The 66,779-nt window shown below is 55.3% G+C and overlaps 6 protein-coding genes across 12 annotated transcripts in view; 4 read left to right on the plus strand and 2 right to left on the minus strand.

Moving 5' to 3' along the window:
* SEMA4G (semaphorin 4G) overlaps positions 1 to 3,659 on the plus strand; it is a 12,623-nt gene extending 8,964 nt beyond the window's left edge. For 2 of the 3 annotated variants that reach the window (XM_068548385.1, XM_068548387.1), the window contains 5 exons: positions 261 to 376; positions 518 to 693; positions 879 to 940; positions 2,318 to 3,374; positions 3,501 to 3,659. In XM_068548385.1, coding sequence (XP_068404486.1) covers positions 261 to 376; positions 518 to 693; positions 879 to 940; positions 2,318 to 3,144 — 1,181 coding nt within the window. In that variant the 3' untranslated portion in view covers positions 3,145 to 3,374; positions 3,501 to 3,659. The remainder of the gene's footprint in view (positions 1 to 260; positions 377 to 517; positions 694 to 878; positions 941 to 2,317; positions 3,375 to 3,500) is intronic. The other variant, XM_068548386.1, reaches the window with a different exon arrangement.
* Positions 3,660 to 5,125: 1,466 nt separating this feature from the next.
* MRPL43 (mitochondrial ribosomal protein L43) lies at positions 5,126 to 6,330 on the minus strand. The gene is made up of 3 exons (XM_068548389.1): positions 6,164 to 6,330; positions 5,966 to 6,072; positions 5,126 to 5,852 (listed from the first exon to the last, which is right to left on the minus strand). Exons 1-3 carry the CDS (start codon positions 6,292 to 6,294, stop codon positions 5,626 to 5,628), a joined length of 465 nt encoding a protein of 154 aa, XP_068404490.1. The 5' UTR covers positions 6,295 to 6,330; the 3' UTR covers positions 5,126 to 5,625.
* A 465-nt stretch (positions 6,331 to 6,795) lies between these two features.
* Positions 6,796 to 11,026, plus strand: TWNK (twinkle mtDNA helicase). The gene is made up of 5 exons (XM_068548390.1): positions 6,796 to 8,258; positions 8,452 to 8,692; positions 8,828 to 8,935; positions 9,242 to 9,383; positions 10,464 to 11,026. The coding sequence occupies exons 1-5, from the start codon at positions 7,016 to 7,018 to the stop codon at positions 10,782 to 10,784; spliced, it is 2,055 nt and encodes a 684-aa protein (XP_068404491.1). The 5' UTR covers positions 6,796 to 7,015; the 3' UTR covers positions 10,785 to 11,026.
* A 3,711-nt stretch (positions 11,027 to 14,737) lies between these two features.
* Positions 14,738 to 24,852, plus strand: LZTS2 (leucine zipper tumor suppressor 2). 3 transcript variants are annotated; one of them, XM_068548393.1, is made up of 5 exons: positions 14,738 to 14,832; positions 20,131 to 20,580; positions 21,214 to 21,861; positions 22,422 to 22,679; positions 23,499 to 24,852. In XM_068548393.1, exons 2-5 carry the CDS (start codon positions 20,173 to 20,175, stop codon positions 24,180 to 24,182), a joined length of 1,998 nt encoding a protein of 665 aa, XP_068404494.1. In that variant the 5' UTR covers positions 14,738 to 14,832; positions 20,131 to 20,172; the 3' UTR covers positions 24,183 to 24,852. The 3 variants fall into 3 exon arrangements, with proteins under 3 accessions (XP_068404494.1, XP_068404493.1, XP_068404495.1); XM_068548392.1 differs by lacking the exon at positions 14,738 to 14,832 and adding an exon at positions 17,464 to 17,626; XM_068548394.1 differs by lacking the exon at positions 14,738 to 14,832 and having other exon boundaries at positions 20,446 to 20,580; positions 21,198 to 21,861.
* Positions 24,693 to 44,013, minus strand: PDZD7 (PDZ domain containing 7). The gene is given in 19 exon segments (XM_068548391.1): positions 24,693 to 25,871; positions 26,292 to 26,392; positions 26,708 to 27,295; positions 28,213 to 28,284; positions 28,436 to 28,527; positions 28,653 to 28,744; positions 31,777 to 31,952; positions 32,563 to 32,613; positions 32,925 to 32,964; positions 32,966 to 33,020; positions 34,204 to 34,405; positions 34,914 to 35,321; positions 35,729 to 35,789; positions 36,997 to 37,144; positions 37,381 to 37,557; positions 38,076 to 38,250; positions 38,555 to 38,695; positions 42,891 to 43,278; positions 43,945 to 44,013. Coding segments are annotated over 18 exon segments (3,018 nt in total). The 5' UTR covers positions 43,114 to 43,278; positions 43,945 to 44,013; the 3' UTR covers positions 24,693 to 25,655.
* Positions 44,014 to 44,138: 125 nt separating this feature from the next.
* SFXN3 (sideroflexin 3) lies at positions 44,139 to 52,522 on the plus strand. 3 transcript variants are annotated; one of them, XM_068548396.1, is made up of 13 exons: positions 44,140 to 44,630; positions 45,227 to 45,401; positions 45,878 to 46,060; positions 46,556 to 46,719; positions 47,377 to 47,551; positions 47,896 to 47,990; positions 48,327 to 48,402; positions 48,786 to 48,871; positions 49,086 to 49,213; positions 49,393 to 49,442; positions 50,306 to 50,355; positions 50,823 to 50,870; positions 51,144 to 52,522. In XM_068548396.1, the coding sequence occupies exons 4-13, from the start codon at positions 46,559 to 46,561 to the stop codon at positions 51,238 to 51,240; spliced, it is 966 nt and encodes a 321-aa protein (XP_068404497.1). In that variant the 5' UTR covers positions 44,140 to 44,630; positions 45,227 to 45,401; positions 45,878 to 46,060; positions 46,556 to 46,558; the 3' UTR covers positions 51,241 to 52,522. The 3 variants fall into 3 exon arrangements, with proteins under 3 accessions (XP_068404499.1, XP_068404497.1, XP_068404496.1); XM_068548395.1 differs by lacking the exon at positions 45,878 to 46,060 and having other exon boundaries at positions 44,141 to 44,453; positions 44,541 to 44,630; XM_068548398.1 differs by lacking the exons at positions 45,878 to 46,060; positions 49,086 to 49,213 and having other exon boundaries at positions 44,139 to 44,630.
* The last annotated feature ends 14,257 nt before the right edge of the window (positions 52,523 to 66,779 follow it).

Here is a 66,779-nt window from a genome sequence, read left to right on the forward strand (position 1 = left end):
CCCCAATGACCAATAGCTCTTGGTGATTGCTGACTCCTGTCACCAACCACAGTGACATTTGACCCTAGTCACTAATGCTTCTAAATCCAATAATTCTTGCCATGACTAGCTTAGAGTTCCCAATGTCCAGAGGGCCCACTGCTACTGGCCGAATCCTTGTCCCTGACCTCATGACTCCAAGCTGCTCCCATTAGGCTATTGCAGGGGGCTGAGAGTAGATTCCACTGTTGGAGTCTGACCTTCTGCCATTCTCATACCAGCTGATGGCTGGATCCACAAGGCAGTGGTCCTGGGCTCTGGGATGCACATTATTGAGGAGACACAGGTGTTCAAGAAGCCCCAGTCTGTGGAGAACCTGGTCATCTCTCCGACGCAGGTAGCCCCTGACTCGTGACCCTCAATATTCCGGCCTTGCCAGAATAAGTGGAGGGAGTGGGGAGGCTGGGCAGTGGCTGTGTGTGTGTGTCTGTAAGTGGGAGTGGGGTGTTGCCGACCAGCTGTCCTCTCTGGCTCCTAGCATAGCCTCTACGTGGGGGCCCCTAGTGGAGTCATCCAGCTATCACTGTCCAGCTGCTCCCGCTACCGCTCCTGCTACGACTGCATCCTGGCCCGGGACCCCTACTGTGGCTGGGACCCCGGCAACCATGCCTGCGTGGTGACCACCACCGGAGCCAACAGGTCCCAGGGTAGCAGGTGGGAGGCCATAGGGGGGTGTGAGGGTCCCCTTTGCCCAGGGGATCAGGGCCTGAGGGGTGGAGGAGGGCCTGCCAGCTGCAGGGAGTAGAAGCCAGTTGTTGGTAACAGCTTTACTGACCCTTCCACTGGGGAAACTGAAGCCCAGTTCTCCTTGTTCATAAATCCCAATCTTCTGTCTCCAGGACAGCACTGATACAGGACATAGAGAGAGGAAACCGAGGCTGTGAGGGCAACAGGGACACAGGTAAGTGACGTCACGGATGTGTGTGCGTCTGGCTGCATAGCCTGTCCTCTTTACCATTTGATGCTACTTGTATGTGCATGTATGTATTTGAATGGCTGTGTCTGTGCTTTCAGCGAGAATGACCCAGCACAGAGTAAATACTCGACAAACATTTGTTACAAAAAAAAATTGTAAATAAGGAAACAGGTTCAAGATGTGAAGTTTTTTGTCACTTCTGGAGCTTACAGCCAAGTATATGCACAGGCAATCAAATGATCACACAACCAATTAATTACAATTATTTTCTTTGGTTTTTGTTACAAAAGGAATAATTACAACTATGACAAGGGCTTGCCCCAAGGAAGATCAGATGACCGAGCTGATAACTGAAGCAAGAGCAATAATCATAATAATAATCATAGCTAATATGTACTGAGTACTTACCATGCGCCAAGCACTGATCACTTACATCAACAATTTCATTTATTCTCAGAGCATTCCTATGAGAAAGGTGCCATTATTACCATCTCCGTGAGGGGCAATCTCTCTGGGGCACAGAGAGAATAAGTAAACTACCCAAAGTTAAATCAGCTATTAGGCAGTAGGGTCTGAATTTGAACCTGACCCCAAGCAGGCTGCCTGGAGTTTGCGCTTTTGATCACTGTTATGTTCTCTCCCCCAAGTTAACCGGGCAAATAGAGGGCATGGGGAGGGGGATGACACCCAAGTAGAGGGAAGAGCAGGCAGAGCAAGCTTGGTGTTTGAACAACAAGAGAAGAGGCTGGAGAAATGGGCAGGACTGTGTTGAGGCAGGGGAGTGGCATGATCAGCATAGTGTTTTTAAAAGGTTACCGCACTGCTGCATGGAGAATGGATTAGATGGGGGCCAGCAGTTGGGGAAGGAGAGACATGAACAGGTCTGAGATAGATTCTGGAAGCAGAATCTTAGTGAGGGTTAGACAGAAAGGTGAGGGGGAGAGAGAGCCAAGGGAAACTCAGGTTTCTGGGAAACGGCTGGTAGCACCATACATGGTGATGACAATTCAAGAAAAATACCTGGTGTAGGCTGGGAGGGAAATTTTGGCCTTGGTTCCTGTGACATGTCCAAGAGATGCCCAGCATGTGGAAGGTATTCAAATCTGATGCTCAGAAGAGAACTCTTTGTTGGAGGTAGAGATGAGGAATCATTGGCAGATGTCAGGAATTGAAACCACTGAGAAGGGCCAACGTGAACCTTATGTGGGAGCATGAGCACAGAGCTTAGTCAGTTGTCACCATAATTCCAGATTCTGTGCTTGGTGCTGGGGACCTAACAGTGAACCAGCTGGCTTGCCATCTACAATGCCTTCCCAGGACAGGCAGGCAATGACCACTTCTCCTGTCCCCCGCTCCCTCCAGGGCCACCACCACCACTGAAGACCCGTTCTGTGCTCCGGGGTGATGATGTCCTATTGCCCTGTGACCAGCCATCCAACCTGGCCCGGGCCTTGTGGATGCTCAATGGGAGCATGGGCCTGAGTGATGGGCAGGACGGCTACCGCGTGGGTGTGGATGGGCTGCTGGTAACAGACACACAGCCTGAGCACAGTGGCAACTACGGCTGCTATGCTGAAGAGAATGGCCTCCGCACCCTGCTGGCCTCCTACAGCCTCACAGTGCGGCCAGCCACTCCTGCCCCTGCTCCACAGGCCCCTGCAACGCCTGGGGCACAACTGGCGCCTGATATGCGGCTGCTCTATGTGTTAGCCATTGCTACCCTTGGTGGCCTCTGCCTTATCCTGGCTTCCTCCCTCTTCTATGTGGCCTGTCTTCGGAGAGGTGGACGAGGACACCGACAGAAATACTCACTGGGTCGGGCCGGCCGGGCAGGGGGCTCTGCTGTGCAGCTGCAGACAGTGTCAGGCCAGTGTCCTGGAGAGGAAGATGGTGATGATGGGGAGGGGGCTGGGGGCCTGGAAGGTGGCTGCCTCCAGATCATCCCCGGGGAGGGGGCCCCAGCCCCGCCACCCCCGCCACCCCCACCGCCACCGGCTGAGCTGACCAACGGGCTGGTGGCACTGCCCAGCCGGCTGCGCAGGATGAATGGCAACAGCTACGTGCTCCTGAGGCAGAGCAACAATGGAGTGCCGGCAGGGCCCTGCTCCTTCGCAGAGGAGCTCAGCCGCATCCTGGAGAAGAGGAAGCACACACAGCTGGTGGAGCACCTGGATGAGAGCTCTGTCTGAGCCCAGCCTCCCAGGACAAATGCTCTTCCAAACCAGCCTGCCTGCCCCAGGCTGGGCCGCTGCCTCCCTCCCCAGCACAGACACCCTACCTTCATCCCCGCAACTCCAGGCCCTTCTCCCAACTTTTTGATGTCCCTGTGGGGCTGGCCAGTCAGGCCCAGCCAAAGCCCCCTTCTCAGTCTCCACGGACCCATCTATGAGCAGCCCAGGCCAACCGGTGCTCCTCAGAGGTAGGTGCTCCCTCAGGCTCTGCAGACCCAGACCCAGCTCGTTCCCTTTTAACCTAAGCACTTGGGAGGAGAGGATGCCATCCTCCTGCCCCATTCGTCTGCTCAAACCCTTCTTCTTTCTCCCAGGCAGGGCTCTGCAGGTCCAGATGGCCTCAATGTCACCACCCTCTGCATGGCCCTATGTGCTGGATGGTCCTGAAAACAGACAAGACCTCTGCCAGCCACCAGAGCCACCTGAGCCCTGTGTACATTCACCTGTGCACGCGGAAGAATGTCTATCAGCTGGGCTGCAGGGCCCACACCCCCACTTCCTGGTGCATTCTTGTTTCATCCCTTCTTCTGGACTTTGGGTACCCTCCCAATTGCCACATCCCATCCTACCTAGTCCTCTCCTGCAGTCCCAGCCCCATGTGATAACCTCTTTGGCAAGAGCTTGCGAACAGGCCAGCCTGGGGAGGTAAGACTACTGCATCATTCCCTCTTCTCCCTTAATGTGCAGCCCTTGTAAGTCAGCCTCCTTACCCCCTTAGTCACTCTCAAGTGACAGAGACAGTTCCAGGCATGGTCTTCCTCATGCACACGTGCTTACATTTCCACTCACATGCACCTTCTGAGCCTCCCCTTGCTGCTTTGGACCTGTGTCTGTTGGGTTTGGTCCATGAACATTTCAGAGGGAGAGCTCTCTCCCATTTAGCTGTCCTCACAGACACTTCCTTAGGACGGGTGACCAACACTGCATTCAATGAGCCAGCCTCCCTTTTGGGGACCAAACATTTGCTACCCCTAGACCAGAGCAGGGGGAGAAGAGATCTGATGTCTCACCTGGCACATGAAGCCCGTTCTTGGAACTATGCAAAGGAAAGAGGCTGGGAGTTTGGATGCTTGGCTCCCACCCCTGTCCTACCTCACCGGGGCACTTTCAGGGTCCAGGGGCCTCTGAAGTCTCCAGGCCCATATGGGACAATCAAAACCTGACTGAGCTCCCCCATTCCCCTTGGGTGAGGATGACTGTTATTTTTGTAGCTGAGAACGTGGAGTCCCACGGATTTTTACTGCCCTTCACCCAACCTCTCCCCCCTCTACCCCACAATGAATGTATTTATTGTAAACCGGCTACCATTCTTTAGGAATGCCCCCGCTCACGACCCAGGGAGGCGGGAGAGGCATGTGACAGGGTGGGGAGGCTGGGCTCAGTTCCTCCCCCCACTGTTAGTTAATAAATACCCTCTTTCCCCACAGCTATGAGTGGTCTGCTTGGTCTAGACTGGTCTTCTCCTGATCACCAGGGGACAGGCTTCTGAGCCTATGGTAAAGGTGCTACAGGGTTGGCTTTGCTTCCCATAAAACCATTTGCAGAGGAAATTGGGATCCTCAGCTTCCATCCTGACTGTCCTGGGCAGGTACAGTCCTTTTTTAAAGGCTCTCACTATTTATTGATCATGGTGATAAAGGGATGACAAACAAAATTACGACAGTTCAAAAATTCATACAACAGTTTCTAGGTTTTTACCTCCTGGCTCTTTTTCTCACCATCTCCCCCTGTCCCTCACCTCATTTTTAGCTAAGCCTAGAAGATGCTGCCTATTTATCAGCTGGCCTGAGAATCACTCTCTCCAAGGGTCAAGCAAGCCTAGATTAATCACATGGCCTTTGATACTACACCATTCTGAAGAGTTATTATTCATTTTGCTTCTGGTTTTAAGACAAAAAATGGCATTATAGTTTAAATATGCACATATTTTGAAGTAGACTTCAAGTGTGACCTTGACAAGTTTATTAACATCAGTTTTCTAATCTACACACAAACATTCACAGATATAAAGGGCCTAGCCCAATGCCATGCTCACAGCAGGGTATAAGGTACTAGCTCTCTCTTGGTCAATGGCTGCAAAAACAGGACATAAGGGATTCTTCAGAAGCCAGCCTTAAATCCTCTCACTGTGATTTGAGATCACTATTATCAATTTGGATTTAAGAAATGAAGATCCAGTAAAATCTGAAGACTCTCGGGTTTCAGAGATGTCAGCTGGATCAGAATTAGGAGACTCACAGTCACTGCCCCTCACAGTGGACATCAAAAAGAAACAGGCAGCTCTTCTTTATCCTAAGCAAAAGCTTTGGCGTCAGCTTCCCCTTTGGTGGGCTCCATCTGTCTCCCGTGAACCAAACCAGAAGGAAGAACCACCTCTACTGGGGTCAGTCCAAACCCGGGGACTGGAGTAGGTGGAGCAACTCTTCACTGTGTTAGCCGCTAGGCTGGCGCAGGATCCTGGACCTCTCGAGGGCGCAGCCCGCCCAGCGTTGTCGGTTTGTTGGTGAACGGATGCCACTGGCCCTGGATGCTAGGGCTGTCCGTGTGGAAGGGCTTGCGGATGCGGATCACGTCCAAGCCCGATTGGTCCACCAGCTTCTGCACCAGCGTGGCGATCTCCTCGACCGACTTGCAGTGGATGCTCTCCTCGCGCACAGACCCGTTAACTGGCCGAAGGGAGGTGGGGATAAGAGGAAGCGGGTCAGGGGTCACACGAGCGGCAGGCAAGCGGGCCGAGCCCCACGACGCCTCCCTCCAGCCCTCGTCCGGCCCCACTCACGGTATTCGGCCACTACTCTGGGCACGCAGCACGGCCGCGGGTTCACGTATATTACGACCCCGGGGTTCCTGCGGGCGAAGTCGGTCACCTCCCGTTCTACGAACTCCCTGAGGGACCGGAGAAGGGTGAGCAAGGTGACCCCCTGACCCGGGGCAACCTCGGCCTGGAGTCGCACCTCCGCGCCCTTCCCCGGCTCACCTGGCGCCGCGGGACGAGGGCGCGTCACGGCTGAGGCTAAAACTGAGACGCTGCAGCTGCTGCACGTAGCGACCCAGCCCGTTGTGCAGGACACTGGTCAGGAAGCGGCTCGCGCTCCCGCGCGCCGTCATGGCCGCAGCTCCGAAGCAGTCGAGCCCGGCCTCGCGGTGTTGGGGCGGGACTAACCCGAGGCTTCCTCTTCCGGGAACACTGGCGCCGCGGCAGTTTTGTTTCCGAGGTTGTGGCTAGTGGCGCGAGTGACCCATGTTGCAGGCGACAGGGGCAATACGAGAGTGGTGACTCGGGGCCGGGGTCAGGAGCGGCGGAGCTCCTAGCAGTGGAGCCGAGAAAGCCACGCGGCGGTGGCGCGGCGGGCGTCCCTCTGAGCGCGGAGCTCGGCGGGAGCGAAGGAGTGGCGCTCAGGTTGCCTGATGTCCCCTTGAGTGAAGGAGCGGCGGAGCGGTCCTCTAGCAGGGGACCCAGAGGAGAGGGACTACGGAAGGGACGCAGGCGGCCGCAGAGATGAGGACGACGAGGAGGGCCAGTGGAGGGGCGGTAGTGGCGAGGAGATGATCGAGAAAAACCGCATCGGCGAGGGGCGGCGCGGAGGGGAGGCGGCGGGGGGAGCAGCTGTGGAGGACCTCAGAGGTAGGGAACCGGCCAAAGGGACGCGGACGTGAAAGGGCCGTGTCCTCTGGCATAGATGTGAGGTGGCAATGTAGAGGGGCTGAAGAGGATTCAGAGGGAGAAGAGAGCTGCGTGCAGGATCCTTAGGGTCTGACCTAGTAGTGAAGGCACCCGAACCGGGCACCTAAGGCATTTCAAGCAGTGACTTCCCCCGCTTGACTAGGAATGTGGGTCCTCCTCCGAAGTGGGTACCCCCTCCGTATCCTGCTGCCACTGCGTGGGCCGTGGATGGGGTGGAGGGCCCTGCCACGAAGCTTGGCCCTGGGCCCTCCTCGCAGACGGTACAGGAAGGAGGCTCTCGCCGCCTTGGAGGTACCAGTGTTGCCTGTAACTGCAACTGAAATCCGGCAATATTTGCGGGCCCATGGGATCCCCTTCCAGGATGGGCACAGCTGCGTGCGGGCACCTAGTCCCTTTGTGGGGGCCTCGAAGCTCAAGGACGAGACTGGTGCTGCCACTTCCTTCAGCCTCTTCATTGACAAGACCACAGGTCGCTTTCTCTGCATGACCAGCCTAGCAGAGGGAAGCTGGGAAGACTTCCAGGCCAGCGTGGAGGGGCAAGGGGATGGGGCCCGAGAAGGGGTCCTGCTTAGTGAGGCCCCAGAAGCTGAGGACAGTGAGGAGGTCCAGAGGATCTGGGACCGAGCCGTACCTCTCTGGGAGCTGCCTGAACCAGAGGAGGCCCAGCTGGCTCGCGTGATGTTTGGCCTCACCAAAGTGACAGATGACACACTCAGGCGTTTCGGTGTGCGCTATCTGCGGCCTGCTCGCAGCCTTGTCTTTCCTTGGTTCTCCCCTGGAGGTTTGGCATTACGAGGCCTGAAGCTACTAGGGGCCAAAGGCCAGGGTGACAGAGTGCACTATGTGGAGACCACCATTCCCCAGCCTGGTGCCTTCCACAACCTGTTTGGGTTACCACTGATCAGTCGTCGAGATGTTGAGGTGGTGCTGACGAGTCGTGAGCTGGACAGCCTGGCCTTGAGCCAGTCCACAGGGCTGCCCACCCTTGCCCTACCCCGAGGGACAGCCTGCTTACCCCCTGCCTTGCTTCCTTACCTCGAACAGTTCCGACGCATTGTGCTCTGGCTGGGGGATGACCTTCGGTCCTGGGAAGCTGCCAAGTTGTTCGCCCGAAAACTGAACCCCAAGCGATGCTCCTTGGTGCGGCCTGGGGACCAGCAGCCCTCTCCCCTGGAGGCTCTGAACCAAGGCTTAAATCTTTCTCGTATTCTGCGTACTGCCCTGCCTGCCTGGCACAAGTCTATCGTGTCTTTCCGGCAGCTTCGGGAGGAGGTGCTAGGAGAACTATCAAATGTGGAGCAGGCAGCTGGCGTTCGCTGGAGCCGCTTCCCCGACCTCAATCGTCTCTTGAAGGGACATCGGAAGGGCGAGCTGACGGTCTTCACAGGTGACCCTTTGGGAAATCACTGCTTGGGCAGGTTTGGGGGCAGAGGGTCAGATGACTGAAGCATGTGGGTTTGGGCTACAGTGAATGTTGAAGAGGCGCCTTCCCCTCCCAACTTTGAAGGCTCCGTGCGTGTCTTGGTTTCAAGGGTAGGGCTTTACTCCTCACCCGGGTCTGTGTTCAACCCCCCATGCAGGGCCGACAGGCAGTGGAAAGACAACATTCATCAGTGAATATGCCCTGGATTTGTGTACCCAGGGAGTGAACACGCTATGGGGTAGCTTTGAGATCAGCAACGTGAGACTAGCCCGGGTCATGCTGACACAGTTCGCTGTGGGGCGACTGGAAGAGCAACTGGACAAATATGACGAGTGGGCTGACCGCTTTGAGGACCTGCCCCTCTATTTCATGACTTTTCATGGGCAACAGAGCATCAGGTGAGATTCCCAGGCCTGGAGCTTTCAAAGAATAGGAGGGTGGGAGAACAGACTCACAGCAGAGTTTTCTGACTGCCATGGTCTGGAGATTACTTGTAACTGACTCTTGAATTCATTGTCTCTTCCTCTTCCCAGGACTGTAATAGACACAATGCAACATGCAGTCTACGTGTATGACATTTGTCATGTGGTTATCGACAATCTGCAGTTCATGATGGGTCATGAGCAGCTGTCCACAGACAGGTGACATCCTCCTCTTGTCTAGCTGTAACCCACTTAAACACACATCTTCTCAGGCAGCTGGCCTTTGGGCAGACACACTGTACTCTTACTTCCTGACATATGTGCAGGAACATACCATCCCATATGTATTTCTGTCTTTGTAGAGGTGTGGGGTGTGGCAGTGGGAAGTATGGACAGGGACTTAAGTGTGAGTCCTTGGGTAGAGGGAAGTAGAGTGAGGTTGTGGTGGTTTGCGGGGAGATGTGAACGAATCAGGAGTGTGTCTGTTCTTGTCCTTCTGTGTCTGGTAACCTCTTTGTTGGGTAGGATTGCAGCTCAAGACTATATCATCGGGGCTTTTCGGAAGTTTGCCACAGACAGTAGCTGCCATGTGACACTGGTCATTCACCCCCGGAAGGAAGATGATGATAAAGAACTACAGACAGCATCCATTTTTGGCTCAGCCAAAGTAAGTGGGCTTTAGAGGAGCTCAAGCTATGGAAAGTAGAGGGGGCAGGTGTGACCAGGGACAGCCCTCATTCAGCCTTAAATCATCTTGACTGTCCATCTGGAACAGGCAGGAGGCAGCTTGCCTCTGGGGCCATGACATGAGGAACACATGTGCTAGAATACAAAGGCTGATAATGGTTAGTCCTTTGCCCTCCTTGACCTCCAGGAACTCACATATTCTATGGGGAAAAGAGGGAGACAGTGAGGGACTTCCCTGGCGGTCTGGTGGTTAAGACTCCGTGCTTCCAATGCAGGGGGTGCGGGTTCGATCCCTGGTCAGGGAACTTAGATAGGATACGCCACGTGGCACAGCCAAAAAAAAAACGGGGAAAAAAGGAGACAGTGATTACAACTCAGTATGATAAGAGCTATGATAGGCAGCACAGGTATTGGGAGAAAAGAGAAAAGGCATCTGAGTCAGCCTGGGGGGAGACTTCCTAGAAGACGTGTCAACAGAGGTTGGGTTGGGTTTTGTCAGACAATAGGTGTTAAATAAGCAAATAAGTGGGGGGCCTTCTGGGCAGCAGGACCAGCCGGATCCTGGAGCTTCCAGTGGTACACTGAGTGCCTATTACACGCCAGGCCTGGGCTGGGCACGGGGAATACAGGGCAAGGAACACAAACTATGTGCCACAATGGAACAGACATGGAACTGGGGAAGAGAATAACACAGAAGTGGAAAGATGGTAGTGCCTTTTTTATTTACAGGGATCAAGAATGGTCTCTCTGATGAAGTGTAACATTTAGACCAGGACCTAAATGATAAGGAGCTCGGGTTGAGTGAGCTGTAGAGCCAGAAGTGTTAGCAGCAGAGGGAACAGCGTGTACACAATCTGGGACAGCAAAAGGGTTGTCAGGGAACTAAAAGACTCAAGTGGCCCCAGCATTCTGGTCAGTAGTTCAAAGAGCTTTGGTGATGGGGGAAGTACTTTTCCCTTCCCCCATTCTTGATATTCCTCCCTGCACCTTCAACCTGCCTTTGTGCTTCTCTTATATGTCTTCTCACTGCTTCTTCCTCCTTCTGCCCCTTTTCCCCCAGGCAAGCCAGGAAGCGGACAATGTTCTGATCCTGCAGGACAGGAGGCTGGTAACTGGGCCAGGGAAACGGTATCTACAGGTGTCCAAGAACCGCTTTGATGGAGACGTAGGTGTCTTCCCACTTGAATTCAACAAGAGCTCTCTCACCTTCTCCATACCACCAAAGAGCAAGGCCCGGCTCAAGAAGATCAAGGATGACAATGGGCTAGTGGCCAAAAAGCCCTCTTCTGGCAAAAAGGGGGCTGTGCCCCAGATCTCTGAGACTCACTCTGACCAGGTCCCCAACCCCAACAAGCCAGACCTCTCCAAGCCTTCAAGGTGAAGGCATTGCAGAGCTGGACGCTGAAACGAGCCTGCCAGGACAGGCTGGGGTAGAGACTCTTTCTTAGTCCTCTGCTAGGGCTGCCTCTGTCCTGTAGTTGTGAGCTATGGGCCCTTCTCAATCTGAGGGGCCTAGCCTAGGGCAGGGTTTCATTGCAAGAGAATTCAATTTAGCAAATATTTGAGAACCTACTGTGTGCCAGGTTTTGTTCTACATCCTGCGAATATAGCACTGACAAAACAGATGAGGTCCCTGCTTCCACAGAACCTGTAATGTGGTAGAAGAGACAAGATAAGCAATGAACAAATACATACAAAACATAGTTTTAGATAGTGAAAAATGCTCTAAAGGAAAAAACAGTACAGTAATGTGATAATGCTTACAGGCTAGTTTAGATTATGATCTGAAAAGGTGTCTCTGAGCAGAGGACGTTTGAGCTGGGGCCTCTGAAGAACTAGGATTGAGCCATGTGAACATCTGGAAAAAGGAATCCAGGCAGAGGGAAAAGTAAATACAGAGGCCCTGAGGTGGGAATGAGCAAGTTGAGGTAAAAGCAGTGGGGTCAGGCCCCCTGAACCTGGAGGGGAATAGGGCACTTCTTGCCAAAACTCCAGCCCAGGCTTTCAGAGCCAAGGGGTGACATGGTGGATACCAATCTCCTCTGCTCCCCACTCTGGAGCCTACCCTGAGGTGGTGCTTACTACCATTGGATCTAGGTGCTCAGCCCTTATAATACCAGGGACAGCCACAAAGGTGGAAGCCTGGAAGAGAGCCATGGAAGGGAGCTGTGAGCCCAGGGTGCCTGCCACCTAGACACTCATTCCATGGTATGCTGCCTTGGACTGCTGGAGTGGCTGCAATCATGACTTTTTGTAGAGCCTTTTCCAGTTTTACTGAAAAAAGTTTCCATTGCCTTTGTTTCTGTGCTTTTTCTTATTTGACCACTAGGTGTCACCCCAGTCTTTAACTGGATTTTCCTCTCACTTTGACTTGGGAGCAGATAGGTCCCCTCCCCCACCTTGTCTGAGCTGCGCACTCCCAAGAAAGCAGGGGTATTAAAGGGTCTTCATGCATGCACACCCTTATATCTCTTTGTGGCCTAGGGAAGACTGGATGGTGCTTCTTTATCTCTGTCTTCCCTGAGGATCTCCATGTGATCCCTGGCAGAGGTGTGGGTCACTGGGCCCCATGCCTAGGGCTTTGCCTGACCAGCTGTCCCTCTGTGACATGAGCCACTCACTGACCTCTCATCGTGGACCCAAGCTCAGCATATTCTTATCTGGCCACCCCCCAGTACGTTTCCCTCCTCTTGTATCCTCTCAGCTTTTCTCTTATGTTAGTGTGTGTCAGAACTGGGGCTCTTGTTTAAAAATGCAGAACCTATTTTTTTAACATCTTTATTGGAGTATAATTGCTTTACAATGGTGTGTTAGTTTCTGCTGTATGACAAAGTGAATCAGCTATATGTATACATATATCCCCATATCTCCCTCTTGCATCTCCCTCCCACCCTCCCTATCGCACCCCTCTACATGGTCACAAAGCACCGAGCTGATCTCCCTGTGCTATGTGGCTGCTTCCCACTAGCTAGCTATTTTACATTTGGTAGTGTATGTGTGTCCATGCCACTCTCTCACTTTGTTCCAGCTTACCCTTCCCCCTCCCTGTGTCCTCAGGTCCATTCTCTACGTCTGCATCTTTATTCCTGTCCTGCCCCTAGGTTCTTCAGAACCTTTTTTTTTTTTTAGATTCCATATATATGTGTTAGCATACGGTATTTGTTTTTCTCTTTCTGACTTACTTCACTCTGTATGACAGTCTCTAGGTCCATCCACCTCACTACAAATAACTCTTACTTCATTTCTTTTTATGGCTGAAGGAATCGTCATTTTTAAGAAACCCTGCCGGAGACTGTAAGATAACTTACCCAGAGACCTGTCAGAAATATTGCTAAGGGACTTACCTGGTGGTCCAGTGGCTAAGGCTCTGGTGCTTCCAATGCAGGGAGCCCGGGTTCAATCCCTGGTGAGGGAACTAGATCCCACATGCCGCAATTAAAAAAAAGAGATCCCACCTGCTGCAACTAAGACCCGGTGCAGCCAAATAAATAAATATTTTAAAAAAGAAAGAAATCTGCTTCTAATGAAAAAAAATTTTTTAAAGAAATATTGCTAAATGGTGACACTTTCCCATCTCACTTTCTCTGATATCCTAAAGTCTGTTTCCCTTTAGATTTGCCTGCAAGCGTGATGAGAACGCAAGATGTTCTAAGGGGGCTGGGGAGAAGCCTTTTGTAAAGGGTGGTGGGGCCAGTGGGGTTCCTGCTTCCTGAAAGCAGGGCTGCTTTATCAAGGTTTCCCTGTCAACCTAAGAGGGGGCTCTGGAACCCTGTGGAATGGTCTGGGGTCTCTGGTCTGTGGTGTGTGAAAACTGTGGCTACAGTTGTCTCCTGAAATACCCTGGAGCAAAGCTGTTCTCTGGGGGGAGGGAGGGGGGGCCTCCTCCAGGGCCTCCCTTCTTGGGGGTCTCTCCCAGACTGGCTGGAGCCAGGCCTCCTAATCCTGCAGTAATCATTCCCAGCCGCTGGCTGGTCTAGGCCTCATCCAGGGTCTATAACGTTGAACATCAGCCATGCCTTCCAGAGGCACACCACCAGGTCAGTCCTACCTATAAGGATGTGGGTTCCATATTCTGGTCTCCCTAGGATGCCTGGTGTGTTCTCAGGAAATCCTTTAGGGATTTCCATTAGGGGACTTTTGTGAGGTCTCTGTGTGAATTGGGGTTAGAGGGATAGATACACACGTGCCTGTCTTGCCCCACCCTCCTAGCAGATACCCCCCACACTGCACAAACCAGAATGGGGGGGGAGGGGAAGCTAATGCTCCCCCAGCCCCACCCCCTATACAAACACATTCCATTCCACACCTGCCTTGAACTCCTCACATCAAAATTAGCCCAAAGGGTGTTCAGGAGTCCCTGGAGACTAGAAAGCAGTAGTTAATCCCTGGGTCCTGTGTAAGATCCCTGGGAGTCACTGTCCCTGTACGTAGGCAGAGTGAATTGAGGCAAATTGCCTGTGCCCAGCTGGACATTAAGAATCTTCCTGAGAGCTGAGGAAGAGCCTGGCCCAGCAGAGTCCAGCTGGATTTGCAGCCTTGTCCTCAGATTCATTGTCACACTCGCCTGTGAGGGGCAGCCTTGGTCCTCCATCCCTTTACTGGGAATGGGTTTGAGAAGGGACTAAACTCACAGGACTCCTGCTGCCCAAGTACTCAGGCTGCAAATATGGCCCAGATACCTGTAGACATCACAGGCTGCCTTGAGTGCCATGGAGGGTGGGAGCCCTCGGTGCCTCCCTGCAATACAGGTTAACTTCCTGTTTGTGCCTGTGGGTGGAACTTTATGAGCCTGAGAGAAACCTGGCCATACTCCGTAGGGGCCAGAACTGGCAAGCCTGCTCACCTGGGCAGACACCTACTCCAGGGGAGGGGGAGACGCTGGTTCTGCTCGGGCAGCCCCAGCCCCGAGGTGTGTGTGAGGAAGGGCGGGGTCTGTTTTGGTGAAACCCGAGGCTTCTTTGTCTGATTCCCAGGGGTTTCCCCTGTGTCTGGGGGGTGGGCTGAGAGTGGACCAGGGTGGGCTCCCTACAAAGCAGAGGAGGGTGGCAGTAAAGCCCTATAGCCAACTTGGTTAGGGCAGCCAGGTAGCTTAGCTTGGCTGTCGCGCCACTGGCCCCTTCGTAAGTCAAAAACCAAATCCAGTAAGCTGTGAAGTCAGAGGCCAGAGGGGCAGTCTTGGGCCACCGTTGAGCCACAGCTGGGCTGGGTACTGGGTCGGCTGTTGAGGGGGTGCTGCGCAGACCACTCCCCTGCCGGGGTCGGGGGCGCGGCCTTAGCCGCCCCGCCCCGCTCCACCAAGCCCGGGCGGGCGGGCGCTGGGAGTCCGCAGCCCGGAGCGGGCTCGGGAGCCGGCGAGTCTGCGGCAAGGAGCTACCGGCTCTGGAGCAGGAGCCGGGCGGAAGCTGGAGCGGCGGTGCAGGTGGCGCTGGGTGAGTGAGTGGTGGGGCCGCGGAGGTGCAGGAACTCTCGCCTGCCGCACACCCCCGCCCCGGAGCGAACTTTCCCGATCTGGGGAAGCTGGGGATTGGGGTTGAGGAGGGGGGTCCCCGGTCCGGGGGCCGCAGGCCAGGAGTCTGAACAGGGAACCTACACAGAAACTCACACTGACGGGCCCACACACGCGTGCACACAGACACACGCGTACTGGAGACACACGAACACACGTGCATTCCGGGGCGGACGCGCCCAGTGAGTTAACGCTAGTAGTCCGTGGAGCAGCGCCACTGGCCCGCGAGGACTCCCAGCGGGCAGGGCGCGCTGCTGTCGCGTACTTGAGGGGGGTGGGAGAAAAGGGCCGCCCAGTGACCGCGGATGGGGGCGGGCCGGGTGGGACACCTCCGGAGGTTCCTGCTTCCCTGCAGCCCGCAGGTGAAGACTAAGACGTAAACAGGCGCTGAGCACGTGATCGCTTCGCGCACCAGCGGGCTGTGCTCCCCCCACCCCAGCCTCGGGGCGGGAATCTCCCTCCGCGGTACTAAGCAAGTTTGCCAGATACCTTGCCGGACTGTATTTCATTCTCCTGGAGGTGATAAGCCCTCCCCCAGGAATGGGAACACAACGCCCCCTGGAGTTGGGGTAGCGCAGGAGGACCAGAGACTGTTGCGCTGGGGTGGGGTTACCTGGGTTCCTCGTCTTCCTTCTCCGGAACATGGTGCCCCCATCCCTGAAAGTATCCCTGAAGGGGGTGCTATTCTGGATGGCAGTGTACAGCAGCCCCCGCCCGGTCCTCCAGCCCAGGGAGCAGCTGCGGGAGCGCCTGTGGGTCCCCTTCCTACTACCACTCCTCCTTGCAGAACTGGGAGCTCCTACCCCCAAAGTAGTAGCAGAAGGCCCACTCATGCAAGAGTGGGAGTCCCCCTTCCCCAGAGGATGCATGAGCGTACACATCCCCTCAATACCAGAGTGGGCCTATCTCCCTCTGGTAGAAGGGAGGACGGCCCCCCTCCCCCCAGGGAATGAGGTAGTGGGCAGTGGCCCTCGGCTTCCCTCCCTGCCCCACCCCCCACCTCTACACACACGCTGAGCCCAGCTGCTGCCTGAGCTTCTGGGCAGGCTGCCAGAAAGGGGAGGAGGCTCCTGGTGTCCCAGGAGGCTGGGATCAGGGTAAGGCCAGCAGAGGGGGTCTCCACGGGGGGGTGCGGCTCAGTCTGTTCTTGTGAGGCAGAGGGTCTAGGGTGAGCCTGAGGGTGGCTGGGCTATGTTTCCCTTTCCAGGGAAAAAGAAAGAAAAACAACCCTTTCCATAGAGCTAAAAATAGAGCTGAGAGCCGGCCAGGGCTGTGGCCTGGAAGGGGGGGGGGAATGCTCCTTCCTGGGGTAGAGGAGCTCTGGCGGGCCTTGGCCCTGGGGGGCGGGGTTAGGGGGCAGGAGGCTGTCCTTGCCCAGGGGTGTGGGCATCAGCTGACCTGACTAGGTCACAGAGACCCCTACGGGCAAGTCTACGTGTTAAAATGTTTGTGAAATACAACGTGTATGTCTAAGTAGTTGTCTTTGTGACTGTGAATAAGACTGTCAGTGTGAAAAATGCTTAGGAGACGAAGTGTATTTAAGATTGTGACTGGGTGCGAAGGAACTCGAGCTGCGAAAGCTTGTGCACAACTAGGCGTGTGACACCGAGTGTACCTCTGTGAGTTGGCCTGAAGATTATGGAAAGAAGGGACATGGAACCTTGTGATGGACGAGACAGACTGTGTGATTGTGGCTGTGTGAGACTGAATGTGGGAAAGATCGTGTGGGTGTTAAGACAGTGTTGTTTGCCAGAGGGTGAGAATATCCCTGACCCTGAGAAGTCAGTGGAATGTTGTCGGCTGTAAGGCTCGTGTAGGCTTGGCCTGTAAGTTTGGACCAGCTCACCCCAGTGACTTTTGGGGGCCCAGGGGCTGCCTCTCGAGCAATGACCTCTCTCTTAGCAAATAACTCTTAGGGAAAGTTGGGGAGCACAGAGCCGCGCTCGGGGAAGGCCTGGGCTCTCGTGGGAGAGGGCACAGTGCTGGGGAGTCGGGTAGGGACCCCCCAAGGGGGGTCTTGGGGGTGACTGGGCGTGTTCTCCGAATAGGCCGCTAGGTGGCGCCGCCTCCGCAATCCAAGCGTGCCTCCTCCAACCCGCTGCGGGTGGGGCAAGCACCCACCAAACCTCGGCCCCCGACTTGTGCTGGGGCGCAAGGCCCAGAGTGGGGGGCAGCTGACCCTCGGCCTCCCTCTCTGGACTCCGAAGCCGGAGAGTGTGTCGAGGGCGGGGCGGGGTTGGCATCGACTAGAGGAGCGGAGGGGGAAGGGCGGCCGCCGCGGCGCCTGGCCCTTTGTGCTCGAACAATGATCAGCAGCCGCTGGCCCCGGGGCTCGTGTAGGGGTACAGGGTGACCCGCCGCCGCCTAGTCCTGAGCCGACCGAGCCCCCAGACACACAACCACCGCGCCTCGGAGGCAGGGAACCTGAGTCCCGCTGCGTAGCCCCTGCGTGCGTGCGCCTCGCCGGACACGCGTGACGCGGGGGACCTACGCTTATCCGCGCCCCGGGGGCGGGGTCGTCCCTCGGACCCTCCCCCGCGCTGCACCGCCCACTTGGGCCGGGCGGGGCCTGGGCCGGGCCGGGCCAGGGGCTCCCCGGAGGCTGGGCCGGGCCGGACCGGGCCGCTCCGAGTAGCGGCGCGCGGGCTGGAGCCGGGCGGCGCGCCTGTGGAGCGCTGGGGGCGGCCCGGGGCTGAGCATGGAGCAGCGCGGTGGAGGTGAGGGGGGGCCGGGGCTGGGAGGCGACCTGGGGGTGACCCCAACTTATGCACGGCGGAGGTCCCGTGGGGAGGCGGCATTCCACAGCTGCCCCCACTTTATGGAAGCGGCGGGGGTCGGAGGGGGGGGATTGATTCCGGAGGGTGGATTGGGGGCTCCCGGCTTCCGGTCTCGGAATGGGAACTCGTGATTCCAGACTTGATCCCGCTGGATGGTCTTTGGAGTTTGGTGAGGGGGAGACTTTCCTGAACTCTTCTGCCCCCATAACAGGTCTGTGGGAGCTCGGACCTAGGCCAGACCTCCCTCGGACCCCGGCTGGACCCAGCCCTCAGCAGTCCCCACTGGGCGGGGGGAGTGTGTGCTGTGCCGGAGCGGTTTCTCAAGGATGTTGGGGAGAGCTAGGGGTTCCCTGCCTATAGCCACAAACGCACTTCTCAAAATGGAGCCTCCACTTGCCCCTCCTTCTCTCTCGGGCTCCAAGAGCAGGAGACTGGCTGGCTGGGCTTGGCTTTCCAGACGCTTGGCGCTGGCTCCCTGGGTGTCTGGCTCTCAGGGCCCAGTTCAGTGTCTCTTCTGGGTTTAGGGGCTCCTGGCTCCGTGGGGCGCAGGGACCCCGGCTCACTGGGTCTGCCTGACCCTGGGGCCTCTCTCAGTCTTTGTCTCTTGTCTTCTGGGTCCCTGTCTGAATCTCTCTGTCTCCTCCCCTCAGTTTCCACTTTCTCTGTGCTCACAGAAGTGGGGAAAGGGAGACAGAGATGCCAGCCCCCATGGCCCCCTAAGAAGCCCCTTCCCCACTGTTTCCTCCAGGCCCTGGAGTGGTCTGGGCAAGGGCAGAGGAGGGGGTGTTCCATTGGCTTTGCTCAGGGCTGGCGCTTGTGGGGTGGACTCAGCCCCTGCCCCTGCTCCGTGGACACCAGTCACCCCCACCCCCAGCTCCCAGCTCCTCCTTCCTCAGTCTGGACACCTCCCTGGTTCTCCAGATCTTCTGACTTGAGCGGGGAGGGGGGGTGGGGGCGGACTTAACGGAACACACGTAAGAATGAAGGAGAGCAGATCAAGCAAAGACTCATGTATCTCTCCTCTCCCCACAATCCAGTGAGTGACAAAAACCAGGCTCCCACTCACCAGTTGGCCCTGCGTGCCATCCAGGCTCTCACCCTCTCTCTCACATACTCCCATGCACACACGGTGCTCTATACACACTTGTGCACCTTCATTTCCTACTCACACACTTGTGTAAGATACATAAACTCATGTATATATGAATGGACATCTAACCAAATATATTCTCTCACATAGTCACAGTCATACACCACAAATTCACTTATGTATGCATTTGTAACTTTCACATACTTTCTGAGACACCCTATTTACACACACACTCTTTTGTAAGATATGCACATATGAGTTCACATACATATGCATGTATATCTGAATGTACTAATGCATCTATCCAAACATATATACTCACACATTCATTCATGATGTTTTCAAACACAGTGCTCAGATTCATGCTCTTGTGCACACAGTTTCACACGCACAAATAAGTAAGATGCATACACTCCTACTCCTATGCAATTCTCTGTCCACTCTTTGGCTCCCGTTCTGCATGATGACTTCAGCAGATGCCTGAGTCCTGGTCTTCAGCCTCAGGACTGGGGAGGGAGTTCCGGGTGGAGACTTGCTGTCCCCTTCCGGGAAGCAGCAGGGCCTGGGGAGGTGGAGCCCTCTTCCCTGGGCTCCAGGGAAATGAGATCTTGGAGCAGCTGCCAGAGGTGATGGTAGAGCTTCTATCCTCATCCCCTTGGGGTTACTCTGGGGAATGTCCAAAGCTAGAAGGTTTCATAGGGGTTGGCAGTGGGTCTGTGTAGGCTTCTTTAGGCCTGACTGATTGGGTGTGGTGAGGCTAGTTGTCATGGAAACAGGCATGAGCCTGCATCCACCTCTTGGAGGCAGGAGACCCCAGAGGGTACCTATGGGCTCCCTGAGAGCTCTGAGTTCTTGTTTGACCAGCTCCACCCTTGCCGCCTGTCTGTTTGGGAGAAACTGAGGCCCAGCTTGGGGAGGCTGGGCACTGCCTGGCCTTAGCTCTTTGTTTCCTAATTACCATCTGAGTTGCTGACTGCACCCCTGAGGTTGCCCAGACTGCCTCTAATGAGGCCACCTGTCCCAGGGGACCAAGGACTGGTGCTGGGAGCTGGTAGAGAGGGCTCCCTCCCTAACTTGAGTCCTGGCCTCTGTGGGGCCCCATTCCTTCATCATCCCTGCTTGGTAGATTCGGTCCTCAGCCCTGTTCAGACCAGAATTGGGCAGTGGACTGCGGCCCAGGGATAATTGAGGTTCTGCCAAGACTCGGAGGGGATGCATTGGGGGGAGGGTATCAGTGCTTGTTACTGATGTCAGGGGGCTGTTTGACCTGGGACAAAGGACCAGGAGGGACTCGAGACCCTATATAGGGAGGGAGCTCAAGATGGAGAGACTGACACCACTGCCCTGCTCACAGGTTTCCCTGGAGGCCCTTGGCCAGGCCTGAGCCTCTGCTGCCATGGCCATTGTGCAGACGCTGCCAGTGCCACTGGAGCCCGCTCCTGAGGCCGCCACTGCCCCACAAGCTCCAGCCATGGGCAGCGTGAGCAGCCTCATCTCAGGCCGGCCCTGCCCTGGGGGGCCGGCTCCTCCCCGCCATCACGGTCCCCCTGGGCCCACCTTCTTCCGCCAGCAGGATGGGCTGCTGCAGGGTGGCTATGAGGCACAGGAGCCGCTGTGCCCAGCTGTGCCCCCCAGGAAGGCTGTCCCTGGCACCAACTTTACCTACGTCAATGAAGACTTCCGGACAGAGTCACCCCCCAGCCCAAGCAGTGACATTGAAGATGCCCGAGAGCAGCGGGCACGCAATGCCCATCTCCGCGGTCCCCCACCAAAGCTCATCCCTGTCTCCGGAAAGCTGGAGAAGGTGAGGACCAGCCCTTCCTTTGGGGCCTGGGTGGAATCAGGGGTTCCCTGGAGAAGCTGAAATTAGGAGACCTATTTAGAGGAAGGAGTGTGGGCTCCAGATTCACCAGACCTGGGTTCTCATCCCAACTCTGCCTCATTCTGGTTGTATGACCTCAGGGAAGTCATTTAACCTTTCTGAGTCTCAGTTCCTATATCTGTAAAATGGAGGTAATAGGTCAACTCTTATAGGGTTGTTGGGAGAATTACATTTAATAATGTGTGTAAAGTGTTTAGCCTAGTGCCTGGCATGTAATATGTACTCGATAAATGTTAGCTGCTTAGAAATACTGTTTTATACTTAAAACAGTGTGTTTGAATTTGAGCGAGGCCCGTAACTCTGCTGAGCCTCCATTTCCTCATCTGTGTATGAGATAGTGATAATATTTTGCTGGTATGGCTGTTGTAATGATCTGAGAGGAACGTTTAACATTGCTTGACATAAAGCTGACACTCAGGAGGCCCTCAGCCCGTGGTAGCAATTGTTATTAATGTATGGGGATTGGGGACCCCGGATGGGAGGGCAGGGGGTATGATAAGGGCTTTGAAAGATTGGGCGGCCTTATCCCCATTGTCAAGTGGCACCTCATTTCAGAACATGGAGAAAATTGTGATCCGCCCAACAGCCTTCAAGCCAGTGCTGCCCAAACCTCGAGGGGCACCATCCCTACCTAGCTTCCTGGGTCCTCGGGCCACCGGACTGTCCGGGAGCCAAGGCAGCCTAACGCAGCTGTTTGGGGGCCCTGCTTCCTCCTCCTCCTCCTCCTCCTCCTCGGCTACCGACAAACCCCTGACACTGAGTGGCTGGGCCAGCAGCTGTCCATCGGGGACTCTATCCGACTCCGGCCGAAACTCACTGTCCAGCTTGCCCACTTACAGCACCGGGGGTGCAGAGCCAGCCACCAACTCCCCAGGCGGGCACCTGCCTTCCCACGGCCCTGGGCGGGGGGCACTGCCTGGGCCAGCCCGAGGGGCCCCCACTGGGCCCTCCCACTCAGACAGCGGCCGATCTTCCTCCAGCAAGAGCACAGGCTCCCTGGGGGGCCGCATGGCCGGGGGGCTCTTGGGCAGCGGTCCCCGGGCCTCCCCTGACAGCAGCTCTTGTGGGGAACGCTCCCCGCCACCGCCTCCACCCCCTCCACCCCCTTCGGACGAGGCCCTGCTGCATTGTGTCCTGGAAGGAAAGCTCCGAGACCGGGAGGCAGAGCTGCAGCAGCTGCGGGACAGTCTGGACGAGAGCGAGGTGACCATGTGCCGGGTGTGGTCAGTGGCAGTGATGGGGGTGGCATGGCAGGACATCCACAGGTGCTGGGAATACAAGAAGCATTTCTGTCTGTGCTGAGGGGCAGGTGTCGGGCTGTTGCGCTGTGACCTCATCCCCACCCCAGCTGTCTGGCTTACACTGTAGAGTGGTTGACACAGCACCACCATTTACTGTCCTTCAGACTTGAGCAAGTTACTTAGTTGTACTGAGCCTCAGTTTCCTCATCTGTAAATGGGGATATTCCTGGCCTCAGGGTTATCATGAAGATTAAGTAGGGTGAAGGGTGTAAAGTGCTTAGACTAATGCCTGGCACCTGGGAAGTGCCACGTAAGTGCTTGCTATTATTATTGTTGTTGTGTCGCTTTTCATAAAAATAGTTGCTACTGTTGGTATTGTAATTATTGTAATTATTGAATGGAATCTACCTTCCCTGAGCCCAGGACGGGGGCCAGGGCAGTCGGTGATAGGGGAGCTGCGGGTGGCCAGGGCTTGAGGTTTGGGGGAGCCACCAGGACCCAGGCCTGCCCTCTCGCCCGTAGGTGTACGAGGAACGGCAGCGGCACTGGCAGCGCGAGCGCGAGGCCCTGCGAGAGGACGGCGCGGCCCAGGCACAGCGGGCGCAGCGGGCCCAACAGCTGCTGCAGCTTCAGGTGTTCCAGCTGCAGCAGGAGAAGCGGCAGCTGCAGGACGACTTTGCACAGCTGCTGCAGGAACGTGAGCAGCTGGAGCGGCGCTGCGCCACCTTCGAGAGGGAGCAGCGGGAGCTCGGGCCACGGCTGGAGGAGACCAAGTGGGAGGTGGGCCAGACCAGGATGGGCAGGGAGCAGGGCCTTTGGCAGGGGGGTGGAGGTGGGGGTGGGGAGTGGGTAAGCCTTGAAAGGAGGGGCCCAGCCACACCCCCTCACCTGCCACCCCCAGAGGGCCTCCCCTTCCTCACCTTTGTGAGATGAGGCTCCCCCTTTGACCTCCCTTTCTGGGTGAGGGCCTTCTTGGGCCTCCACATTTGGTCTCCTCATTGGTCTGGTCTAAGTGCTCATGTAGCCAGTAACATTCCCATCCACTGCCTTCCCGCCATACTAAGAATGAGAATGTAGTGCTTGCTGCTCAACAGGCACTGTTCTAAGCATGTAATGTAGAGTGTATCCTCTAATCCTCGTAACAACCCTGTGAAGTGGGTGCTGTTAATATCCTCATTTTATAGGTGAGGAAAGTGAGACCCAGAAAGGCTAGAGCCAGAGATCACACCTAGTCAGTGGCTGAGCTGAGATCTGAACCCAGGCAGTCTGGCTCCAGTGTCTCTGCTTTTCACCAAGATACTGTAGTGCCTCTCAACTGGAAATGTGGGCACTGCCCTCAGTTGCTTCCACTCCTACCAAACCCGCCACCACCCAGTCCCCAGGGCGCTACTGCTTCGTGATGGTTTAAAGACCCCAGCTTTGAAAGCAAAAGATCTGGGTCTATATTCCACCGTAGCCAATTAATAGCTGTCTCATTATACCCATCTGTAAAATGGGTATAATCAAACCACCTCTCCCCAAATGCCCAGCATGATGTCAGGGCCTGACACCCTGGGAGAACACTTCTCATCATCCTTTCTGACTATCTCCCACCCCCAGGTGTGCCAGAAGTCAGGTGAGATCTCCCTCCTGAAGCAGCAACTGAAGGAATCTCAGGCAGAGCTGGTGCAGAAGGGCAGCGAGCTGGTGGCCCTACGAGTGGCACTGCGGGAAGCCCGGGCGGCGCTGCGGGTCAGTGAGGGCCGGGCGCGGGGCCTCCAGGAGGCGGCCCGAACACGGGAGCTGGAGCTGGAGGCCTGTTCCCAGGAGCTGCAGCGGCACCGCCAGGAGGCTGAGCGGCTGCGGGAGAAAGCTGGGCAGTTGGACACCGAGGCGGCCGGACTCCGGGAACCCCCTGTGCCTCCTGCCACTGCTGACCCATTCCTCCTGGCAGAGAGTGATGAGGCCAAGGCACAGCGGGCAGCAGCCGGGGTTGGGGGCAGCCTGCGGGCCCAGGTGGAGCGGCTCCGGGCGGAGCTACAGCGGGAGCGGCGGCGAGGCGAGGAGCAGCGGGACAGCTTCGAGGAGGAGCGGCTGGCCTGGCAGGCGGAGAAGGAGCAGGTGATCCGCTACCAGAAGCAGCTGCAGCACAACTACATCCAGATGTACCGACGCAACCGGCAGCTGGAGCAGGAGCTGCAGCAGCTCAGCCTGGAGCTGGAGGCCCGGGAACTCGCGGACCTGGGCCTGGCGGAGCCAGCTCCCTGCATCTGCCTGGAGGAGATCACTGCCACCGAAATCTAGGGCCTTGGCATCCAGCTCTGCGGGGAGGTCTACTGAATGCAGATGGTAGCCTCAGATCCACTGAGGGCCCCGAAGTCTGAGGGCCCCGGGGCCACTTGTCCCCTGGGATCCAGGCCTCTGGGCCTCTGTCAAGGACTCGGGGCTGCCCTATGACTTGGATGAGCAAGATCAGACTCCTTGAAGGTTCCTCTGTTCACTGTCACCAGAGGCTCCTACTCACTCAACCTATTTCACTCACCAACTACTGCCATTGCCACTCTGCCAACCCCGTTCACCCCCAGCGCTCCAGCCCACCTGGCCAGGGGGCTGGGAAGAGGAAGGGGCTCCCTCATCTCCACATTCTCCCCATCACACAGCCAGAGTGAGCCAAACAGCGCCAGCTGCTCCAGATGTGCCTGCCCCCAGCCTGCCCATTTTGGGGGACAGGGCTGGGAGTGGGGTCTGATCCCCAGGTTCCAGCTCTGCAGCCTCTCTCCTGGGGTAAGGGGGCTATAGTCAGACCAAAGGAAGAACTCAGAAATGTCTTGTTTATTTGTATTTGTGACCAAGTGGCCCCTCCCCCACACCCAGGTTTATGGCCTTGTTTTCACTTGTATATTTTTCACATTGTAAATTTCTTGTACAAACCCAAAGAAAAGAATTAAAAAAAATTTTTTTGTTTTTAGAAAAAGATGAGTGTGCTGGATAAAGATTACGGGAACTTGTTTGACCGCCACGCCCTCTTTATTTGCTGGCTATTCCCCTACCCCTCATGGAGGTCTTCGGGGGAGAAAGGGTGATGGGGGAGGGACAAATCCAGCAGAAAATCTGAGGTCCTAGTGGACCACAACATGAAATGGGCTCTTGGGGTTTGAGAAACTAGAAAAGACTCCCATCCTGCCCCTTGCACAGAACACTGCTTGGGGCTGGGGGCTGGATGCAGTGACCCCCTTGAGGGCCCTATCTGAGAGTGCCTGTCCCTCACTGGGGGAATCATGAGAAAGTGCACACCAATCCTAAGCTCCAGACCTGGGGTTTCCCAACCCCCTTCCTGTCTTGGGCGGTTGGGGGTAGTGAGCTGGTGACAGAGCTGCCCAGTAGCACCTTGTCCTTGACACCAAGTTTATCTGGAATGGGCAGAGCCTTAGTGACAACGGGAGGGAGAATGTGGGGGGAGAGGACCTGAGCCACCAGTGTGGAGCTTTGGGAGTAGGCAAGGCAAGCAGGAGTGGGAGGTTCTTGAGGCCTGAAGAGGTTAGTAGGTGAGGTCCAGGGGATGGCAGGAGGATTCTCTGGGGTCAGTGGGAAGAGTTACGGGATAGCCGGGGAGAGTCTGGGATTAGTATCAGGAGGCTGGAAGACTGGAGAGGGCACTGGGCTGGGGGTCAGCTGGAGAAGCCTGGCATCAGCGGGAGGGGTCTGGGTGTGGGTGGAAAGGGCATTAATGGGAGGTTCTGGGAGCCAGTGGGAGGTAGCTGGAGTACCATCAAGGGGTCAGCGGGCAGGGGAATGGTCACCAGGAAGCCGCTGTTCAGTGAGGGCTGATGAGTCGGAGGGTAAGGGCAGTGGGTCGGGCCTGGGGACCCTGACCACAAGCTCCATGGGCTCCCGAGCCTTGTTTCGATAAGCCCGGCGGATGGTGTCTACTGCCCGCTGGTGGGTCACCTGCTCCAGGCTCTCTCCATCCACGGCCACAAGCTCAAAGCCAGCCTGGGATGGGGGTGGGAGAATCACAGACCTCCCTCCTCAGGTCAACCCCACACCACCACCCAACCTCTCACCTCCACCAGCTAGGACACTCCTACCCATCTGGCTCTGGGTGGAGGCGATGGACAATGGGACTTTTGTGTCCAGAGCCGGTTGGGGGCAGGGTGGGGTGCAGACAATTGCCTTTTGTCCCTTGGGGCTAGCGGTGTAACAGGATGGGCCACCCTCAGGCGCAGGCTGGCATGAGGGGACAGATCTTTCCCTAGGTCTGCTCATCCTTCAGGCCCAACCCTGCTGCTCCCAAGCCTCCTCCCATGACCTGGTCTAAACATGTCTGGCTGGAAGATGAGCATGTACCAGCCCCACCCCCTGCCAGAGTTCAGCTCTGGGCCTAGGGAGTGGGCCTGGGTGCCCTTCACCCACCTGAAGGGCCCCACTGAGGAAGGCGGCGCCCCCAGGGAAGATCTTTTCTATCTTCACCATGGGCTGCACCTTGGACTCAATGCCCCCAGAAATGCTGATGCCTAGTGAGAGGGAGAAACACTGGGTTACTGTGCAGCCACACCCCTAAAGCCCAGAGCTCCCAGGAGAACCCAGGACCCATCCCCAAATAGAGAGCCCCCAACTTCTCCCAAACCCCCAGATTCTATTACTACTCAATCCTCAACTCACTCTAGACCCCAAACCTCCCAAATATGGATCCTCCCAACTATATCCTAATACCCCGATTCTTTCCCTAGTCCCAGGTCCCCTAGTTATACCCCAAAACCAAGCCCACCAACCTCACCCACACCCAAGAGCCCCCGCCCCCCAGCAGGCGCAGCCCCGCCAGGACTCACCCAAGGACTGCTTCATCTTGGATAGCGTGACGGTCCTCAGCTCCCCACTGGGGACCTTCGTGGCTGCCTCCTCGGCTGTCCCACCAGTTCCGTTCTCAGAGGGCCCTCGACTGCCCCCTGCCTTGGCCACCTGCCCATCCATAGGTCGTGGCAGAGGAGGCCTGGCCTTCCGAGGCTTGTGGTAGCGCCCGCTGGCTGTGCTGGGAGTGGCGATAGGTGCCGGGGATGGGGAATGCCTGCGTCCGGGGGACTTGCCTCTGCCCCGGCTGCGGCTGCGGCTCTGGCCTGGGCCCTGGATCCGGCTCTGCTGAGGGTCCTCTAGGGTCAAGGGTTCTGTCAGCAGCCAGTTAGGCCTCGGGGGCCGGGGAGCCACGGGGGGTGGCTGGGGAGGGGGTGTGCAGGCGCTTCTGCGTGAGATGAAGGCATCTACTGGCACATCCTGGAGAGGGGGGATCCCTTTGTGAGGGTGGCGGGAGGCAGAGGCACCCAGGGAGACCTGGAGGCCCCCCAGACGCCCCCTCAGCTCCCCATCATCTTCCTCCTCTGAGAAGCCGTTCACAGGAAGTAGGTAGAAGCCTCCACGACTGTCTGGGGAAGAGGGCCAAGGTCAGGCTGCCTTCTCCTCAACAGCCCAGACCACCTTGCCAGACCCCAGGCCTTGCCTTTGTTGGTGTAGGGAGACCCAGGCCTGGGTTTGCTCAGGCCCTGTGGCAGCGTGCCCGGGTTCTATTGCAATAGTATTTTAAAACTTTCTATTGTAATAGTTACAGTTTTATTTAACTATTACAATAGAAAGTAAAAATATGACTCCCACACCAAGCTGGTAATTTCTCAGAGGTTATTGCATAGAATGAGATGATTTAAAAAAATGAGTGGGTTTAAAACCAATTATTAAGGGGCTTCCCTGGTGGCGCAGTGGTTAAGAATCCTCCTGCCAGTTCAGGGGACACGGGTTCAAGCCCTGGTCCGGGAAGATCCCACATGCCTTGGAGCAACTAAGCCCATGCGCCACAACTACTGAGCCTGCGCTCTAGAGCCTGTGCGCCACAACTACTGAGCCTGCACTCTAGAGCCCGTGAGCCACAACTACTGAGCCCGCGAGCCACCAACTACTGAAGTCCGCAAGCCACCAACTACTGAAGCCCGCGCGCCTAGAGCCCGTGCTCCACAACAAGAGAAGCCACAACAATGAGAAGCTCGCGCACCGCAATGAAGAGCAGCCCCCGCTCGCTGCAACAACTAAAGAAAGCCCGCGTGCAGCAACGAAGACCCAACACAGCCAAAAATAAAATTAATTAATTTTTAAATTATTAAGTAAATAATAGTACAGATGGTGAGTGGACATGATGAAAATGGTTCTGGCAGACGAGGGATTTCCTTCAGGGAAACACACGTACCTCTGAAGCCGCGACAGCCCACATGGGGACAAGGATGGAAGGTTCATTCTCCCTCCCCCAGTCCCCTTGGGGTGTGCCCCCTCCCCGGGCTCTGGGACTCTGACTGACCAGGCACAGGAGTGATGAGGTGACGCTTGGGCGGTGTGTCCTGCCGGGCTGGTCGCAAGGCAGGAGGCCAAACTGGTTGGAGAGGAGAGCAGGTCAGGAACAAGGCTCCCTGATGGACCCAGCTGAAAGGGCCCAGGCAATCTCTGCCCCTCTCCACTGGGAGGCCCCGCCCCCAGCCCCACCTGCGGCTCGGGATCCACAGTCCTGCCCCCTGGCTGCTGACCTGCCTGGCTCTTGAGGGCCTCAAAAGCCTCCAGCTCCACAGGCATCGCCATGCTGTCGAAGCGACCCAGGTCTGTGGGGGCCACCACACCCCTGGGGGAGGGCAAGAGATGAGGGGTGGTCAGGGCTCAGTTCTGGAGGCGCCTGGAGGGACTTCAGCCCTGGAGAGGTTAGGGGAGGTATCGGGGATCCCCTTCCTGCCCCCAAGCCCTCCCCACCTGATGTCCCTCAGCAGCAGCAGCTTCGCAGGCCTGTCCAGAATGGCCAGCAGGGGCCTCACCAGGTCCTCCACGCCGCCCTCATGCACGTACTGCAGAGAGAGGCACCACAGGTCAGATAGCAGCGGGGACTTCCAGAGCCCGGTGAGGGGGCATGCCTGGGCATGGAGGGACCCCATGTTTAGGAGAGGTTCTCCCCACCCCCGGGCCGTCTTATCTTGGTGACTGGGTGGAAGCCTGCAATAATAATGACGGAGCTGTAACAGCAATAACAATAACAGCTTTGGGCCTTTTTCTAGGCCTCTTACACATGGTCTCTCATTTAGCAACCACTCTGAGAGAGACGTCAATTATTCCCGTTTCACAGATGAGGGAACTGAGGCTCAGAGAGAAGGACTTTGCCCCAGGCCACACAGATGAGGAAGTGTGAAGAGGGACTGGAACCTGAGAGCTCTGGCTCCTGCCTGCTGTGGTACCGGAAAAGGATATGCAGGGCGTGGACTCTCCTCCCCACCCCACCTCCTGGGCTGAAGGAAGGAATTTGAGCCAAAGTCTAGGCTGTGCGCCTGGCTGTCCCAGCTTGTGTCTGCACAGACCCACAAATTAGGCTTTGTTCAAGGCTGGAATGGGGACTCTGGGGAAGGGTGGCCCTATAGAAAGCCTCTCCAGTCAGTACCCAGGGTGGTGGAGGCCTTTCTGCCTGGCACTGCCCGGATGCCACCAGCCACACCCCACCGATGCAGACAAACTGGCAAACTGTATACTGGGAGCCACCCAACTTGGACAGCACACTGCCCCCTAGTGCCATGAGGGACACACATACTGATTCCGGGACACACACAGAGCATCCCAGGCGTGCACAGACACAGGGAAACAGCACACCCTGGTGGCCAGAGTGAGACATTCATAAATATCTGGAAATTCAACTGTGTGTGTGGCCCTAAACCACACACAAAATTATAGGGACCCACACTTACAAATATGGACAATACACCCCCTTTCGTCTGGAGAGAGATCCACGTAATTGCACAGAACCAGTCACATGTGTGCACACACTTCAAGTCCACAAACCTGTGTTCAGCATCCACTAAGTGCCAGGTCCTGTACTGGGCAGTGGGGACACAACGACAGAGAGCCACATGCTCCAGTAAACTACAGACCACTGGCGATGGGGCAGAGGGAGTCTCAGAGGAGGGTGGGAAGATCAAAGGAGGCTGCATGGAGGAGATGGCCTTTACACTGACTCTTAAGGATAAATGCAGGGAAACAGCATGATAGCTGGCAGGAATAGTGTGGAATAATGGGTAGATAGAGGTTGAACTTGAACATGGGGTACATGGAGGGCCTCCATATAGGCTGTACAGTTTGTGACTACAGTGTGAGTAGTGCCCCTAGAGTTGTGCAATTCATAGGCTGTATAAACCAGTGTTACATGTTATACCAAGGGAAGAGGATGTGATGTGGTGACCATGGGAAAGCAGAGGTTAGTGAATTGGGGAATCAAATCAGGGAGGGCCTTGAATGTGAGGATAAGGAACTTGTACTCTATTCTGCCAAAGATATGAGGCTGCAAGGGGGCTTGGGGAGTGTAAAGTGATCCGAGAGGTGGTTTATAATACCTGGTCTGGCGGCTGTGGGGAGATGGCTCAGAGGGTGAAAGAGAAGGGAGGCTTGGGGTTCGGGACCACACATCCAAGTCACTAGGGGAGCTTTACTAATCATTCCAGCCAGGACTCCACCCCGAGGGTCTGATCTCTTGGTGTGGGTGGGGCTTGGGTCAGGCTTGGGTGGTAGGCATTGCTCCCTAGGTGCTCTGGGGCACAGAGAGAGGCCCTCCTGGCCTGAGCAGGGTGGGAGGAGCAGAGGGGTGGGGGAACAGGAGCCGACCAAAGAAACTGACACAGAGCTCCACCTAGTGGCCAGAGCCTAGAGTTGCAGGTTCACAGAGGCTTGGTACACACAGCCCTACTTGGCGCTCAGAGCTGAGCGTGACCCTCAACTGAGTTTAGCCCAGAGGCCTTTAGCTGCCCCCCAGATGCACCCCCATATGTAGCTCTTCTGTAAACCAAGCACTGGCAAAAGGATGCATGAATTAGTGTGCCTCAGTCTCCAGGTGACATACACACAGATACAACCGTACAGTTAAGTCAACACAAACTCAGGTACCCCAGAGATTAACAAATGCACATGTCACACAGACATAACACAGCCCCACCCTGACCAAGGTGAGGGAGTCGGGGGAACCACAAACAATTTCCTGAAACTCCAGCTTGCCCTGGTATACAGGATCATGTGTGCACTCATGCAGATCCAGCACAAGGAACCCATCACAGGAAACCTGCAGGTTCTTGAGACAGAGGGATAGGAGAGGGCCTTCCAATCCTCCTGGAGGGCATGGCCTGTGCCTCCTGCAGCCTCCCCAACACCCAGGCTACAAAGACTCCCTCAGATCTACCCTCTACCCCACCGTGGGGCCCTCTGCTTCTGTCTGAAGTTGAACGAAACAGAGAACAACAGTGCAGGTGTTGGGGGAGGCTTGGGGTATGTTGGGAGGACAAAAGATTACTGACTTGGGTAACAGGGGAGGGGGATTGGCATGAGGCCAGGACTGTTGGCTGACCCAGGAGTGGAAGGAGGCATGAGGGGTGGGGAAGCCTGGGTTTAGAAGAGAACAGAGAACAGAGCAGGTGACTGCAGGGACTCAGGTCCCAAACTCATCACCTGTCTGGTCTGGCTCCTCTCCTCAGCTTAAATATCACCTCCTCAGGGAGGCCCTCCCAGACCATGCCATCTAGTTTGTGCCTCTTAGGTTATTTTCTCATGTTCTTTTTCTTCACAGTACTTCACATGATTTGTCACTATGGGTGCTTAGGTTTTAGTTACTGTCTATCTTCCCTTCCTGGCTGTGAGCTCAGCGTGTGTGTGTGTGTCTGTGTGTCTGTGTGTCCATGTGTCTGTGTGACTGTGTGCACTCACGAGTTACAGGGGTAACTTCTGCTTTTACTTACCACTGGCCTCACAGCGTCAAGCCCAGATACTGGTCAATAGATAGTGGCCTGAATGAATGAAGGGCTGGGAGACTGGGTGACCATGTACTAGGGCTGGGGACGGGCTGGAGGCTCACCCGGGAACAGTGGCGGGTGACAGCCAGCACCTCGTCGTCAGTCAGCAGCCGCCGGGCCAGGTCCTGAATCAGGGGCCTTCGGCTCTCCCAGGCCTGCACCCGCTCATCCACGTTGGGCAGCTGGCTGGAGGGGCTCCTGGACCTGGCAGAGAGCAGAGCCCGGCCCCTCTCCCGGTCTGCAGGGCAGGAGCAAAAGGGTATGATGAAGGAGCCAGAAGCCATCAGAAGAGGAAGCAGGGGTGCTCCCCTCAGTGGGGTCAGACCCCAGAACAGACTGGCTAAGGGGCCCATGTACCCCCGATGGAATCCCAGCCTAGCCCAGATGCTCCCCACCATGGTCTCCCACACAATCTGCTCATCGTTGGAGCTCCAATCCAGGCCCTTCAGCCCCCAACACAGACCCCTATCCCAGGCTGTTCCTTAGTGGAGTCCTAGCCCAGTGCCCCCTTGGCCCCCTGAACATGCACTGTCATACTCATCTGTCCCCATTAGAGTTCTAGCAAGGTTACCTCCCTCATCTCTCCAAAAATCTGTCTTTGGGGAGACTCAACTCAAGCTCCCATTCCTCAAAAATGCACCCCAATATCTGTCTGCAACCCTATCTTTCTTAGAAAGTGTAGTCCAATTCTTTTAGCTGCCCCCCAATGTGCACCTTCCCATCTGTCTGATCCCCTGTGCTTGACCCCAGCTGAGTTTAGCCCAAAGCCCCTAAGCTACTACCCCCAGTATGCACCCCATCTGCAGCTCTACTGTAAACCAGGCTTGGTAGAGGGATGCATGCATTACCACGTCTCAGCCTCCAGGTGACAAACTTCTGCACGGACCCCACTCCCCCTGCTATGAAGAAGAAAGAGGCTCAGTTGCAGCCCTGGTCCCCAATCTGAAAATGGGGTTTGGGGGCTCAGGACTGGCTGGATCACTGGCTGGAATGGAGCCTTCAAGGCTGGAAGGTGGTAGGACCGGGAAGCAAGAGGCCAGGCTATTGACGAGGGTCTTGAAGGCCATGCTCAGGCCAGGGATTCATTCACAGGCAATGGGGAGTGAGTGAAGGCTTTGGATCAAGAGAGGGTCCAGTCTGCACCCTGCTCATGGAGGTTCATTTGGAAGCGAATGAATGGAGGGAAGAACCCCAAGGGCAAATCACCTACCTTCAAGGGACAGAGAGAAAAAGAGGAGCCTTTGAAGGAGAGAGAGGAATGGCCAGAGAAGTAGGAGAACCAGGAGAGAGCAGGGCCCTGGGGGCGCTGGAAAAAGAGATGGGTTTAGGGAGGGGGCTGGCCTGCCCTGATTTGAAGGGATTGTCTCTCCCATGAGACTGTCACCTTGAGACCCCAGGGAGGGGCAGGGCCCAGCCCCTCATCCCCTGGTTGTTTTTGCCTACCCAACCTCCTCTCCCCCTTCTGGAAACAGCACCCTGATTTTACTTGGGGACCACCCCATCCCACCCCACCCCCCATTCTCAGTCCCTGTACTCCAGGGTGGACACACGACCCAGGCTGGCCAATGAAAGCACCCTCTCTCTCTCCCAGGTGACAAGTGATGTGTTGGGCATGTGATCCCAGCTGGGCCAATGAGAGCCTGGGACTTCAGCTGGAACTATTTAAGGAGAAGCTCTTCCCCTTGGGTTGCTAAGCGACAGTGGCCTTCTTACCTCCAAGCGGCAAAGCCAGCAAGATAATGAAGCCAACCCAGGGGAAAGAGGAACCAAAAGATGAAGGGGGCAGATGTCTGAGGAGATTGTTTAAACGTTTAGACCCAGCTTACACCAGTAGCTGAGCCAAGAAGCGCCTTTTAAAGCTAGCTTGAGTTGAGTTTCTGTTACAGGCAACCCCGATAGTCTCAACTCATCCATTTTTGGTCCAGTCTCTGAATCTCACCAGAGAGATGAGAAACCCTCTGTAAGGGTCCTTAGGAAGCCCCTGACATGAGTGAAGCCTGTCTAGGCCTTCCTGCCTGGCCCTTGATCTACAAATGGCCTTGCTCAAGATGTTTCTAGAACTGGGTAAAGCCTGTGGAGCTCTGGCCAGGGGAGGTGAAGCCAAATGCTCTAGGAAAGGAGTGCCCTGCCTCCCCTCAGCGCCAAGATCACGGGGATCTGACCCAAGGCTTTCTCATCTATGCTGTGACTCTCATCAGTTTTCCTCCCTTCTGTAAAATGGGAAGATGAGGCAGTATAACAAGGACCATTATGTTTTCTGAGCACCTTCTGTGTGTCAGACCATGTGCTAAGTGACTAACATATACTAATTCACTTATTCTTCATTATTCCCAAAGAAATAGGTATTATTACTCTCATTTTACTCATGACGCTCGCAAGGTGAAGTGGTGGCTCACAGCTAGGACGAAGCAGTGTGGGATTTAAGCTCAGACCTGCTGGATGCCAGAGTGGACTTTTCCTCTGTCCTGCCTGGCTGACCTGCCCAGTACTTACCTTTCTCCAGGTCCGGGTGGGGGTGGGGCTTGGCCGTGCTCCCACTGTCCAGCGTCCATGCCTCTCTGCGCCCGTCCCCTGCCAGCCGCCCCTGCCGCCCTCCCTTGAAGAAGAGGTTCATCAGGGTCTTGGAGCGTTGCAGGGCCCCCTTCTCCCCAGGGGACCCCGACTTCTCCTTCCTCCGCTGTTTCTTCTCCTCTGCAGACACGAGGGAGCACCCGGGGGGCTGGAGGGGTGGGCAGAAGGGAAGGACGAGGGGCAGGGGTGTGGGGAGGGGCAGAGAAAAAGGAGAGTAGGGGGCAGACGGGATCTGCAGCCATGTGGGGAGGTGGGGATGAGCACGGGGCTGGGGTTCCTCTTCCAGCTTTCTACCCCTCCCTCACCCACAGCTACAGATATATGAGGAGTGTGTGCGTGTGTCTGTCTGTCTGTCTGTCTGCAGACAGGGCTGGGAACTCCAGGATGGAGGGGCTGGGTTAGGGCTGGTTTGGGGCCCAGGGCTGACAAGCTGGGGCTGGGGCTGAGGGTAGGTTTGGGGCCCAGGACTAGTTTGAAATGGAGCCCAGAGCAGGGTCTGAGTGTATTCTGCAGCTGGCGCTGGGGCAAAGCCTGGCTCAAAGGAAGGTTTGGGGCCCAGGACAGGGTACGGGACAGGTTTTGGAGCAGGGGCTTTGGAGAGAGCAGCAGCCACCCATCCCCCACATACCCCACAAGGTCAGGTGGCTCTGGGAGCGGGTGATGGGGGGCCGGGGTTGGCTGAGGGCCAGGAGCAGAGCAGTTTTGGGGGACTCAGAGAGCGCAGAGTCAAGGCGGTGGGCAGGCGGGGGGCCGTCGGAGCGGATGGCCGTGTCCCTGAGGATGACTGTGGGCCGCACGCTACACCAGGTCTCCACGTGGCCCCCCGCGTCTGGCTCCGTCTGCATGGCCGTGTCTGCCCGCCCCCGGCCTGGGCCCCAGCTTCCCGGCTCCTCAGGCCCCAGGCAGACATCCATGCAGTCCGAGGGCAGGGAGCTCCAGCCATCGGCCGAACTGCAGGGGGCACTGGAGGCGAACGAGGAGGCGCTGGAGCTGCTCTCCGAGGCGGGCGACAGCTGCTGCAGCACCCCGTTGCTCACTGCAGGCAGTGGGGAGGGCAGGGGCGTCTCAGCGATCTGGCCGGGTGGCTTTGGGGCCCTGCCGGGGCTGCAGGCCACCCGTGGGCTTGGCGGCAGGGGCTAACGTTGTGCGGCAGCAAGGTTGTAAGCATGGGGTCTAGGGAACCAGCTGCTCAGCCGTCCTGCCACTGACTGGTTGAGAGATCTTAAGCAAGTCACTTCTTCTTCAACCAACCCCTGCAACTCCAGACCCCAGGAGAGCCTGTAAAGGAACCGCAGCTTCTCGGAGGAGAGCCCAGAAACGGCTCTGGGCGTGTGAAAGTCCTGAGGAGATTTTGGTGCCCCTGCCCACTTATTCTTCAGAGATTTCAGCCCCAATTTAGGGCCTCAGCCCCTTCCTTCCAACCTTGGAGGCCTGGCTACTTACATCTGTCCAGCCAACAGTATTCAGAAACCATCTCCTTGTAGGCAGGGTACCGGCCGGTCTCCTGGGGAGGGCATGGTGGGCACGGGAGGGCACAGGGGAGTGGGTGAGAAGGGAGGGTAAGAATGGAGGAGCAATGGGACAGGAGTCAACTTTTCAACCTGATTACTTTCCTCCGAGCTCATCATGTTCTAGTCACACCAGCCACTTTGTTTCTGAACGTGCCAAGTTCCTCTATACTTTTTAGGGCCTTTGCACTTGCTGTCCCTTCTGCCTGGATTCTCTTCCTTCAGCTCGTCTTATGGCCAGCTCTTCAGGTGTCACCTCCTCAGAGCTGAAAGGTCCTGACCCCCCTGGCTAAAAGAGCCTTCCCAAATTACCCCATCCCACCTCTCCGTTAATTTCCCTACAGCAGCTGTCACAGTCCGCATGCACCTAGTTTGTCTGTTTCCCTCCAGTAGCAGAGACCTTGTCTATCTTGTTCACTGCTGTGACCCAGTACCTGGCATAGTGGCTGCCATGTAGTAGGTACTCAAAAATATTGAATGAATGAATGGGGGCAGAGTGGGAGAGAGGAGGAGTGTTTGGGATAATCTGAGAGGAAGGAAAGGGAGAAACGGGATGTGGGAGAGGTGGGAAATAGAGGCGGTGCAGGGGGATGGCAGGGGAGGCACTGAATGGTGAGAGGGAAGAAGTCTCACAAGGGAGAGGATGGGGGCAGGGGCCAGGGTTGGGCGCTAGGGGAGAGTGAGACATCACCTCCTCCGGGAGCCAGGGTGAGAAGGACTTGATCCTTAGGCAAGTGTGAGACCCACATGAATAATGAATCCAGGCACATCCCCTGAAATCCAATCTCTGGCTCCAGCGCAGACCTCCCTGCCCTGTGCCCTGAGGATGCCCACTACCCAGGTCCTGCCCAAAGCCACAGCTACCACCCCCTTTCTGGGCGGGACTCCTTTCTGGGTGGAGGCCCCTAGACCTCCACCACTCATCCAAAGGGGTACTGGCCTACGCATCTGGTGGGGAGCTGGACAGAAAGCAGCCCTCCTACTGATCAGCTGAGTAACTGACTGTGATTCCTGAGTTATGTCACCTCTCTGAGCCTCAGTTTCTTCTTCTGTGAAATAGGTATGAGGACAATGCCTGCCCTACCTCTCACGAGGCTGTGGAAAGTCATAAGCTGCACAGCGATGGGCAACATAAGTGCTAGATTGGTCTGGGAAGTCCTTCCTATAGTCTAGCTTCTCCTTGTCTCCCACAGTCCTGCCCACCTTGATGGTCAACATGATGTGTGTTTGGCCCTTCAGCACCTCCACGGCTTGGCTGTGGCTGATGTCGTCGAACCTGACACCATTGGCCGCCAGGACCTGGTCCCCCACCTTGATGCCGTTCTCCTCGGCCAGTCCACCATGGTCCACTCTGGGGTCAGAAAGGAGGCATTCTGGTAGGCCACCTGGCTGCTCTCCCTCACCCTATTCCAGACTCTTCACTTGGATACAGGGATACCCCAGTCAAACCCCTTGACCCTCCTCCTGGTGACCCCCGACCCCCTCTCCAGATCCCATCCCTGACCTAGGTCATTGGCCAGGACTCACTTGCTGACCCATCACCAGGTTCCAGCCCAACGCCGTTCCATACCCTGCCCCAGCCCTCACTTGGACACATAGATGCCCAGGCCAAACTCCTTGCCCCCGCGGATGTTGAAGCCCAGGCAGAAGTCGTCAGAGGTTGTGTAGAGATGGACGATGCGCCGTGCGCCGTCCTCTGAGCCGCTGTCAGAGGGCGTTGAGCTGCACTTTTCCACCACCAGCCGCCGATTGACCACATCCACCCTGGACAACAGCACGGGGCCCTCAGCCTGGGCCCTCATCCACCACCGGCCACCCCCTCACCTCCCAGCAGTCAAGACAATTGCATAGGAAAGGCAGGGCTGCCTTTGGGGAACTCCCAGACCTGAGATCTTCACTGGGACATAGATTTCATCAAGTCAGGGGAACCACGCAAATCTCTCTTTATTGAGCAGCTCTAACTGCCAGGCCCCATTTCAAATCCTCCCCGGGCCCTGAGGGAGAGGCCCTGTACTGTCCCCAGGCTCACAGCCGCAGCATGGAGGGGCAGGGCCACTGGGGTCTGAGACAGCAGAGTGTTGAGAGGAGGGCTTGGGGAAGGAAATGGCCTTTTCTCATTTCAAGGTCGGGCTGTCGGATTCCTGTGTTTCCAGTGCCAGGGGATGGGAAGAGCAGAAGCCATACTAGCCAGGCCCCCGGCTGAGCCCTGTGACGTTGGCCTCTCCCTCCATGGCTTTGGGTGGTGGTGCTGGGGTGGGTGGAGTGGGACCAGGCCTGCTCACCATGTGGTCTTCTCCTTGGAGAACTTGATGCCTGGTACGCGGCCCATGCGCCTCACCATCATGTGCAGGCGGCTGCTGCCCGTCAGCACCTTCACAGCACTGCCCATCGTGGTGCTCTCCAGGCTCAGCCCATTCACCTCGGTGATCTTGTCACCCACGCACAGACCAGCCCGCTCTGCACCAGGGGAGGGGTGGCTGGCATGGGCTGCTTGGGAGAAGTCCCCCAGGTTGAGGCTGAGCCTCTCCCATCAGACTAGGCTCCCTGGGGTAAAACCTCTTTGATGAGATTGGGATCCCCAGGTAGGGTCTGAGTATCTGTCATCAGACAGGGACCTACCTGTTCATTAGCCCCTTCCATCTCCCCATTGGATCAGGCCCTCCAAAGCTGAGGGCCCTCTCCTCTTATTCTTGACAACAGCATCTCCGCACCCCACCAAAGTGGGGGTCACATCCGAAGCCAGGACCTGGGCCCCACTCACCTGCACTGCTCCCCTTCTCCACTTTGCTGACGAAGATGCCCAGGCCGTGCTCAGAGCCGCCCCTCACACTGAACCCCAGCCTCCCAGCTGGACTCTTCTCCACTCGAACTGCATGGATGATGTCACTTTCATCGCTGTTGGCTGTTGGCGTAGGGACACAGGCATGACTCCCCTGCCCATTCTGGGCACAGAGGGCCCCTGGCCTCCCCAGCTTGGGGCCTGCGAAGGCTGGGTTGCTGGGCACCGGCACCCAGGGCCCTAAATGAGGGGGTAGGTAGCTAATTTCTGAGTCCTCTCTGGGTGATTTTGAGACCATGGGCCAGGGAGGGTGTGGGATCAGGCAGGACAGGACTCCATGCTAGAAGACACTGTTCTCCTTTCCTCATAATGCAGGGTCTGTGTGTGTGTGTGTGTGTGTGTGTGTGTGTGTGTGTGCGTGTGTGTATCTAATCCTTACTAAGCTACCCATGACCACAGGCCTGGGATAGGCCAAATTCTGAAAAATCCTGCCACTCTGAGAGTCAGATGGATGGGAAAGGTGTTCAAGATTCTATTCTACGAGGCACAGTTGAGGGAGTCTGGGCTCTCCAGCTTGCAGCAGAGATGAGTATGGTAAGTCTGTATTCAAATAGTTGAAGAGCTCTTCTATAAAAGGCATTAGATGTTTTTGTCTGTGTAATCCATAAGGCAGAACCAAGCCCATGCAGTGGAGTTATATGGAGGAAGATTTAATAAGGGAAAGCTTTCTAAAACCTTCAGTTGGCAGACAATGGAATGAATTTTCCAAGAAAGGTAGTGAGTTTCCCATCACTGGAGGCATACAAGCTGATACCTAGTAAGTCCCTGTCTGGGATGTTGTGGAAGGATCCCTGAGGCCCCTTGTATCTCATAGACTCTGTGATCCTGGAGGTGAGGGCTCTCACCCTCTAGAGCTAAGTGAGTTAGCACCCTCTAGGAGCTAACTGACTACATGAGGAAAGAAACTCAAACCACCATGCCTCAGTATGTGCCCAGAGCACAGAAGTGGTCCTCTCCATCAGTGATGGGGAAAGTCAGAGGAGGGGGTCCTTAGGGACTGGAGCTGTCAGGGAAGGTTTCTTGGAGGATGGGATTTGGATGGGTGGAGGGGAAGGGAAAGGCACTGATGAGGGGATGGAGTGAGCAAAGGCTCAGAGGTGGCCTTTTGGTTAGAGAAAAGTGAGGGGACTGGAGGGGTAAGTTGGGTCCCAGGTGGGAAGGTCAGAGTTCTTCTTGGGGAAGGCTTACTCAGAGGTGTTTGAGAGGAGAAATATCACACACACACACACACACACACACACACACACACTTCTATTCGATCTAAGAGAAAACAGGTTACAGTACATGAGCAGGGCAGCTCAGGAAGTAGTCCCCAAGGGCAGCCTGTAGGTGGGGACAGTGAAGGACAGAGGTGTGGGAGATGCTGGGGCTTCCTAGCTGATTCTGTCTGCACAGGTCCCAGGACTTTCTCAGCCCAGACAAGGAGCCTTTTGCTCTCCCGCCCTCCAACCTTCTTTCTCCTCAGTCTCTCCCCGGGGGGCCTCCCTAGGGCCCTGGGCCAGGGGGATGTCAAATCTGGGGTTTTGAGCCTAGGAGCTTGGGGCCTCTGAGGAGGGAAGATCCTCTACCTCCACTGCCCTAGCCTGGGGCCACCAGGCATCCCTCCAGGCACTCAGCAGCCTCCTCACTATCTCCTCCACTCCTGCCTCCTTTAATCCATTCTCTATACAGTGGCCAGAGTCAACTTTCATACTAGATCATGCCTTTCCCCTGATTAAAAACCTCAGTGCCTACCCCTGCTTCTAGAAGGAGATCCACATTCCTTCCACGCCCAATAAAGCCCTCCCTGGGCTTTCCTCTGCCCACCTCTCTACACTCACCTCTGGCCACCTTCCCCAGCCTCATGACCTTTTGCCACAGTGACCGCCTTCCTGTTCCTCTCACCGGCCAGTCCTTTCAGTGTTCCCTCTGCCTGCGATGCTCTTGCCCAGACCTTCATAAAGCCACTTCCTATTTCCACTTCCTCCTGGCTCAGACACCACTTTCTCAGAGAAGCCTTCCTGGACAACCCTACCTAAGAAAGTCCCTTCCCCCTCCTCCCAGGTAGTCTCTGTTCGAATGGTTCTCAAAGCGAGCTCTCCAGACCAGCAGCATAGCAGCACCTGGAAAGTTATTTAAAATGTGAACTTGGGGTTTTTACCACAGGCTCACTGAATCAGATTCTCTGGGTGTAGGGCCCAGTAACCTATCTTTTAACAAGCCCCCCAGGCAATTCTGATGTATTCTGAAGTTTGAGAACCACTGCTCTATCATATCATCCAAATTAGTACCTTCAAGATTCTTACCATCCTTTCTCATCATTTGCTTATTTGTATATTATTTATTCTTGCTCTCTTTTCACTGGACTGTAAGCTCAATCATAGTAGGGACTTAGTAATTCTTTCCACCAATGTATCCCCAGTATGGTGCACTGTGCTTGATATTTGCTAAGTCTTTTTTTAATCAATGAAATAATAAGTGGAATAATGAATAAATGAATGAATTAGGAGAGTAAGGAGAAAGGGCTGGTTGGGATTAAAGATAATACCATTTCTCTGGGACCCACTGAGTTTGAGGAGTTGGTGGGAACTCCTGGGTGATATGGGTGGCAGTGTTCCCCTTCCCACTGTGTCTCCCTTATCAGTTAACTTTAGGCCTCTGGAAAGTTCTAAATATTGATAATAACATGGGGGAGGGGCTCCAGGCTGTGGTGAGTCGGGAGATGTTTGTGCTCAGGCAGAGGGGATGATTCTGAGCTCACAGGCTCCCAACCCAGACAAGCCAGCTGGCTGGAGCAATGCCCCAGTCCTTCCATTGCTAGGGGATGCTGCTCTCCTGGCTGCACTAGGGCACTGGGGTGAGGCAGAGGGAGAGAGCACCATGGAACTTCTGGAAGAGGATCTTTAGAGGGACAGTGCATAGGCCTGGCATCACAGTTGGGCATGGAGTACGTGGGCATGTGAGGGGGAGGTATGACGTAGTTCTTCCAATACGATGGGACTTGCAAGGGCCGTGCTACAGTACCTCCTCTCTCCCCCTCTGTGTTTCCTAGCTTATCTGGCGACTTCTGCTCCATGTCCAGAATGACTCGCTGCCCTGCTGCTCACCGGAAGTGAAGGCCGAGCTTGGCGGATGACGGGGGTGAGCGTGATGGGCCCCTGGTGCAGGAAAGCCTGCTCCCTGAGCAACATGCTCTTCCCCTGCCCTGGTGCCCTGCGTAGGGGACAGAGGGGCCCAGCTGAGTCAGCGGGAAGGAGCAGGCTGAAAAGTCCAGGCTGGGATCCAGCCAGGGGAGCCCTGCTGGCTGAGAGAGAAGATCGGGGCTGGAGATACTTATCTGGTCCCACCCACGGAAAGCCCAGGCCCAGGGGGCCCCACTCCCCTGCTGGTATTCAAGGTCCTACCTTGGTCACCGGCTCTTTGTCGCCTCACATCTGTCACTGCAGCCAGGCTGTCTCCGAAGTGCCCACCCATCATATTCCATGCTTTCCATTACAACCTTGTCTGTGCTATCTCTGCCCCACCACCAGCTGCTGTCATTGCTCTGTCTCTAAGCCCTGCTACACTGGAAATTTCTGGAAGGTGAAGATTGAGCCTTATTTCTCTGCAGGTTCCCACAGGACCTAACGAGAGTTGGTATACAATAGGTGTGCAATGAAACGTTAAGCAACTACATAAGATTAGCTGTCCCCCTCCCTCAGGGCCCAGACCTGGGGCTCCCTCCCTATCCTCAACCCTCCTTTTCTCCCCACTCTTTGGAACATCTTCCACTTTACCTCTGTCTCCGTCCTCTGCACCTGAAGCCTTTAATTCTGTCTGTCCAGCTGGACATTGACTCCTCACAGCCCAGCACAGAGCTGGGCACACAATGAACTGGTTGATGAAGAATGTCCTTCTCCATCCTGCCCACCCCCCAAAGTCATACATGAATGGGTCTGGAGAAAGGAAGAGTCCATAGGAGTGAGGGGCCAATTTATTACTCTGCCTTGCTTCCTTGGGGGCTGGCATACCACACCCCCCTTCTCTACCTCCATGCCAGACCTCCCACCTCTGACCTCTCCACAATCCTGGAACACTAAAGGATCGGCTTAAAGGTGAGAAAAGGGTAGATGAGGAAGAGCCTATGGGATACCAGAGGCCCTCTCTCCCTGCATCCCTACGATTCCCATTTCTTGAGTTCCCCCACCCACACTGGCTCTGCCTTCTCCTGCCTAGTGCCTGCTGTCCCCTACCCCCCCGCCCGCAGTTCCCAGGCCCAGTGGCTGGGCCCTGCTCCCACCTTCGATGGGGGAGTTGATGAGGATGACACGGCCCATGGGCGATGAGGCTCGGATTCCGCGGAGGGGCCCATTCAGCAGCCGCCGTTGCTTTCTCAGCAGGTATCGGGTTGCAGAGCCTGACTCGCTGCCCAGGTGGCCTCGGGAGGACAGGAAGCTCAGAGAGCCAGAGCTTAGGTCTCTGAGGTCCACTGGGTCGAAGCCCACTGGGAAGCCATGCGCCATGGTGGCTAGACTGGGGTGGTGCCCTACAGGTCCAGAGGGAACCTGCTAGCCCTTGAGAGGAGGGCCCCACGTGCCCCAGGCTCCATGAGCCTTCTGTGCGGACTGGGATCTCAGGGACCTGGAGTCCCCGAGCTCTGCTGCCTCTCAGGAGTGTGTGCTCCAGGCCTGCACAGGGAGAGCAGGGATTGGGGAAGGGATGTGAATGCTGCTCCCGCTGCCCCCCCAGAACTTCCACCCCACCCCCTGCTTGGAGCATCCTGCCTCCCATGCCTTAGGCCTCTCACCTCTCCCAACCCCTGGCCAGAGAACTGCCCAGTTCAGCCACCATTGTGGACTTCTGGAGCCATTTATACAACAAGGTGGGTGAGAACCTCTCTTTCACCCCTAGTTCCTGCTCTCAGCTGAGTCATCTACTCCAGTAGGTCCCCAGTCCTCAGTAGAGGTTGAGAGAGTGGAGATGAGATTATTGCCGGCCCTAGGGCTGCAAGCAGTGTGAGAGAAATTTGGGCCAGGACAGTTCTCTGAACCACCTCTCCTGTGTATGTGGGTAGGGGGCCAGCCCCAGGAGCTCGGGCCTCGAGGGGCTTCAGAACCTGGGACAACTGCAGCCAAGGGCCCCAGAGATCCCCAGGCGCCAGGCCGCGGTCCCCTCTGTCCCCCCTTCCCTCCCGTCCAAAGAGCGGCGTGAACCTCTCCCAGCCTTGGGGGAAGGACCTGCTGGCGAGAGCCCCCCAACATCCCGCGCAAAACCTGGGCCAAATCCCTCAGAGCAGCTCCGGGACCCAGAACGCAGCACCCTACCCCCGGCTCGGTCCTCCCGGCCCCCCTCACCTGCTCGCGCGTGCTGCAGCCGCCAGCCTCGCCCGCCCGCGGGCGCGGGCGACAGCAGCACCAGCAGGGGGATCCCCGCCCAAGCCCCGCCGAGGCTGCAGGAATAGGGCTGCCCAGCGCAGTCCCTGGCTCCCATTGGCTGGGAGGGCCGCCAATCACTCCCTCCAGCCATCTCCCTTGGGTGCCCCGGACGGCCGTTTGTAATCTGGGCCTTTGGGTTCTACCCGCTCCAGTTCGAGTTCTGGTGCCCCACCCCACACCGCGAATTTAGGCCTTGGGTCTCAGCTCGCCCGGCTCCCGCTACCGGCTCAGCGCAGGGGAGCCCAGAACCACGTCTTCTCCAGGCCAAACCAGCTACCAGGGCTCATGAAATTGCCACCCCTCCGCGGTCACCCCTGAGGCCTCAGCGAGGGAATGCCACCTGGGCAGAGCGGGGCGTGAGCCTGCGGTGGGCAGGAGCGCGGGCTGGCACCTGGGTGTGCAGCACGCATGCTCTGTATGGTGACTGGGTGAGTTGGGAGTGTGTGTGTGTGTTTGAGCGCTGCCTTCATATGCATCCTCCTTCTATGTCAGAAAGTGTCTCTCTGGCCACCCAGTTCTGGAAAGGACGCAAGGCAGGGAAGCTGGTTCCAGGACACTAGAAGGAGGAAGAATCTTTCTGATCCACTTTCTTGATGCAGACAGAGGTACCGTGAGCTTTCTGCCCCTTCACATCCGGGGCAGGGACTGCGGCCAGGGTCTGTGATGCAGGGGTAGGGATTGGGGCATAAGGAAACTGGGGACCCAGTGGAGCTAGAGGCTATAGAGGGGAGTATAGAGGGGACTGGGGAGGAGGAAAGGGCTGGGGACACCGAAGAGGCACAGGCACGAGCAGAACCGGACTGTGAAGGGGTGAGAATGCCAAGGTGCTGCGAGAGGACCTTGAGGGAACCGGGGTAGGAGACTAGGGGTCCAAGTAGGCAGAGGCCACTGCCAAGGCAGCCATCAAGTAAACAAGGCGAGGGTAACCCGAGTCCCTCCGGGCGTACCGTCAGAGGATGCCCCTCCACGACGCCCGCCTTCGCCCCGGGCACCTAGACCCCCTGTTGCAGAGGCCGGGTGCCTCCCGAGGCCAGCCAAGGGACTGCAAGCAAATGGGGCAGCTCCTCCCCTCCTCTCTCGGGCTGGGGACGTGGCCAGAACTGATCCCTGAGCCCGGATTGGCTCTGGGAGACAGCGTAGGGCCGGGTCTCAGTGGCCCGGGCTGGGGGCGTCGCCCTTAAATGACACCCATCGCCCCCAGGCTCTGCCAATCCCTGGCCTCGCCGGGCGGATGCGCCAAGGGAGTCCCCGCCCCTCAGGCTGGCGAGCGTCACGCGTGACGTTACCCGTGATGAGTGTGAGGGTGGGGGCGACGCGCGGAGAGGAAGGCGGGACTGAGAGCTGCAGAGGACGGGAGCCCAGGAGCCTAGGAAAGCGTGAGTGCTCATTGTGCCGGGCGGGGTTCGGGGGTCAGGGGAGTAGGGGCTTGAGGGCTGGGAATCAGAGAGGAAAGTTGCCTCTGTCCTGCGAGATTCAGCATCTTCGGCTCTAGGGCACGAGGGGAGGTTGGCTGGGGAGGGAATGTCGGAGTGAGACTCTGTATGGTCACACATTCAAGTGTCTGCAACTGATGGATATGAGCTGTGTGTGTGTGTAAGTAACGGTCTTTGTATGCAGGGTGTGTCCACCCTGTTTGCAGGTCTGTGTAGGGCGTGTATGCTGGTGTCTTTGTGTGTGGGTATGTGAATGTGAGTGTGTGAGAGGGGAGGGTGTGTCTGCCTGTGAAGGAGGAAGTGTGGTTGGAGAGGATTAGTCATTCTGTAGGATTTTGCCCAACATGGCCAGATGAATGCTTCAGGCTTTCCTCTCTGTGCTGAGTGGAGGGGTCACTCACTGAATCCTGCTCCTTTAGGGGCAGGTAGCTCAGGGAGAGGTGGATGTGTGTTCGTGCCAGCCCTGCCCAGCTAGGGAACAAGGAGAGCCTTGGGCCATTCAGTGTGAGCTGAGGAAGATGGGTCTGGAGAGGGGACTGTGCATGCCCACGAGCACACCTGGCTGGCTGGCATCAGAGTCCCCTGTTTGAGATCTGGAATAGGTAAGCCCTGGAGTTGCCAATGAACCCTTGCTCTCCTCCAGTCAGGGCCTGGGGTGTGAGATGGCTTATGCCATCTTCCCAAACAGCCTTGGGGGTTTGTATGTAGGTCTCAAGGCAACTGGGGCCTAAAGCTGACATGAACGTGGATGTGTAATGCATATAATCTGCATTTTTGTGCATACAGAGCACAAGAGTAGCTGCATGGGATTAATTGCTGCTCATGCGTCAACCACACACATGTAAATCCTCGCTCATGAAAATCTGTACCAGGCCAGAGTGCAAGGACATCTGTTTTCCTGGCCATGTTCTCTAGTGGCCCAGGGGGGCTGGAACATTGCCTAGGAAACAGCTCCTCCCCACATCCTTGCTTACCTATCTAGAGTCATCTTAAGCTCTAGAAGGATTGGCAGGGACCAGGGCAGCACCACCGTCTCCCCCATGTGGAGTCCTTGGACCCCTCCTTGGAGTTCTCTGACTTTGGTGCCTGCCCTGCAGAAAATGGGTGAGTTGCCCTTAGATATCAATATCCAGGAACCTCGCTGGGACCAGAGCACTTTCCTGGGCAGAGCCCGGCACTTCTTCACTGTGACTGACCCCCGAAATCTGCTGTTGTCTGGGGCACAGCTAGAAGCTTCCCGGAACATCGTGCAGAACTACAGGTGACCCCCAACCCCATTTAACCCAGGGGCTCATTCCCTGCTGTTAATACAGTACCTTTTGCACCTGTCTCCCCTAACTTGAGCGTGACCCTCTTCCACTCCTTCACCCTCTCACTCCCTTGCCCTCTCTGTTGGAATCACAGACAACTAGGGCACAGAACTTTAACTTAAAGGATTTCAGGGTGTTTGGGTTGAGGAGGTGGTGTCGATATTTGTGGGTAGGGGGCTGCTCTGTGTTTCACAAACCCTCTACAAGGACCTGTCCCACTGCTGGGCCACCCTCTGCAAGGGCAGAGGGGCTCAGCTGAGTCCCAAGGAAGTAGGAGGGCAGCCTCCTTGACTCCAGGAGGAAAAACTCATGCAACACCCCAGCCATTTTTGACCCATTGGAAACCACCATTACCCAGCATTGACCTAGCATTTGGGCAGAAACAGAAGGGCACCCCTCCTTGTGTGGTTAGAAGGGAAATAGAAATAGGAGCCCTCCTTCTGGCAAGACTTGATTCTTCCCCAGAGACAAGTAGTTCCTTTGTTTTGAGATTGGGAGCCAAAGTGCCTGGTCCTCTGCCCAGACTTCCCCTGAGCTGGGTGGGCAGGGCTTGGGAGGGCAGATCTGCCCCCTAGAATTGCCTGTTTCCTCCTTGCCAACCTCTGCAGGGCTGGCGTGGTGACGCCAGGGCTCACCGAGGACCAGCTCTGGAGGGCCAAGTATGTGTACGACTCTGCCTTCCATCCAGACACAGGGGAGAAGGTGGTCCTGATTGGCCGCATGTCAGCCCAGGTGCCCATGAACATGACCATCACCGGCTGCATGCTCACCTTCTACAGGCAGGTCCTATCCTGTGTGTCTCCTCCCTGGGTGCTCTGTCCAAGCTACAGTGTAACTTGATGACTAGGCACTTCCTCTCTGGGTCAGTTTGGGCAGAAAATAGTAGGTGGGTGAGAGCTTGTGTTAGAATCCCTTCCATTCCTCAGATCTCAGCCCCCGGGGTCCTCCCACCCCAGAGACAATGGGTGTGTTTGTGTAAGGAGGGTCATGCAGGGGTCACCAGAGCACGTTCTAGGGGCATCAACATTGCCCCTCCTAAGGATTTGGGGTTAACCTTTGGGGTTTTATTATCAGTGTCCAAGGATGTGGGACACTGTGGAAGTAAGTGTCTTTGTTCCCTCAGGAAGACCCCAACCGTGGTGTTCTGGCAGTGGGTGAATCAGTCCTTCAATGCCATCGTTAACTACTCCAACCGCAGTGGCGACGCTCCCATCACTGTGGGGTGAGAGCTTGTTCCCTGGGACTCTTCTCCCGGCCCTCCATTGCTCTCTCTTGTTCCCCTGGGCCTATGCAGCCAGTGGCTCAGCGCCCTCCTCTCAGCCTGCCCCCCACTCACTTTCCTGGCCTGACTGAGGGCCTGAGGTCTTCTTGTATATGCTTTGGGGGACCCAGTCCTCTTCAAGGGTAGGGATTGGGGCTTCCAGACAAGTCTGCACTGGAGCAGGGGAGACGTTTCTCTGCAATGAGGCCACCCTCCCACACCTCATGTCCCTGAAGCAAAGAGCCACATGCTGGACTGTTTACCTCCCACCTTGTGTCCTGGCTCTTCTGCCCACAGGCAGCTGGGAACGGCTTACGTGAGTGCTACCACCGGGGCTGTGGCTACGGCCCTGGGACTCAAATCCCTCACCAAGGTAAATCCCCCCCATTCCACTGCCCCCCCAGTTCACGCTTTATCTGCCTCCTTCTTCCCTACCACTCCTCCACCCCAACCTACAGGCTCCCCATATCTCTCCTCAGAGTTCCTTACCACCCCATGGCCCTTAGGGTCACTAAATCAGCGGTCCCCAACCTTTTTGGCACCTGGGACCGGTTTCGTGAGAGATAGTTTTTCCACGGACGGGGGTGAGGGGATGGGTCAGGCGGTAATGCGAGCAATGGGGAGCGGCAGATAAAGCTTCGCTCGCTTGCCCGCCTGCCACTCACCTTCTGCTGTGCGGCCCAGTTCCTAACAGGTACCGGTCTACGGCCCTGGGGTTGGGGACCCCTGCACTAAATGACGTCTTTCCTCCCCCAGCATCTGCCCCCGCTGGTTGGCAGATTTGTGCCCTTTGCAGCTGTGGCAGCTGCCAACTGCATCAACATCCCCCTGATGAGGCAGAGGTGAGTGGCCCCAGCTCCTGGCGTGTGTACGCCCAGGGTGCATGTCAGCACACCAGCCAGCCACACGAGCTGCTGGGCCTAGTCTCAGTCTGGTGCTGGGATCCTGGGGTGGGAGAACCAGCCTTTGAATCTAGGCTGTCTGAGGGGACTAGCTGCCCGTGAGAGCATGGCAGGTCAGATTTGTGATCTGACCCCCACCCCCTTCCCTTCTCAGAGAGCTGCAGGTGGGCATCCCGGTGACCGATGAACAGGGTCAGAGGCTTGGCCACTCGGTGGCCGCAGCCAAGCAAGGAATCTTCCAGGTGGTGGTATCAAGAATCTGCATGGCGATTCCTGCCATGGGTGAGGCAGGAGTGGCTCGGTGGGGCATGGGCGGCTCTAAGAGAAGGGGGTGCCATTACCCGGGGGGTTTGAGGACTCTGGGGGGAGTGGGAGGAGCTGCAAAGGGGGATCGCCCCTTCCTTAGGGTCCTGACTTTCACTCTACTAACTCCCTCCCTCCTTGCCCTCCTCTCCCCTCAGCCATTCCCCCCGTGATCATGGACACCCTGGAGAAGAAAGACTTCCTAAAGGTAGGTCACTCTCACCTCTCCCGTCCTAGAAGTAGTGGTGACTGGGGGCAGAAGTGACCGGTCCCCAACTTCCTCTCCAACCTGACTTGAGTCTAAGACTTGCTACCTGTTTGCCCCACCCCTGTGCTACCCCTTCCACCTTCATTAATTCATTCAGCAAGAATAAATTGAGCTGGAATGAAGGAACACTGAGGGTGCAGGAGGAGAAGGGAAGGGAAGGAAAGAAAGGGTTTATGTCCTGAAGGAAGCTGGTGTCACTCCAGAGACCTCTGACACACATAGGGATGGACTATCACAGCCACGCTTGATATCATGCTCGTGCTGTCAGCTACAAAAAACATTGAGACACACACACAGGCTCGCCCGCACACGAACAGGATGGAGAAGCAAGGCACAGGGATACAAGCTCTGGCTCATTTATTGAATCATTTATTCACAAATATTTATTGAGTGCCAACCATGCACACGGAGCAATAGATTGGTGGCCTCTAAGGCTGGAGCAAATCAAGAAGGGTGTGCAGAGCAGGAGATGTGTTTGGAAAGGGACAGATTCACTCAGTGGGATGGGAAGGAGGGAGTGGAGGGTTAGAGGAGGCTTTCTGAAGAAAGCAGCTCCTGAAGGAAGTGTGGGAAGTGATTCTGAGAGGTGAAGATGGGTGGTGGGACGCTAGGGAGGGTGTCAGCAAATGGGCCTGGCCGGAGTGGAGGGTGGTCAGCCCCTGTTATGGGACTGGGGGGAAGAAAAGGGCCACATGTCAGAGGCTCAAAGGCAGTGCTGATGGGATAGAGCCGTGGTGGGTGAATGTGTAGGGGTGAGGGGGGCAGGGGACACACACCATTACATTCTCTCTCTCTCCCCACAGCGCCGCCCCTGGCTGGGGGCGCCCCTGCAGGTGGGACTGGTGGGCTTCTGGTAAGTGTGCAGGGGGTTAGCTAGAATGTGTGGGAGTGTCCTTTCTGTGGTGGATGTGGGTGGGTCTTATTGCTTTTAAGATGTTTAAATACATCATTCATTCATACATTCAGCTGGTAGGGGTCATGGACACCTGTAGGGCATACTGTGTGTGTTAGGAGTGATCTCTGTTCTTGAAGGTCAAGAATCTAGTCGAACGGGTTCTACATCTACCATGGAAACCATGGAAATATACCTTTTGGTACCAGCCCAGAGTTTCATGCACATTTAATTCCTGATTCTGTCACTGGCTGTGGAGCTCTGGGTCACTGCTCTGGAGGCTCTTTCCTCAGCCAGAACCTAATGTCATCGTTGGCTTTAATCAATCTCCACCCCTAGGGGCTGTCTCCAGAGATGGGGTGGGGTGCCGGGAGGGAACACTCTTAGATCAGAGCTTCACAAACCTTTCCAACACTCTTCTCCCTCAGCCTGGTATTTGCCACCCCCCTGTGCTGTGCCCTGTTCCCCCAGAGAAGGTAAGTGTTGCCCCCAGCCTTGGCTGGGGGCTTCAGACAGGTCTCCACATCTCTGGGAGCAGCTGATTTAGTTTCCTTCAGTGTGTTCCAGGAGGAGGCCTAGCAGGCATTCAACTTATTCTGGGGGTGGGGGAATGACCGTGATCTGGGCCTCTGGAAGTCGAAGGAGAAGATTCAGCAGCCTGGGAGGAAGAGGGGTGGTGATCGGGGGGCACCCAGCTGAGGGCGGTGGGCTCAGGGGACATTCAGCCTGCCTGCGCTGTTCTGTTGCAGCTCCATACACGTGAGGAGGCTGGAGCCGGAGCTGAGAGCTCAGATCCATGAGCAAAACCCCAGTATCCAAGTGGTTTACTACAACAAGGGGCTTTGAGGGGGCATCAGCCCCTGGCCTCCTCTCTCACCTCCTTGGGCTGCTGCTTTAGTGGAGCCTTGCCGTCCCTGCCACTTTTCCATCTGCCTGGTACTGGGCGGGGGCCTGGTGTGGGAGCAGCCGTTGAGACCAGCAATCCGTTAGGCTGGGAGAGGTGCCCCCATAGCCTTTTTCTCTCCTCTGATTTCAAAGAGCAGGGTCACATGATCCCTTTCTTCTGCGCTAGTGTGTCTACATATGTACATATGTGATACGTGTGTGTACAGGCTGTCCTGGGATATCCTCATGTCTGGCTTCCCTTCTTGGCTTCCTGCCAGCCGGCCAGGCTACAGGACTTTCTCGCCTAAACAGTTCCACCAGCCAAGTCATTTCTGATGGAACCTTGCCCCTTCTGGACACAGGAGGAGACCCAGGATCTCAGGACAGAGACTGAGGGACACTAGCAGGCTAAACTGGGCTGAATCCTTCAGATTTCTGCTTCCTGGCTCCCGAAGCTGACTCAGGAACTGGGATGGCAGAGGACGACATATCGGGATAAGGGAGGCAGGGGGCTTATCGCATTCCCCACATCCTGGAACGGGTCATTTCCTCTCCTCTTCTCTGCTAGAACAAAGGAGTGTCAGTGTCCTGTACTGCTCTTGCCATCTCCCCATCTCCCCCACACTGTAGTACGGGCATCTTTAGGCACAATCCTAGGAGTTCTTGGGCCGCTGACATCATAACCTTAAGTCCAAAGTTACAATCCCAACCCCCTCCCCTAACCAAAAAGCCACGAAGGCAGAGCAAGCATTCCTGTTTAAGAGCCCCCACTGCACCCTCTTACGGAGGGACACAGCTTGGGAACGGTGCTTAAACTCCACAGGTGTCTGAGTGGCTGTAACTAGGACACCTCAAGGGCAACTAGGCCCTGAGCATATGATCTCAAGACAGGGAATTTTGTGTTCCACTGATCTTGTTGGACGTTCAGCAGGATCCTGATCTTAGTTCCTTCTCTTTCTTGAGGCCTGGCCCTGCTCCCCCGCCCCCCCACCTCCAAGAGGAGGAAGGGCCCAGGAGTCAACGGCTGGTCCAAAGGGGAGGTGAACTTGGGGATGGAATATGTGCTGGTGAATTCACGGAGTGCAGAGCTGGACCATGACTCCAGCTCCTGTGACCTCTGGCTGAAGTGGGGTGAAGGCCCCAGTGCGATCCTCTAAGAGCACTTTCCTGCTCCCCCAACCAACCGCCACCAGTAATAAAAGCTATGGTGCCATTGTTACTCAATAAACCGAAAACCTGTCTACTTCTTGATCTTCACTCAATTCCATGTCCTGAGTGCCCAGGAAGAGCTTCCTGCCTGCGGCCTTCCCTTTTCTCCCTACAAAGTTCAGGTCTTAGTCTCTTCCCTCCCCTTCTGTAGGGAGCCTCAGCCCCCAGCAGAGGGAGCTCTGAGATTAGAAAAATCAGTCCTCCATCAGCACCCACAGTACTAAAGAAGGAGGGATGTGGGTAGATGCCTCCACCTTCTATTCCCTCAGCAGATGGAGTGCTGGCTTCATTTCCTTCTTTTCTGGCCGGGGGCGGGGGCGGGGATGCGGGTTTGCTGATCACACACCTACAAACCAACTCAGGCTCTGGGCTTCTTGGTTCCCTTCAGGCATTTGGCATGGGGTGGTGGCCTCTGGGAGAGGAAGGCTAGAGGGCTAAGGACTGCCTGGCTCCATCAGAGAAGTTGTTAGGGCACCAGCACACCTCTACACCCCTACACTCATTGATGCAACACTGGAACAAGCCTGGTCGGTACCATTTGCTAGTTAACACCCCTTTCCCCCATCCCAGGGCCCTCTACTCCCTCCCGGCTTATGAGCCCCCCCACCCTTTTTTTTCTGGGAAAAATAAGGCCCAAAGTCCTGTTCATGCCTATGTACAACTGGTGAGAGCTACTATTAAACAGTGTATAGTTGTCTTTTTTTTTTTTTGGCCGTGCGGCTTGCGGGACCTTAGTTCCCTGACCAGGGATTGAACCCGCGCCCTCTGCCCTCAGCAGTGAAAGTGCAGAGTCCTAACCACTGGACCACCAGGGAATTCCCCCAATAGTTGCCTCTCTTACCAAGCCTCGGCTTAGGAAGTTTCAAAAGAATAAACGTGAATGAATCTATAACAAAATCCATTCCCTATTCCCTGCAGGAAATACCCTTCATCTCCCTTTTTTTCAGCCTAAAGCTCTCACACTAGGTGGTCAGGAGAAATCTTTAGGGCTGAATGGTCCCACAACAGCCTCAAGTGAACTGTTACCCTGGCCTGCGCTCACTCGATCCTCTTAGGAAGTAGGAGTTTACTTGCTGGGCAGTGGGGGTGACACCAGCTACTGCTCATTGAGTCCTTCCCTGTTGTGCCAGGCAGGCTTACTGAAGCCAAGTGCTTTAAGTTCATTGTCTCCTTCGATCTCCACAACCACCCCTGTGAGGCCGGACATGTTATGTCCATTCATAGCAAGGACACAGGCTTATTAAAGACATTAAGAATGTTGCCCACAGCTACACAACTATGTGGTGGTGGAGCCAGGATTCAAGCCAAGTTGAGTGACTATGAAGCCTGTGCTATGCTTCTTCTTCACCTGCCAGCCGAACTTTAGGTCATTCTACTCCCTTTGACATTCCAGGACATCTCCTCCCTGGGCCCAGTTTGTTTACAGGCCAGCAAAACTGACGGGCCCACAAGTGTACAGACCTTTTACCAAAGCCACTGAGGAGTTTCCAAGCTTGAGGGTTTTATAGCTGAAGGAGTAAAAGCAAAGATTCCCATTCTTGATTAACTATGGGAAGACATTTAGATAACCAGTTTCAATTCCATCCTGTTCTGCCGGGGAACAGTGCCTCCCACCAAGCCCACCTGGAGCCCTGGGTCAAATCTTGAAGCCTGTTTCTGAAGTTACAGCTTTGGCCTTTGGCAATCCCCTTGAAAAGAGGCCTATGCACTTTTACTGGAAAACCTAGGTAAAAGAAACCCACTTCGGGAGTGAGGTGCTGGAATCTCTGTAGAACAAAATCATTAAGAACATTTAATAACAATTATCTGTGCTCTGCAGATAATACTAAACCACGTCAGAGAGAAGGCTGGTCAGGGCACCAGTGGGCCAGTGAGAAGGAAGGCTTTCCTGCCATCTTTCATTCCTAGTTCCATACCAGCTTCTCAAAGAAAAAACGGTTGGTTTAAGCTAACTTCACAGGTTCTCTAGGGGCAAATCCTAGCCAGGCATGTTTTCCAGACTGCCTCCACGTGCTTGGAATTTTCCTCGGAAGTCAGCATTTGGGTAGAGATAGCACTATTCTCACAGTTAAATAATCGGCCCCATTCTTGGGCCTCCTCTCTTCCTCCCAGTGCTCAGACTCCAGGAACCTTCTCTGGGAACCTGCATCTGCATCCTTGGCCTTCCTCCCCAGCCTTCTTCCTCTCTCCTGGCCTACGTTCTAAGGGAAAAAATGGCTTGGACCTGGAGGCCTGGCTTACCCTGGCCATAGGGAGGGGACCAGGTGGCCATATCCTGCTCTTTTCCTTGGTCACTGGGGCTAATGAGGCCGGCATCTTAAGGACAGGTGGTTTGGGCCAGCTTTAGCTCAGGCCCTGTGGTCTCATGCCAGTCAGACTATCCTAGTTCCGCCCTGGCTGGTGTCCTAAGAGCCAAAACCAAGTCCCATTTCCTCCCCGTCAAGCTTGTCAGTCTCAAGCCAACCCCGCCCCTGGGCCTGTTAGTCATAGGTGAGCCACGCCCCTCATGGGGGACATAGCCAGTCAGAAGCAGAGTCCCGCCCCTGCTTGGCTCCTGTCAGTCAAAATTCGGCTGGCGGCACCTCCTTCCCGTTTCCCGGGCAATGACTTCAGCGCCGCAGGCCGGGCATACGATTCACCTCGCCTACCTGAGCCTGGAACATACGTCAAAGATCCGCTTCCTTGATGACCTCGGTCCTGAACCGTTAAATCCGCCAAATCCCCTCCCTACTTTCCAGTTTCGAAATCCAAGAGCATCCCAGGGCCCGCCCTTTGACTTCCGGCCTAGAAATCCGCGAGGTTATTGAGGAATCACGCGAGGCCCCTCCTGGGTCACAAGCCCCGCATTTTTCCCGTGGCCTGCGAGGCTCTTGGCCCTGCCTCTTGCGCCTGCTGTGGTCTCTCCGTCTCTCCACCCTTGTATCCCACAGTTCACTGAACTCTGCTAAGTGTGGCTCTGTGCCCGGCGCTGAGTAGAAATGGGCTGTTGGGTGAAGAGGGCCTTCCCATCTGCAGGGACACAGCCCCGTGCAGGGCAGGCATTAAGGCACCTCCCTCGGTCCCCTCTTCCTCAGTCTCCCCACACGTTGCAGTGATCTCAGGTCCTGATGCCGGGCAACATTTTGCTAGGAATTGTGGAGGAACCTCGAACCAGCTGGATCAGTCTCCAAAAGACAGCTTCCGGGGCTGCTCCCTTCTCTCTTCTTTTATACACATCTTTTTCCTGACTGGCAGTCCCGGCCCAGGCTGCCGGAAGGACAACAGCAGCCTCAGCTTCAGGCCACAGCCTCCTCCAGCTTTCTCCTTCCAGTCTTCTCAGACCAGCGACATTTGGCAACTGAATAACGACCAGGAAAATGGGGGAGGAACTCGGAATAATTTAGGCTACTTACACAACTCTGTCCTCCTGCCATCCCCATACCTCCAGTAGGAAAATAACCCCGTGCCTGTAACAAGCAACACACAGCTCCTTCAGGGTAAAGTGTTTGCTTATGGAACAAGAGTTTGCTATTTTAATCTATAAGTTAACCACCCATGCTATTTTCTGACTGAAGACCTCCCCTCCCCTATCACTAGCAAATCCTCAATTGACAACTTTCATTTCCCAGAAGGAGCATCACTGGTTTGGGTTATAATTGAAGTTATTTGTGGAAAGCAACAGAGAATGATTGTGGCTAGCTTCGGTAAATGGAGGGATGTATTGGAAGGATTCTGCCGTAGCTCTCAGAATCAGACGTGGAGCTAATCAACCAGGCCTTGGAAAAGCCAAGAAGCTGGGCAGTTCTGGAGGCCTCAGCAATGGGAGTATATGGACACTGCCATGAAGGTAACAGCTTCAGCCAGCTTCAGTCTCTCCGTTCAAGTTTGAAAAATTGGTGCAGCTTAGATCAGTTGTCTACCCCTAGGAGGTGGCCAGAGGTCAGGGTCAAGTTGCAAGGACACTGCACATCATTACTTCAGGTACACCTCTGTGGTTGGGGCTGTTCTCAAAGAAGGGCAGTTGTTGTGAGCTGGGACTTAAGTTTTGTTTTGTTTTTTTATAATTACTGCTCATTTATTTATTTATTTATTTATTAACATCCTTATTGGAGTATAATTGCTTTACAATGGTGTGTTAGTTTCTGCTCTATAACAAAGTGAATCAGCTATACATATACATGTAGCCCCATATCCCCTCCCTCTTGAGTCTCCCTCCCTCCCACCCCTCTAGGTGGTCACAAAGCACCGAGCTGATCTCCCTGTGCTATGCGGCTGCTTCCCACTAGCTATCGGTTTTACATTTGGTAGTGTATATATGTCCATGCCACTCTCTCACTTTGGCTGGGACTTAACTTGATTGGTATTTGCTACACCATGTATTCCTATTGATCCTGTACAAATGATTCTCTCCAGTTTAAATGAAAAACCTGAGGGCAGGCAGCATTTTATTGTGATATTCACTTTTTATTGTGATGAAAAACTCATAACATAAGAACCGTCTTAACCGTGTTTAAGTTCAGTAGTGTTAAGTATATTCACATTGTTGTGGAGTTGATCTTCATAACTTTTTCATCTTGCACGTCTGAAACTCTCTACCCATTAAGCAACTACTCGTATCTTCACTTTTATATGCCCACAGCACCTATAATAGTGCCCGAACCACAGTAGGTACACAATACATGTTTCCTGAATAAATGAATGTGGAATCCAAAAGTGCCCTAACCCCCACTCATATGTTGGTCCTAGGTTAGTTTACTAACCGAGTGGTTCTCAATCTGTTTTACTCCTCAACAAACCTAAAAGATATGACATATTCACAACAGAAACAATGGCTCACAGCTTTAGTGATTTTCAGCCTCGAGGATGGGGAGCATGTCCTCCCAACGAGGCATGTCAGAATCTTGGGGGTAGTGTGGCTTGAAAAGTCCCCTAGGCAAAATGAAGCTTGTCCCTAGAGATGTCCCTACATATGATAGCCAGCAAGAGAAGGAGCTCAGCCCTCCCTCTTCTGTGTCTCCCTAGGAGTCCTAAATGCAGGGAGGTGAGGGAGAAAGTATCTAACATGTAATCAGAGCCACTGTCTCCAACTGTGCTGTCTATCTGCTTCCTTGCACATGCCAATGCCTTTTCCTTTTGGCAGTTCCCTGTGGTGCTGACCTGCCCTCCACCTCTGCCACTTCTTGGGGAGGGCACCGAGCTGCCATCATTTAAGGCATGCTGGAAAGGAGACACCTTCACCTCATTCTTGTCCAGTCCCTATAGAGTAGTCCCACGCAGAGTTGCTGGTCTCTGGTGATATAGTTTCATTGTCACAACCTCCTTTCCAGGGCACCAAGGTACAGTGGGGTGGAAGGTGGTTCTGGGTAACAGTGATATAAGACTAACACCTGAACCCCCAGGCTGTCAGACTCCCCTCCTTATATCTGACCTCTGAGTTGTGGATAAGATTCAAGTTCTTTTCCTGTGGCCAAATCAGATGACCTCTGTTTAGTTGTCCCAACCTTTCCAAGACCACTAAGGAGGCTTGTTGCTTAAAGAAAACAGGTAGATTCCCTAAGTCTGTGACTTCCAAACTGTGTACTGAGGCACCCCAGAGTGCCACAATGAACTCATAGGACTGCCAGACATTTAAAGTTTTTGAGGGAAATCCGGCAATACTCGACATTTGCTAGACACTGCACAAACTACTAGCTTGAGGTGGTTCACAGTTTCAAACTTAGTTTGTGCTACATCACTTTCAATGATGTCTTTGCAAAACTGGGTTTTTGATGGTTGCTGTGACAAACAGCAAGAATTACACAAAAGTCAGTGTGGAACAGGAACTGGTGGCACTATCCAAGCTGATTCCAAGTTTTGAGAAGTTATGCAGAGCCCAACAGGACACACATTCCATTCATTAGTAATCGAACTTAAGAATAATGTAAAAATATTCTTTTTTTATTCCAATTTATGTGTGTTAGTTTTTCAAATGGCTACAAAGGAGTTAGGATGTAAATATTTATTAAATTGTTTGGACCTAAGTACTTTTTTTTTTTTTTTTTTTGGCCGTGTTGGGTCTTCGTTGCTGTGCGCGGGCTTTCTCTAGTTGCGGCGAGCGGGGGCTGCTCTTTGTTGTGGTGTGAGGCTTCTCATTGTGGTGGCTTCCCTTGCTGCGGAGCACGAGCTCTAGGCGCACGGGCTTCAGTAGTTGCGGCATGCGGGCTCAGTAGTTGTGGCTCACAGGCTCTAGAGCACAGGTTCAGTAGTTGTGGCACACAGGTTTAGTTGCTCCGCGGCTGTGGGATCTTCCCGGACCAGGGCTCAAACCCGTGTGCCCTGCATTGGCAGGTGGATTCTTAACCACTGCGCCACCAGGGAAGCCCTAGACCTAAGTATATAAAGGGAATTGTTAGATATTTCTTTTGGCCTAGGGTACTGTGAAAAAATCACTGAAAAACTAAGGGCTCCATGAATGTAGAAAATTTGGGAACCCCTGCCCTAAATGAATGAAGGAAGAAATGAAGGAATGAGGGAATATCACTGGGTTGCATTTGGGTCTCAGACCTGCCCCCTGTAAGCTCAGCAAGTACTGTGCCTCTGTAGGAAACTTTTTCTTATTAAATTCTTAATAATTGCTTCTGGGGAGTTCTAATCTTGTTTCAGTGATACAGGTGTTCACAATGTGATCAGAGGGTGGTAGAGTGTCCCTAGGGACTGGGGATGGTGGTGGTAACTTGGAAGTCAGAGCCGCGTTGACCTGGTCAGCTCAGAAGATCAGAAGCAAAGGAGAGAATGGAGTCTGAGGACAGTGGGGCGCCGCCTTGACCGGCTCTGCTCTGCACCTTCAGCTGGGTTGCACCAGGTAGCCCAGCCTCCTTGGTGAAATCTCCAGAGACCTGCCCTACACTACGCCCCCTGGAGGCCACACTGGGTCTGTTGGACAAATGGACGCGCTATCTCTCGGCCCCCGGAAATCTGGGGCCTTTGATCCGCCCCCATCCCCGGGGAGGGAGGGGGTGGGTGCCGCTGGGCCCCCATGCAGGTCTATGCTTCTCTCTACTTCCCCGTCCGCATCCTCAGGTGACTGGTGGGCGCCTTCCCGGCGCGAAGACTGCAGAACCGGCGGGTCCCTAGCGCCCCGGCTCATACATTAAAGATGCGGAGGCGCCGGGACTGCGGTGCCACAAACATGAAGACAAATTTTTAATCCCGAGCAAGAAGATGCCGGGAGATGGTGGGCACGGGAGAAAAATGAATTAGGTTTTTATTATGTGTTTTATTATGCTGTAATTGAACAGGATTAGGTGAGAATACAATATATTTCTGATGCGGCTGGAGCGGGGAGCGGGCGGGAAAGAGGCTGACAGCGAGCGAGAGACAGCGAATCCCGCAGAGAAGCCGGGTCTCCAAGGCGCGGCGGGCCCCAGGGGAGGGCTGAGGAGCGGCTGCGTGGGCGACCCCCTCCCAACCCCGCTTCCCCGGGCAGTTTGGATCTGGATGCGGGTGGGGGTGAGGAGGGCTGCCTTGGGCGGATTGGGTTAGCGACAGGTCCCGCTAGCATATGCTGGAGGAGGGGACGGGCTTGAGAGTTGGAGGACTGGGAGCTCACAGACCCGCCCCAGAAGGGAAAGTGAGTCACAGAGGGGGAAGGGGCGCAAATATGAAAAGAGGAGGCGCTCTGGAGCCATGGGGTCACGGATGCCCGCGAATTCACACTTGCTCCTAACATCTACCCCCTGCACACGTCGGGCACAGGCCTCGTAGGTCAGCAAACATCGGAGCGCCCACTTTGTGCCCGGCCCTTGCTTACGGCAGGGAGACTAGGGCTTTCAGACCCTCCACCTCCCCGTGTATCCCACCCAACTCCTGTCACCTCTGAAAAGATCCCTATCTACGCAGGTCTAACCCAGCACCTTCCCCCCAGCCCTGCGCCCTCAGGAGGCCTCGTCAGATAAAGGGCGCCCAGGTGAGCCCCGGAGCTGAGCTTTCGGGCGGGAATGGGCGACCCGTCCTCTCACCCCCGGAACCGCCTCCCTCCCCGAGCTCCCTCTCGGTCCGCCGCAGCCCCGGCAGCTTCATTAAGGGCCGCCGCCAGCTCCGCGTCTCACCTGCGGCAGCAACCCCTTGCGCTCCGCCAGGGACCCGCTCCTGGCGGTGATGAAGAGGCCCATTAGCCGCTTCTACCTTTAGGGCGGACTGGGCCGCTCTCCCCACCTCCCAATTAGGACATTAGAAACCGTCAACCAAGATTAATAGTTGCCCGGCTCCGGGGCAGGGAGATGAGCCCAGATACGGCTGCAGCGCCGCTCGCTCCGCGTCGGGCCAAACTTGTGCGGGCCGGGCGCACCACCCGCCGCCGCCGCCATCCCTCCTTCCACCTCCTTTTCCGCCCCCAGGCGTCCCTGAGGCTATCGGGTGAGTCCCACAGTGGGGTCAGGAGTGTCAGAGACCGGAATTCTAGGCCCTGCTCTGTCTCGGACCCGGGCTTGTTCTGAGGCTAGGCGAGTAGGGGAGGCAGGTGCACCCTCTTCAGGGGTCTCCCCCACCTCCCCTACGGTTTGATTGAAGGATTTCTGATCTTAAATGATGGACTGACCTTCGCTTTCTCGGAGAGGCTTCCTTGACCCCCTCTCCGCCAAGTCAGTTCCTTTTCTTATTCTTGCTCATTTCCCCGTGTCATATTTTTCAGTATATGTACCATATGTGTGCTTTTACCTTTATCTGTGTGATTATATTATTGTCTGTCTCCCCCACTGGACTGGGGGCTCCAGGGGGAAGGGACCATCGATTTGCTCACCATGGGCTCTGGAGAACCTTCAGTAATTGTGTGTTGAATGGATGAGTGGGCAACAGGTTTGTTCTTTGTGTTTTTTATTGAAATATCTGTTTCCTGTGTAAACTCCCCCACCACCTTCTTAAGCACCCTCACAGCACCTGCACTCTTTCTTCTAATTTGTATTATAATTGTAACTTATTTCTGTAATTATCAGTTTGATGTTTTCTCTCCCTTGAGGTCATAGTTCCTGGAGGGCAGGCAGGAGCTGGGCACACAGCTGCCTGCCAGCTGGGAGCTCAGCACTTAGTCGGTCAGATTATGGTGCCTGAGGACTCAAGAGCTTTAGAGCTCTTCCAACTCCATTCTTTTGAGGATTCCGTGGCCTAGAGAGGCAAAGTGACTTGCCTGAGGTCACACAACCAACTAGAAGCAGAGTCAGGATGAAAACAACTCTTCTCTCCAACGCACTGTGATTTTTCTCCAAAGGTCACATCATCTGGGATCCTGAGGAAGCCCCTTCTGAATTCTGAGGTTTCTAAGCATTGAGGAATCTGTGGGGTGGTCCCAGGTGTCTCTTCCTTGGTGATAGTGGTCACCCAGAACTAAGCCTTTCCCCCTTCCTCCAGGGGTTTGGGCCCCAGATGCACCCTACACTCTGTGTCAACAGGGGCAAATTCTTTCCATTAAGTCTCGACTCTAGTTTCTCTTCCTTGGATGTAAAACAAGGGGACAAGGGGAGTCTCATCTCTCCAAGCCTGGAGAGTTGTGAACTCTCTGATCTTCCTCTCCCATCCCCACACCTACTCCCCACCCCTCAGCTCCAGGGGGGGAAATGACTTGGGGGCAGAAAATGAAGGCAACTACAGAGAAAGTACTCAGACGAGAGAGTGGGGGCCTGAGTTCTTCCTCCAGCTCGTCACACCCCTCGTGTCACCTCTCTAGAATCCACACACGCTAGGCGGGAAAGGCGGGACTGGGTTTGGGGATGGAGACCAGATCGATGCTTCACTAGGTTTTGAAGACCGCAGGCTTTCACCTTGCAGATAATGGGGTGAGCGGCGGTAAACTCTCACCGACAGAAAGGGCTCCCCCGGCCTTAATGAGATAATCAATACTTGTTCTCGGCTTAATTTCCATCTAATTGCTCTTTAACGACGCCGGATAATGGGCTGCCTCCTGTGAGGAGAGAGCTGGCTGGGAATCCGACCCGCCTCGGACTCCCGCCCCTCCTCCCGCGGGCGAGGTGCCCTCGCTCAGGTGGGATGGGGGCGCACCCCGCTGCCCCGGCGGGGCTGGAGCTCCCCACGCCGGCCTCCTCGCCCGGCGCTGCCACCTGCCTGCGGCGTTCTCGGCCCTCGCAGGGGGCGCTCCGCGCCCTGGATGCGGGACCCCAGCCAAGCCGCCGGGGTCAGGGCTCCGGGCCACCCATCTGACTGGCCCGCGGAACCGCTCGGTGCCCTCGCCCCCTGACGGCGCCTCATCCTCCCTGCTACCCGCCGGGCCAGGCACGTTGCGGCCCAGCCCCCAGGCCGAGCTGAGGCGCCTCTGGACGCGACCTTTCCTCCTTTCCCTTCCTACCTCCACGCATTGCACGTGGCCGTGGTCCGGAGGCCTTGGGTAAATTGCTGTGTGTCTGCATCTAAGGAGGGCTCCGATGCTATTTTTCCCTGTGAGGTAGCTGGCTGCCTCCTGCAGAGGAGCCTTGCTGGTCACCACAGACCGACCACTCAAGCAAGGAGGGGAGAGGGACAAGAATGAGGAAGGCTGGGGTGGGACCCCTAGGCCCTATGGCTCAGGGGCTCACACTGCCCCCCAGCTCAGAGAACCACCTCATTTCCAGTCATCATCCCCTCCACCCCAGCCACCTATAGCCAGGAAGATTCCTGCCAACACTAGCAGTTCAGGTATCAGCTGTAACGCCTGTCACCTCCCACCCGCCTGTCTCAGCACTAGGAGCAGCTGGAGGTTCTCCCCAAGGCCTCTAACAGGGGACTGACCTGCCTTCCCCCTACCACCTCCCCAGAAGCCCCAGCTCATCTCTGTTGTCTTCTCTTGATGCCAGCCCTGAAGCACTTTGGCCTCAGATGCCCAGATGCTGTGACCAACGAGGTTCCCCACCACCTCCCCACCTCCTGATCTGCCGTCTGGGCACACACTCACCTGCATTTCTACAGTTTGGCTCCTGAATATAGGGTGTTTAAATTATAAAACACCAGCTGCAGTTCTGGCTCCAGCTGCACTGGAGTTAGGCTGACAGATACAGCGATATCGTCAGGATAACGAACGTGATGGTTAGAATCGGGCCTTGGATGTTGGCAGCCCCAGGTTCAAGTCTTGGCTCTGTTGTTTACTGGTCAGTGTGACAGTGGGCAAATTTACCTACAGGTCTGAACCTCAGTTTTCTCATTTAAAAAATAAGGTTAATAATACTACCTTTGTAAGTTTGAAATAAGCTGATGTATGTAAATTGCTTGCCACAGTGCCTGGCACACTGGAACCATTTGATAAGGGGTAGCTATTGTTATTGTATGTTACAGCTGAAGGAACCATCTAGTTCAAGGATCATAAACTCAAAGGCCACATGGGCCAGCAAGAATCTTTCTTATAAATTTATTTACTTATTTATTTTTGGCTGCGTTGGACCTTCCTTGCTGCGTGCTGTGCGCGGGCTTTGTCTAGTTGCGGGAAGCAGGGGCTACTCTTCATTGTGGTGCACGGACTTCTCATTGGGTGGCTTGTTGCGGAGCACGGGCTCTAGGCACGCGGGCTTCAGTAGTTGTGGCAGGTGGGCTCAGTAGTTGTGGCTTGTGGGCTCTAGAGCACAGGCTCAGTAGTTGTGGCGCACAGGCTTTGTTGCTCCATGGCATGTGGGACCTTCGCTGTGCGTGGGCTTTCTCTAGTTGTGGGGAGCAGGGGCTACTCTTCGTTGTGGTGCACAGGCTTCTCATTGCAGTGGCTTCTCTTGTTGCAGAGCACGGGCTCTAGGCACGCGGGCTTCAGTAGTTGTGGCAGGTGGGCTCAGTAGTTGTGGCTTGTGGGCTCTAGAGCACAGGCTCAGTAGTTGTGGCGCACAGGCATTGTTGCTCCGTGGCATGTGGGACCTTCCCAGACCAGGGCTCGAACCCGTGTCCCCTGCATTGGCAGGCAGATTCTTAACCACTGAGCCACCAGGGAAGCCCGGCCAGCGGGACTCTTATATGAGGGAAGTAAGCCTGGTTGGGACTGCAGTGAGCTGGAGAGGGCCAGCCCTGCCTGAAACAGCAGCCAATGCTCATCTTCAATGGTTGCAGGGTGGACTAGATTCCCTGGGTTTTCTTTTTTTTTTTTTCCCAAAAAATCTGACAGCACTAGGAGCTTAGATATTAGCTCAAACTTTTCTCACTTCCTTATCTCAGCACTAGGAGCAGCTGGGGGCTCTCCCTTAGGCCTCTCTGAACATCCTGGCCTAATGACCCCAGCACCTAAATTCTGGATTTTTATATAAAATTTCTCATTATTTAAATATTGGCAATTAAGAAAAAACCCCACTGTGCCAAATACAACATGTTTGAAGGCTGAATTCATCCTCGTTTCTCGGAACAAACTGAGGTTCAGATGGGTCACAGCTGCTGGCAAAGCTGACCGGAAGCCTGGATTCTATGTTAAAATAAGAACTTCTCGGAGGCCTTTCTTAGACTGTGGGGCGTTTTAAGTTGCCTCCCACTGCAGTACCGCCTGCTTTGCAGACAGCACCCAGCAGCTGGGCCAGTGTTAGCACTTGACAGTTCCCAACTCACAAGACTGATATATGGCAGCCTTCGCTCTTGTGATAAATCCAAATTCTTTAAAAATGTTGTAGAGGGCAGTGTGACAGCAAGTCAAGTCCCAGGACCCCAAAGATTTCAGTCCCTTAACTTAAAGCACCATATTTCTACACAATTCTTGAGTTGAGCTCAACTTCCGTGTGATTCTACTCAACAAATTCCCCACTGGGGTGTCCCCCAGTCAGGGGACAGAGCCAGCAGCAGGCTTGCCAGGACTAGTTCACCTGATCGTCATCTTTTGGTACCTCTCTTCATGTATCTTACTCCTTGGGGAAATGGTGGAAAATACACGAAGGAATTGGGGATTTGTGAGGCTGTGCATATCGACACGTAAGTTTTGTGGACTTTTTTTTCTTTTTTAAGGTTTATGGACTCAATAACATGCTCAAAGGTTTATGCTGAGCCTCATGTTTCTTCTTTCTAGACCATGTTCTTTCTAACATGTTTGTTCTGATAGTACCGAATTGCCCATACTGAACAGAGATGGCAGTTGTTCTCTGCTCAGCATTATACTTACCATATTCTGATGCTCTCCTGGAGTCCAGGATTCTCTGTGATTTGGTTGCCTAAACACCAAGTAGTTCCTGGCTTACTGTTAAGTTCTCTCTATTTTCCATCAGCCCTTGGGAAAGCATCCCACCATTTTTTCCTTGGAATTCTAGCATACATTTCCCAGCTTCTTCCTTGGCTTCAGGGAAACAGCCAGCTCAGGAGAGTCTTGGATATTAACCTATTGCCCAACTCCCCACAGAAGCCAACGCTAAACTGTGTTATGTCTTAAGAGCAAAGGTTGAAAGTGGAATGTAAGCAAGGATACTGTCACTAACAAATGTGGTTTGGGGTCCAAGAACTTTTCCTGGTCCATATGGTCTTGATGGGGCTCTCAGACGGAAGGCCTCCTCCCTCTACAGAGGTTATCTTAATTTTGATTCCCCAGAAAGCAGAACCTAAGACAGGGATTGTTTGGGAGGTTATCCCAGAAAACACAGTGAAGGAGAGGGGAAGTGAGAAAAGGGAGGAAAAGTAAATAAAAGGTGCATCAGTGAGGGGGAGCCCTTCTGCAAGCCTGGAGAGAATACAGCACAGAATTATTCCACTGAAAGGAAAGGAAGCAGGGGTATTTATCCTCCAACTCCTGGGCCTCACTGGCTACGGCTTGCTCCTGAGTTAACTCTGTGGCATTTTTAGACTGCCCTGCTAGCTGAGTTCACTCTAGGGGCCAGAGGACTCCCTCAGGTAAAGAGACCCATGAGATGGTACAGGAACTGTCTGCAGGTAACATTTGGGGTGGTCAATGGTAAATGGGTGGGGCATCGACTGCACCTGCTGCAGGGGAGACACGCTCCAGGCTGGTCAGGCCTCAGCCACGTTATTAATTCCTGTTGAGCACATCACCCCAGCAGAGTCAATAACATATTTCCCTGCAACTTGATGTACTGATGCTTTTTCTGGGAGCCATAAGTATAACGTAGGCTGGAGCTGCTTATGGAGTTCACCAATTTGTCGTAGTAGGTAGCTACAAGGTATTCCATCTTAATTATTTATGTTGAGACTTTTTTGACTTAACTGATTCTAATGTTCACTGGAAGCACAAATTCCTCTGTATCCATTTCTAACGGGTCAATCTGGACCATCTACTTCACTTCTGCTTTTTCCAAAGTTGCAACCCTATAATTTTCACTAGTTGTGTCAAAATAGGGTTCAAGAAGTGACAGGTTAGAATGTGTGGGTCCTCCCAAGTAATTTCTTACCAA

Source organism: Eschrichtius robustus, chromosome 7 (genome assembly GCF_028021215.1).
Source record: "Eschrichtius robustus isolate mEscRob2 chromosome 7, mEscRob2.pri, whole genome shotgun sequence".
NCBI classification, from domain to species: domain Eukaryota; kingdom Metazoa; phylum Chordata; class Mammalia; order Artiodactyla; family Eschrichtiidae; genus Eschrichtius; species Eschrichtius robustus.

Bases quoted from the DNA above. Each gene is read 5' to 3' on its own strand.
- MRPL43 (XM_068548389.1), bottom strand. From the start codon at position 6,294: ATGACGGCGCGCGGGAGCGCGAGCCGCTTCCTGACCAGTGTCCTGCAC. The intron at 6,073-6,163 runs GTGAGCCGGGGA...CCGGTCCCTCAG, and splicing joins CCCTCGTCCCGCGGCGCCAG to GGAGTTCGTAGAACGGGAGG. The intron at 5,853-5,965 runs GTGAGTGGGGCC...CCCTTCGGCCAG, and splicing joins CAGAGTAGTGGCCGAATACC to TTAACGGGTCTGTGCGCGAG.
- TWNK (XM_068548390.1), top strand. From the start codon at position 7,016: ATGTGGGTCCTCCTCCGAAGTGGGTACCCCCTCCGTATCCTGCTGCCA. The intron at 8,936-9,241 runs GTGACATCCTCC...TTTGTTGGGTAG, and splicing joins GAGCAGCTGTCCACAGACAG to GATTGCAGCTCAAGACTATA. The intron at 9,384-10,463 runs GTAAGTGGGCTT...CTTTTCCCCCAG, and splicing joins CCATTTTTGGCTCAGCCAAA to GCAAGCCAGGAAGCGGACAA.
- LZTS2 (XM_068548393.1), top strand. From the start codon at position 20,173: ATGGCCATTGTGCAGACGCTGCCAGTGCCACTGGAGCCCGCTCCTGAG. The intron at 20,581-21,213 runs GTGAGGACCAGC...ACCTCATTTCAG, and splicing joins TCTCCGGAAAGCTGGAGAAG to AACATGGAGAAAATTGTGAT. The intron at 21,862-22,421 runs GTGACCATGTGC...TCTCGCCCGTAG, and splicing joins ACAGTCTGGACGAGAGCGAG to GTGTACGAGGAACGGCAGCG.
- SFXN3 (XM_068548396.1), top strand. From the start codon at position 46,559: ATGGGTGAGTTGCCCTTAGATATCAATATCCAGGAACCTCGCTGGGAC. The intron at 50,356-50,822 runs GTAAGTGTGCAG...CTTCTCCCTCAG, and splicing joins GTGGGACTGGTGGGCTTCTG to CCTGGTATTTGCCACCCCCC. The intron at 50,871-51,143 runs GTAAGTGTTGCC...GTTCTGTTGCAG, and splicing joins GCCCTGTTCCCCCAGAGAAG to CTCCATACACGTGAGGAGGC.